Below are 71,251 nucleotides of genomic sequence, written 5' to 3' on the forward strand. Positions count from 1 at the left end.
ATCGGGCTCTGTCGGGCCCTGCTGGCAGTGTTGGTATGGCTGTTGCAGGGTTGTGCATGGTATTGTGAGAGATTGCGAGAACTGGGTCCATCAGCGAGCATCGAAGCCAGTATCCGAGCCTGCCAGGAAAGGCTGCATAATCTGATGAAGAGCACCAAGAACAGAGCTCTGGTCCACATTGCGAGACTGGAAGATCAAGGTGTTAAAATCGGATGTTTCCATATTCATGCTTCCTGTTATTGGTCTATATTTTCTTAGTCTGTAATGGATTTTGTATTTGTTTGTTGTGCTCAAACTTCATTTGCAGAGATTTTTTTACTTTTGATTAATAACTTACTATTTGGTGGAAAGCCATTGGCATAAAATTACATTGTTAAAGGAAATCTAAAATTTTTGGAATCAGCAGATGTAACGGTAGCATGCCATCTACCCCGACACAAACAATATTTATGTCAAATCTCCATCCTACATGGTTGTACTGAGCTTGAGATCTTAATGTGGCTGTTCCTCTTTCACAGGTTCCTGGAGCAATGTAGAGCAAGCATTGCTCAAAGTCACAGATGCCCTTGGTAATGTGTCTAACCAGACACTGAGAGCAAAATTAGAGGACTCTTTGTCTCTTGTAAAAAGGTAAAGATTCCTTTGTAACACTGAGTTGTTGATCTCTGACATGACAGTGGGAGAGAAAATGAGAGCCAATCACAATCCATTGTCTCAGGACTAACTCTAACTTTTTCCCCCAGTATTCCCATGATGCTTTCTGTGCAATGTGAACCTCCAGTTCATGCCTCCTTCCCATCCGTCCATGCTTTCATCATGCTGGAGGGGACCATGAACTTAACCGGAGAAACACAACCTCTGGTGGAGCAGCTGATGATGATCAAGAGAATGCAGGTAAACATTACGTTGTTGAAAATAAAAAATATTACATCCGTTACAGACAATTTCTCAAACAAAGATTGAAGAAATTTGTTCATTTCATGATGGGAAACATGGAGTTAGATAAGCCAGTAAATGTTGTGGTACACATTAGCATAAGTTTTGCTACCAGGGCCAAGAACCACTGTCAAAAGGTGTGCTTGGAATGGAAAGGAACTACAAATGAATGAATGAATGAAATATTTAACAAATGGAGGCATTTGTGTTTTTAAGTGCAACAGCACAACTTGGCACACACACATTATTCACTGAACTGCAAACTCATCCAGTGGATAACAGATTCTTTACTGGATAACTAGTAAGTGGCCATGTTTGTATCTGAGTTTTAATTCCAAAGAAAAGTTAAATCCACTTTAAAAAAAAAAAAAAAAAAAAGAGCTAAAAATAGCCTTGGAAATACTTAATTCCCAATGACAATTCCGGATTAAACTGGACTCTGAAGTAAGTGGCTGGTTTATTCCCATTTTAAATCCAAACTGATTAATTCTTCTATCATGTAAACATTCATTTTGCTCAAAGTTAAAGTAATTCTGGTCGTTCTATACATGTTCGTTAATTCGTCCTGTCCTGATGATGCACACATTCTGCACGTTCTTCTGCCTCCTTTCTCTGGTACTTTATCTTCCTTCTCCTGCTCAGCTGCTGAAAAAAGTGAAGTAGTATGCTCGAGGCAAGCTGACATGCTTCAAAATTATAATCAACATAAAAGCAAAAACTGTAATTATTAGATGGTCTTCTGAACAGGAAAAAAAGGAGGATTTGGAGTTTGTTTCCTGTATACATAAGTAAGTCAGGATCATCCCATCCAATCAGAATCTTTCCCAACCTTTAGATCTAAAGCAGAGTCAAGTACAGGCAAATAAAACATGTTTTACATGTACGTCTCACTTCGGAATGACTATTTCCTTGTAAACTTAAGGGAGAATGCTTTAATTGGGAAAAATTAATTACAAATTTAAAACATCTTTAACTGTAGCTATGAGGTAAGCAAGCTAGACTTTAGTGACATCAAACCTAAATTACAATGAAACAGCTAATTTAAATATGTCTTCTAACAAGCTGTCGTTCTCTGGACACAGTCTTTATTTTTTTTAGCCTGTAAAAAAGACTGTATAACACTGATATTGTCAACAAAAATAAAGATATTAAAAATTTTTATATGTACAATCATCATTGATCACTTGTTCATATTGTTCACAAGTTCATGTCCTATATATTGAGGTTTATGTTTACGAATTTTATTGTCATTAAATTGTTATTCAGTTTTTATCTACAGTAAGTAGTTTAATTAAGTTTAGCCATCTTTGACCTCATTTTATCCTACTATATTAGTGACATAATAATAGCTTAAGTACACATGTTCACCTTATGAATAAATAGTCACGCATTGAAGCCTTTAGAAACTTTGTGTTGTTCAGTTTAGACAATAAATCTTGTCAGTGACAGTGGAGGAGTGAGTGACCAAAATATTAGACCTTTTGAGTTAAACCACCACAGAATGGGACGCGATGAGATTAAGTTAAGAAAAGCCAGAAAACTATCAACCAAGTGATTGCAAATATTTCTGTTTGTAAATCCAACACTTCACATGATGTTTGATGGAGGAAAAAAACACAATATAGGAATAATTTAACAAATATGACAGACCGGTGAGAGTTGTCATTTATATGCATTCAGAGTTTTTTGTTTAATTTTTTTTTTCCTTAAGCAAAATTTAACCTTCTTTTTCTTTTTCTTTTTTTTAAGCGAATCCCTGCTCCTCTTTTCATCCTGGAGATATGGAAGGCTTGTTTCACCGGCCTCATCGAGTCACCAGAGGGCACAGAGGAGCTAAAATGGACGGCTTTCACTTTCCTCAAGGTATTTTATTTTCATATGCTTTTATCTTTCTTTAACATGAATTCTGATTATATTGTAGACTAATGTTCTGAGTCATTTCTAGATAACTGTGTAATTGTGTATGTGTAATTCATTAAAATAATATATCCAGTGATGCACCGTTGGTCGTATAATAAATCTAACATCTTAAGTTGTCTAGTTTTAAGTTCTGATTTCTGATTCTGTTTTCACTTGCTGCTTGGTTGTAGAACCATGATGATGTTACTCTATGTATTAAAATAAAGTATATTAATTAGTAAGTATTGCTTCTGTTAGCAGTAGAGATCAATGGCCACTTCAGGAGAATATTATTTTCATATTAATTTACAAACTAATCAGCGACCTGAAAACCCTTATCACAGATCCCACAAGTTCTACTTCGTCTAAAGAAATATCCCCAGGCTGACAAAGGACAGGTAAAACAGTTGATCCACTTATTTTTACTCAGCAAATAGCCAAGATATGTAGTATTTATTTATTTTAATGTATGTTTTTATGATTTCAAACGCAGTTTGAGGAACCTTGATTGTCACTTGAAAAGATGGCAATTGTGTTTTCATCTAGGATTTCATGGAGGATGTGAATGTGGCTTTTCAGTATTTGCTTAAACTGACACCACTGTTGGACAAAGCGGATCAAAGATGCAAGTGGGTGCTCAAAACTACAACCATCTTTGTTTCTAATAAGCTCATAGTAGGACATTGTAGAATGACATTTGCTCTTGTCACTCCTTACATAGCTGTGACTGTCTCGGCATGCTTTTACAAGAGTGTAACAAGCTTGGACTCCTGTCGGATCCAAACACCGATAGCCTCACATCAAAACGGTACGAGTTTCTTTGGTATTTGGCAAAGCTGATAAGGGGGCTCCAGAAATTACAACTGCAGTAACAGCTTGATGCAACAAATGCCTCCTGTTTCATTTCCCTCAGTCTCTTCATTTTCTAAAGTGTTGTTGGAAATGGGACTGGAGTTCTGGACATGACATTAACACCGTACACCCCACCACCCTCCCACCCTACCCCACCCCCAATCCCATCTTCTCTCTACCCCCTTCCTTCCTGTCCTTCTCCCCCTGCACATTTGATTCAGGACCGAGGACAGGGAGTTCGCCCCAAGGCTAAAGACAGCAGAAAATGCTAACATCCAGCCAAACCCAGGCCTGATCCTTAGAGCCGAGCCCACTGTCACCAATATCTTAAAGGTAGCACACCATTAAAGGATGTGAAGCATGGAGGAGACTTGATGATCATAACAGATCATAATTAATCCTTTAAAGACTCTGGGTGGGATGACCAGTGTTATGTAAAAGGCTTTTTAAAAAATAAATTGTGCTGTTGTGTTTATATAAAAATATCTAAAGAATCTCTGTCCAGTGAAATGTTGAGAAAAGATTTCTTATATTTCTTAAAACCATCACTGGGTAAAGGTTGTCCCTAGAGAATCCCTGCAGCAGGAGTGTCCAAAGTCTGTCCTCAAGAACCACTGTCCTGCAAATTTTTCTATGTATTCCTGTTCAAATACACCTGTCTTCAATTAAATTAATCCTACAGCCAATGACGTTGAACATAGTGACTGAGTCATCTGAGTCAGGTGTGTTGGAGCTGGGATGCATGGAAAACCTGCAGGATTGTGACCCTCGAGGACCAGAGCTGCACACTCCTGTCCTACAGTGAATATATCTTTATCAAGAAGAAATTAACTAATGCTTTCTTCCATGTTTATTAGACAGTAGATGCAGACCACTCTAAGTCCCCTGAGGGCCTTCTTGGGGTCCTTGGACACATGCTGTCAGGGAAGAGCCTGGATCTTCTTCTGGCTGCAGCAGCAGCTACTGGAAAACTCAAATCTTTTGCCAGAAAATTCATAAAGTAAGTAACTGGCTGAGAGCAGGTGGTAGAATTGCATAAGCTGGAGTTTTTGCATTGCTTGATATTTTGACGTAATCTTACAAATTTGTTTTCTCCACTTTTCATTTAGGCTTAACGAGTTTCCTAAGCACATCAGTGGTGAAGGATGTAAGTGCAAATGCAGGAGTGACAAGTTCCAATTTGGGAATTTCTGTCCTCACTTGCATGCTCTAAAGTTGACATTGAGGATGTTTCCCTATTTTCCCATAGCAAAGTCTGCGTCTGTTCGGGCCCTGCTGTTCGACATTTCCTTCCTGATGCTCTGCCATGTAGTACAGACATATGGCTCTGAGGTATGTTGATGATATGCAGCACGGTATTATGTGTGGTTTCAACTCAAGGATACAAAATGTGCATAAGTGACCTAACATTACCTGCAGCATCTCTCAGATTGCTGAACAAAAGAATACAGTTTCATCAGTAAAAGTTGGCATTTGTCCCCTTCCATCTCCCACTTAAGGTGATCCTGTCTGACCCCAGTCCATCCGGGGAAACACCCTTTTTTGAAACTTGGCTGCAAACATGTATGCCTGAAGAGGGAAAAACTCTGAACCCAGATCACCCCTGCTTCAGGCCAGAGCCTGGAAAGGTGGAGAGTCTGGTGACCCTGTTGAACAACTCCTCAGAGATGAAACTTGTGTAAGTTTGCAAATTAAAGTGCAGGTTCAGTCGGCATACGTTTGGCTTGCAGTAGTGCTGAACTTTTTGAAAACAGGTCTTTGATGTGTACTAGAATAAACACAGAGATGAAAGTTTTAGTCAGATCATTCCATTTTTATCGGGACAATTTCTTACATATAGCAAGGAGTTCTATAAATGCAAATGTCTGTTTATCTGTCGTTACAGCCAGGTGAAATGGCATGAAATTTGCCTCAGCATACCAGCGGCCATATTGGAAGTTCTCAATGCGTGGGAAAACGGTGTGCTTTCTGTGGAGGCAGTGCAGGTCTGTCGTCATTTAAGTTTCTTTTTTGTCTCTGTCACTGGAAATGTTGTGGAATTTCTCAAGGCTTTGTGGTTCATATGAGGCTCAGACGTTGCAACACCACTCTTACACTAAAGGAAAAAAAAAAAAAAAAAAGCTCTTCTATTTTTACTTTGACTCAGCATTCCATGTTCGGTGGAAAATGATGAAAGTCGCAACAGCAGGATGTTGTGCAGATTCACCGGACGTCTTGTTTAGTTTCTGTTCCATTCAAGTTCTTTGGATGTCACGATGTGGAAAGGCGTCATTTTAGTCAGATCCTCTCATTTTTTCCATATCGTGCATCTTTCTGACATCTTTCCTTCCTCTTTTCTTGGTGTGGTCATCCTTTCTTAAGTGTAGAAGATAACTGATAACATTAAGGGGAAAGTGTGCAGCATGGCTATCTGTGCAGTGGCGTGGCTGGTGGCCCACGTCAGGATGCTGGGGAGAGACGAGAGGGAGAAGCCCCAGACTATGATCCGACAGCTTGTAACGCCACTGTATGCAGAAAACACCCTGCAGTTTTACAACGAACGGTACAAATAAATGAAACTAGCTCAACATTCATCCGATCAGTTGTCGATGCATCCCCAGCTACAATATCTCCGTCCTAAAAATTTTCCCCAGGGTGATCATCATGAGTTCCATCATGGAGCACATGTGTGCTGACGTCTTTCAGCAGACGGGTGCAACTCTCCGTCCTCCAGTAGAAGGCCAGGAGCCAATCCCCTACCGCAACCTGCTGCCCGCCAAAGAGCCCATCCACCAGGCCCTCAGCAGCCAGTTCCAGGCAGTGCTGCGCAAAGGCTGGGTAGACAGTCGAGCTCTCCATCTGTTTGAGAGTCTTCTCAACATGGGAGGGGTTTTCTGGTTCACAAACAATTTGGTCAAGGTGAGAGGGCCAATGGAGGAAGACATCGCTGACGGCACTGTGTTGTTTATTTAAAGGCTGCAGGAGTAACGTTAATCTGATCGAATTTATTTTATGCTGCTGTGTCATCCTGCAGGAGCTACTGAAGGAAACGCGACAGGAGTGGGCGAATCGGGCGGTTGAGTTGCTCTACAGCATCTTCTGTTTGGACATGCAGCAGATCACTCTGACGCTGCTGGGTACCATATTGCCTAACCTGCTCACAGACACTGCACACTGGTGTAGCCTGTCAGATCCTCCTGGAAAGGCTTTGGCTAAGTAAGAGATGCCGTATATCTTTATGTGAATATTGGCAGTACTTAAGCTACTTGTCATAACTTCACTCTCTCAATGCCACCTCAGGTTGTCAGTGTGGTGTGCACTTAGCTCATACTCCTCCCACCACAAAGGCCTGTTCTCCGCTCGCCAGAGAAAAAGGCAGAGGGAAGATATTGAGGTAAAAGTGCAAATAAGATGCTTACATTGTGTTGTTTTTAGAAAATTTTTCAATGAATGACAAGACTAAGATCAAGATATGGACACAACAAACACTGTTTTTCCAAATTTGTCTCCTTTTGCTGTGTTTATCATTGACAGGACTACAACAGCCTCTTTCCATTGGATGACACTCAACCATCCAAACTCATGAGACTGCTCAGTTCCAACGAGGATGAGCCTGTAGCTCTTTCTAGTCCAGGTTGGTTTATTTATGTCTAGATTTTAATGCAGGATGCAAATATTGAAGTTCCGACCCTTGGAAAAAAAATAGTTTCAGTCTGAGCCGAGGATTATGCAAATGCCAGGCAATTTCCAGAACTAGACAGGCTTTCAAAGAACCTGTTTCCAGCAGGTTACTTCATGCAGGAGCTTTATCTGAATCTAAAAGGGATAGGTTCAGCTTCATATCATTTTAATTATTTGGCGAGTGTCTTGCCTGTCAGCAGGTTCTAACTTGAGCACTGCAGCCAAATAAGTTTTTCTTTGAACAGATCAGTACCAAGCAGCAATGCTGAGATTAATATGGAGAGCGGTGGCAGCTTTGTATTGTTTTCACTCAGTATTTGTGTCACCGTATGCACATGACTGATGTAATGAGCTTTCAGAATACCAGCTTTGGAAGTTTTCTTGTTTTTCTGTCTTAGCTACAGATTTAGACAGAAATCCCCAGACGCGATGTCAGAGATCACTGTGTTGCGTTACTCGGGAACGTGCATGAGCTGCCTTGCTTCAAGTTGTTAACATCAAAAGCTTTGTTTGTTTTGGGTTTTTTTTCATTATTTTATTTATGTTAATATATGACACAGCTGGTTTTAATTTTATGGCTTATTGATGGTCTTGTAGTCACTAAAATTAATTTTAAGACTGACTAAAATATCTCAGTTTGTTCTTGAATAATATAGCTCTCTATGCCATGACTTTTTATTTTATGAGGAAAAAATATTCCACCTAGTTTGGGAGCTTGGGGGAGTCCTTATAATATATCAGTCAGATTTTGGTTTGTTGCCAATATATATGTACACATATATATATATATATATATATATATATATATATATATATATATATGTGTACATATATATATATATATATATATATATATATATATATATGTACACACATATATATATATATATATATATATATATATATATATGTACACATATATATATATATATATATATATATATATATATATATATATATATATGTACACATATATATGTACACATATATATATATATATATATATATATATATATATATATATGTACACATATATATATATATATATATATATATGTACACACATATATATATATATATATATATATATATATATGTACACATATATATATATATATATATATATATATATATATATATATATGTATGTGTGTGTGTGTACATTGAATTTTCCTTTGGGGATTAATAAAGTATTTTTCATTTCATAGACCTCTCTTCACCCACTGATGCACACACGCATGCTCGCACATACATACATACACATGTTCATTCTATAAAGTATGTTAGTCTACTGACTGAATCCTGATTTCCTAACTCTCCCTCAAACCTGATTCTGGAGTCCACTCTTCTTCATCATGGTCTTTATATCCATAAAATATTCGTGCTTCCATTTCCTGTGAGTAATAGTAGACAGTAAAGCAAACAATTGATTATGTTAACTATGCATCCCACTATAACTATAGTTCACACAAAAGTGATCTAACTGCACAATGTTGCCCTGAGGCAACGAATGAAAATCTGCCATTTTAGTTAATAAATTTGGACAAAAGGTATCTTTAATGAATCAAATATGCTTCTTCACTTATTTATGCACATTACAGAAATTATTTATACAAAGTTGTTTAAATTTGAACATGTTAAAAAGTTAGATTTATCTTACCTTCTTCTGGCAGTGTGTTCAAGTCGACTGTGTTCCCAGAAAGGACTGTTTCACCCCAAGACAAAAGGTCAAAGCCACACCCAGCTCAAATTTCATTGGTCTCAAACTTATCACGAGACTTTTTATGTAATGTTTTGATTTTAAAAAATTAGAGGGGCGGTGTGTGGGCCAAAATAGTGGTTTGTTGCCTGAGGGCAACACCATGCCATAGAGGGTTAGAGCCACAGTTTTTGTCGTAGGTTTATGGTTATTAACATGGATGTCATGACACTATTGGGCTCAAGGGTTTGTTTCTTTTTTTTTTTTTTTTTTTAATAACATGAAGCCATGTACACATATTTTAATAAGGAATACATTGCTGTTTTTAGAGTCCTTTAAAAATCATTTTTAAAAAAGCACGTGTTGTTTGTGGTCATTTTCCTGTAAGAACATCAGCTCTGTCTTGCTCGTATGAAGAGGAAGATTTCTGATGTAGATCTCCATTGTTAGCTTCATTTTCTCTGTTTCTTTTCCTTTGTGGTCAGCTGCGCACCTCAGTCCAGTTGAAAGTTTAATTTTGGTCTTGGTATTTCTTTGTTGGACAGCAACTTGTCCGTCCCAAGAAATGTAGAAGAGGCTTGACTGTAGACAATTACACCGACGTCCCACAGCTTCCAGTTCATCGCGCTACTCGAACCTGTTGTGTCCTTGTTGTCCTTGAGCATCCCAAACTATTTTGCTCTCAGATGAGTGTATCCTCCTGAGGATGACAAAGCAGCTGCACTGTTCAAAGACATTTACACTTGTTTGAACTGATGAACTTGATTAGAAGTAGCTCCAAGAGACATTACTAACTTGTTTTCCTCTTTGTCCCATCTGCATTAAGCTCCTTGGACTTTCCCGTTGAACTTTTTTGTTGCTGTCACACTTGACCAAATCTTATCAAACATGCCCACTGCCAACAAGATGCCCTAGAACTGTAGGGATTTCCTGGCATCTTCTGCAGAAATGAATGATTTAATTAAATTCTTGACATGATAATGAAGTTGAGCACCAGATGCTCATTGTTGTAGATGCACTTTGTATTTTTGTCCTTCTGCTACAAAGAAACAAAGAAATGTCATATCATGGTGAAATGTCAACAACAATGTTTGAAGAGAAATTGAAGTCTGTCTTATAAGGTTGTTTTGGGAAGTAAATATTATGCAAGACAGTGGTGGAAGGAAGAACTGAAGTCCTGCAACTTTGTTTAAAAAAAAATGCAAATATGTTTGAACAGCAAAGTATGAGAACACTTATCTGACTTATTTTCTTTATGAATGTCTATAGTGGCTGTAAACTTATCATTTCATCAACTGTCATGCCCCATTTCACTGCGTAGGAGACCGATCCATGAGCAGTTCCCTGTCGGCCTCCCAGCTTCACACTGTCAACATGAGGGACCCTCTCAACAGAGTTCTGGGTGAGATTTTTACTTTTTGGCATCTGGATGCATCTCATTCTCTTTAAACCAACTTACGTCTCCTCTGCCTTCGTGGATGAGTTAGACTTGTAGTTACTTATTTTAAAAGAAATGAACAAGAGTAAATTACAAACACAGAAGCTCCCATGCAGGAACACTAAGAGGTCATTCAGTCATGCATTTATTCCAGTTATTGGCTAACATCAGATCCCACAGATCTCACATTTTTCATTTAAACAGCAACATAATTGTGGCTTCACCTCCATGTGACATGGCTTGATTTAAACACATTTGGAGGAGAAATGTCTTGTGGACACCCAGTTTTACTTCCTCCAAGCAGGTTTTGTTCAGACATGTAGTCTGTGCCAAAGAGCACTTGTTGTGTTAGAGGAGCTGCGTTAGGCTACCACCATGTAGACACATGTTTTTTTTTATCCTACTGAAGGGAAAATGCAACCCGCCAAAGAGACACCAAAAGGAAAACCAAGCAGCACACAATTGTTAATAAAAATGTGAAAATGCAGTTTGAATTTATTTTCAAAGGTGTAATGATGAATCCAGATGAGCAGGAATTTAGATGAGGTTTAGATTTCTGAAAGATTTTTGTTAAAAACTTGTCATCTTCAGCTCTTTACTTTGCCGTGAAAGATATGGACAGCGTGTCTACATGTCATGTTTTCTTCTCCCCAGCCAATCTTTTCCTGCTTATTTCCTCCATCTTGGGCTCCAAGATGGCCGGACCTCACACCCAGTTTGTGCAGAGTTTTATGGAGGAGTGTGTTGAATGCCTGGAGCAGGGAAGCCGTGGGAGCATCCTGCAGTTCATGCCATTCACTATGGTGAGTTATGCATTGGGAGGAGAAGAAATGATGGAGGGAAGATGGAGTGGAGGCTTGACAGGTGGGATGATGAGATGAGTGAGCTTTGTGTAATACTTTACTGGAAAGGGTTTGGATTTGATCCTTAAACAGTGACTGTACATACATTTTTGCAGAATAATTACTTGGTATGTACTGATAAATGTGTGGCTGGTGTTTTTGCAACTCTTAATGGAAACCTCAAAGATTAATCATAAAATTAAATCACTCCTTTTTTTTTTTTTTTAGCATTAAAATAAAATGCAGTTCCAAAACACCATTTAGCTCAAGTAACACGATACCTATCGGATTGTTTCATCGGACTCATGAAAATAATGTTTTATTCTTTATTTGTGGTCAGGTTTCAGAGTTGGTGAAGCTGCCTGCTCTGGCCAAACCTAAAGTTGTCCTGGCTATCACTGACTTGACTCTGCCACTGGGGAGAAGAGTTGCTGCAAAAGCCATCTCTGCTCTGTAAAGCCTGGATTCCACATTACTTCAGAGCAAACTGGCATGTTTCATGAATTTATCCTGTTAGTGGTGAACAATGGAGTAAAAACTTTGAAGCTGGAACCTCCTGTTTATGTACTAATTTTGATAGAAATATTTGTTTATATGTTTCTTCAATATTTTTTTTTTCCTTTTTTTGTATCTTTTCACACTTTAAGAATTGTGTAAATAAATTTTGAAATGAAAAAGGATCTGAGTGTGAGGATCCTCGGTATGTTGGCAAGTGTTAACTGTTTTTTTTTCCCCAGTTGCGGTTATTCACCAGATCACATTGTTTATACGTATTTTGGAAAGTGGAATGATCCAACATCTGACTGCTGTGATCTCAGGCCCTGTGACATGGGGGGTGGAAATGATCACATACTGGTAAAACTGTCACATGGCATGAGTGGCAAAGGAATCATCGTCAGAGAGACGTAGCTGGTCATTCACCACTTACGACACTCGCCTCTAGGAAATCGTCTGGTGGAGTGTCAGAGTACAACAACTTTAGAGGAACTTTGCCGACAAAATCTGTTTCACTATTAGTTGCATTTCTCCTTTATAAAGATGATATAAAATGAGTCACTAGAATTTATAGGCAGATGCATTGATGGGGCAGTGTGGTATAACCACGTGCCACCAGCTGTCGTCACTGCATAGCTACTGTCGAGAAGAAAAGATTTCTTTCTTTTTCTTGTCTTTTATTTAAGATTAGAAATTACAGGAGTTTAAGGAGTCATACAAAAATGAATTCATGTGAACTGGTATTCAGGTGTGTGTTAAACAGTTGTCAAAAATAAATAGTCTACATCCCAAATAAATATATAAATACAAATAGATGCAAATAAATAATTTGAACATTTAAATAAATAAATACCATGATAAAACATGGCAATAAAAGCTATGTTTTGGGCACATGCCAAAAGTCACTTATGACACTTATTGATCAACTTTCTGCCTCGTCGTTGGTTTGAACTAGACTCCGAAGGCAGTGGTTTACATCATTCCCGAAGGCCTGGAGCTGCACCAGAGTCAGGTGTGCTGCCACCTGAACCTCATAATCCCCTGGTAGACGCAGTTCCACTGGAGATGGGGTCTGTTGCACTACTACATCCTTTCGGATCATTTTCAGCATCTGCAAAGCAAGAAAAAGGGAAAAAAACTGAAAATGCTAATGTGCAATTTATTTTTCTCTGAATAGATGATAACTTGGGAGTCTCCTACCTTCCTGATCTGAATTCCCAGATCCCTAATGTCCGCTTTTAGATCATTCACTTTATCTTTTACTTCCAGCTTAGTAGATATTGTTTCCAGTAAGGCCTGGTGCAGCTGCAACCCTTCGTATATTCGTTTCAGACCTGTTTCCTAGTGAGAAAAAGCAGATAAAAATGATGATTTCTGTTATTTCTCACCTTTTTAAACCTTGGGCGTATTACAATTTCTGTTCCCCTCTTGAAGGAAAATTCTTACCAGAGGGAAGTTTTCTGAAAGAGGTTTGAGAACAGGAGCAGAAGGGATGCCAATAGTGGAGGCCATCGCTTGAAGCTTGGAATTTTCAGAAGAGTTGAGCTGCAGAGTCTAGTAAAGTGAAAACACGTAGATATAAAAGACTGCAGCTCAACATGCAAAACATTAACGTGCTCTTGGAAGGTTTATTTGTTAGCAAAAATGTTACATCCTACATATGGGATATACAGGACATATTGCACACATAGTACTTGGATTCTAAGTTCAAGTTAATGCCACAATGTAGATTTACTACAGTACAAATGCAGGCCATGGACTAGATGAGAAAGAAACTCAAGCACCAAAATCAGTCATTTATTTTTGATTACTTCTTACTATTTTACTTACCTAGTTAAGATTTTACTTACTTCTTTTTTAAATTACTCTTTACTTTACTATTATTTTTATTACTGGATCATTTTCTCTCTGTTTGGAGAATCATTATGTAACAATTCTCCTGCATAACAAACTTAATGTTTCTTAACCCTCTTGGCCCCGTTCCTGTTTTGTAAACCCTGCTAGATAATTACATACCAAATTTATAATATATATAACCCCCCCCCCCCCCCCCCTCTCTCTCTCTCTCTCTCTCTCTCTCTCTCTCTCTCTCTCTCTCTCTCTCTCTCTCTCTCTATATATATATATATATATATATATATATATATATATATATATATATATATATATATATATATATATATAAACCCTATATAGCCTGTATCTGCAGCCACAAGGTCTATTTAAATATTTTGGAATCATGATAGAGGGGATGCTTCTATAATTTGTAAATGTGTGCAAATAGCGTGCAAATTAAGATGGCACATAGCACAGCTGGAAAAAGTGTGTGTTTCAGGCTGCCTGAAAAAACAAAATCACTGTTTTAATATAAACTTCCCTTTGGAATGATGCGGCTGTACTGCTATGGAATCATGATCCTTTTAGCCTGTCACTAATCCTGATTCCTAATGGAAGTTGTGCTTAATGTCAGATGTGGAGTATACTGTTTCCAGGATAGCCACGCTGCAGACGAATAACCATTTAATAATAACTGGGAATACGTTCTGAGCTATAAATAAAAACCAGCGCAGCCAGTTCCAAATCCCAGCCCCAGTAACTGTGCGGGTCTTCATCCTGACGCCACTCTGCAGTTTCTGACGCAGCAGGATTATTTCTGCTCTGAACACATGTGGGGGGAAAGCGGAAAGTGTCTCCAGTGCGCGTCTCTTACCTTTATGTGAATGCAGGATCTGTGCGTGTCCGGCACGGAGCTCAGCGTCTTTTCTGTCAAGCTGCGGCTTCTCCACAGATCCTCCTGAAATTGGGGGTCGACAACAAGTGTGCTGTCCCCCGGTAAGGGCGCGCTGCGGACCGCGGTGGCCATGTAGCTGACTAATAAGACTGCGGAAGTCAGAAAAGTCAGTAAAAAGAAAATGTCAGCACCGAGGAATTACAATCAATCTTTTTTATCTACCCAGCACAACGTGTGCGTGAGTGTGTGTATGTGTGTGTGGATAACAACAGAACAAAGCTCTTCTCTCAGCAATCCCCAGTGCGCAGCAGAACTGGCACGCCCCCCTCCTCAGGGTCTCCACTGAAGATGCATTTGTGTGGCATCTGTAATCTGAAGCCCAAGCCTCAAGTAACTGCAGCAGTTTAACTTAGAACATGTGAGCAGATTAAAATATAAAACACCCCATCTACTATCCACCCAGTAGTACCAGTTTGTTAGTCCAGATGCAGATCCTCAGCCACACTTCTGGGCTGACTGGCAACTTCCCATGAAGTGCGTTTGAGTTTGATCAGCAAAGAGGAAAGAGCAGCATTTTACAAGCATTACCTCACTACTCACCAATCAGGGCATGCATGTTCAGTTTGGAAATGTTTCACAAGTATTGACCTCAAGCAAGCACCACTCATGCTTTATATTGCACTTATCAACATGTGTATATATAGTCATATTCCTCCGTAAAGGAATTTCCCATTATTTAAATGACATGACATGACAAACTGTTCCCTGGAAATTTGAGCAATTTCAGTTGGACTGAAGACATCTTCAGGGTTATCTAGAGATATAACCCTGCATTGGATTAAGCAGGTATAGAAAAAATATTAAACATATTAATTGAATTCAATCTGGAAACATGATATGGCAGCGATTGTTAATTTAGCCTGAGCATAATACTGAATTAGATTTTAAACCAATAAAGAGAATCGACATTATGTGGGAGTTTAACTTAATGATAAATGCAAAGATTGTTTGTTTGAATAAATAAAATAAAACTGTGGATTGATGTAGGTTTTTAAATATTTCATTACATAAAAAAGGAATCTATAAAAAAGGACAATTTCAGAATTTCCTTGCGTTACATTATATTCCTACATTACTACTTTTCTGAAATGATGCAACACGATTAGAAATATATGAATGGGTCGAGGCAGTTGCACAGTGACGCAGTCATGTATAAGGGAGGTAGGTGAAAATTTTTTTTTGTTTGTTTGTTTTTTTACAAGGGCACAGGAAATCGAAAATGAAAGCACTTAAAACCAAAGAAGTCACAATTGTCTGAAATGTAGGAATTTTTTTGAGGAACTTTCTCTTTGAGTTTCTCATAATTACAAATGTTAATTTTTAGTGGTCAGTGTGAATCCAGCATGTGAAGAATTCCTAGTGTGTGTGTGTGTTTTCTTTTCTTTTTTTCTTTTTTTCTTTTTTTTTTTTGCTAGGTTTTTTTTAAAGATGTGTGTAGGCATATGTGGGAGGGAAAAACTATGTAAAGTGTTAAAATGTGGTCATATGTTTATGAGGTATGCACATACTGCTCCTGACCTGCAGATTTATCGTGTTTTCCAAATCATGATTCATGTTTCACTTTTTTAGATCTCAGTTTGTCTTCCTGGATTCATGCAGACGCTTCATAAAATCTTGTGTAGGAGTGCAAAGAACAAAGGGTATAAGAGTGACCTCTGGTGGAAACCTTTGAATGACTAACATGTCTGCAAAAAGTTTCAAACTAGAGTAATTTTTCAGTTAATCCCTGATATGAAAGACTCTTGACATTACAGTACATTTGTTCATTTGCCTTCTTCATTAAAATAAATGGATAAAAACAAAAAAAAAAAATAACGTTGCTCTTCATTATTATTGAGAAAGCATCAACTCAGTATCAAATCAGTACTGAGAACAGTGAGAAGCATGGAGACCAGCTTTATCTTAATAACCTTAAATTGTACCCCTAAATTCACTAATTAATATGTCATGGTGCTGCTAATTCCAAAGAAAACAGATTAAAAAAAAAAAAAAAAAAAAAAAGTTAAACCAGAAGGTTTTTTGACAGTTTCTTTAACTGGGCTTTCAGAAGAGGGTCAATCAAGATAATCTGCAAAAAATCAGAGGTGATTTTTTTACTGGCATGTCGGCAAAAATGGGTCAGTTTCACAATCATTTCTTATCTTTTGAATATTAGGATTTTCTTTTTCCTCATAATAATAAAAGGCAAAGAGAGGTTTGAGAACAAATTTCAATGTAGAAAAAAACTTGTTTTCAGGTTTTTAAAAATATACACACATTGTCAGTCAGTCATCGTTACTATTATGCTCAAGCATACGGAAACGTGCTGGAAGGAGCTTTGATTTATTGAGCTGCACTGGTGTTAAGCAGAAAACGTCTAAATTTACCTGGTGCTGTGACAATATATACTGCTCAAAAAAATAAATGAAACACTTGAACAAAACAATGTTTTGGTCACTTTTCAATGCTGGCGGTGCTTTCACTCTAGTGGTAGCATGAGACGGAGTCTACAACCCACACAAGTGGCTCAGGTAGTGCAGCTCATCCAGGATGGCACATCAATGCGAGCTGTGGCAAGAAGGTTTGCTGGGTCTGTCAGTGTCTAGAGCATGAGGGTGCTACCAGGAGACAGGCCAGTACATCAGGAAACGTGGAGGAGGCTGTGGGAGGGCAACAACCCAGCAGCAGGACCGCTACCTCCTTCTTTGTACAAGGAGGAACAGGAGGAGCACTGTCAGAGCCCTGCAAAATGAGCTCCAGTGGGCCACAAATGAGCATGCATCTGCTCAAACGGTCAGAAACAGACTCCATGAGGGTGGTATGAGGGCCTGACGTCCACAGGTGGGAGTTGTGCTTACAGCCCAACACTGTGCAGGACGTTTGGCATTTGCCAGAGAATACCAAGATTAACAAATTCACCACTGGCACCCTGTGCTGTTCACAGATGAAAGCAGGTTCACACTGAGCACATGTGACAGACGTGACAGAGTCTGGAGACGCCGTGGAGAACATTCTGCTGCCTGCAACATCCTCCAGCATGACTGGTTTGGCAGTGGGTCAGTAATGGTGTGGGGTGGCATTTTTTTGGAGGGCCGCACAGCCCTCCATGTGCTCGCCAGAGGTTGCCTGGCTGCCATGAGGTACTGAGATGAGATCCTCAGACCCCTTGCGGGACCATATGCTGGTGCGGTTGGCCCTGGGTTCCTCCTAATGTAAGACAATGCTAGACCTCATGTGGCTGGAGTGTGTCAGCAGTTCCTGCAACACGAAGGCATTGATGTTATGGACTGGCCTGCCCGTTCCCCAGACCTGAATCCAGTTGAGCACATCTGGGACATCATGTCTCGCTCCATCCACCAACGCCAAGTTGCACCACAGACTGTCCAGGAGTTGGCGGATGCTTCAGTCCAGGTCTGGGAGGAGATCCCTCAGGAGAACATCCACCGCCTCATCAGGAGTATGCCCAGGCGTTGTGGGGAGGTCATACAGGCATGCGGAGGCCACACACACTACTGAGCTTCAAAGTTGGATCAGCCTGTAGTGTTTTTGCACTTTCATTTTGAGCGTAACTCCAAATCCAGACCTCCATGGGTTGATACATTGGATTTTCATTGATAATTTTTGTGTGATTTAGTGTCAACACATTCAACTATGGAAAGAACGAAGTATTTACTAAAAAATATTTCATTCGTTCAGATCTACAACATGTTACTTTAGCGTTCCCTTTATTTTTTGGAGCAGTGTACATGTTCCCTCATAATTATCTTTCTCCATGTGTATATCAGAAGCTGCTTTGAAAGATAGTTTTATATATTCATTTTTGAATTTACCATAATTCAAGATCAAAGCTACAGATTTAAAAACAAAATTCTTTCACATTGACTGACTGATACAATTAATCCCACTCTCGCTTTGGATAAAAGCATCTGCTAAATGACTGTAGAATAATCCATCAGGAAGTCTCTTCAGTCATGGTATAGTCATGTTATTTTTCGTGAATGAAGTAATACTGATCAGCTAGAAAAACTTTTAGTGTGACAGAACTGACTGAATACTTGTACCAATGTTAGAATGAAACTTGAAAATGTTAATCAATATGACCTACATAATGTTTTTCCGTTGAATACATTTCAGTGAGCATATGCCATTTTTCATTTTTCAATTTGGCTGTTCCTTTGCTTTCAATCAACGTACTATTAAATGGAAACAGCACGCCAAGACTGGATGTCTGTCTTAAGAAAACAAGTGATGCCAAGAGAGTTTAGGTGGTCTTCATGGTAATTATTTTACAGCAGTGGGCCAACATGGACAATGCAAGGATAATTATTTTGTATTTCACCACATAATCTGGATTTGAGTCAATTTTAAAGCTTGGATTTGGCTTATAATGTTCTTCAGTTTGAGTTTTTCTCCACAAATAACATCCAGCAAAAGTTGGTTCTGATTCAGCATATAAGTATTAACTGGAAAAAAAGTCATGGGAACAAGTGACTGTGAGTCTTGATTGATACTGTAAGATTTTGGGTATTTGCTTTACCACTTAAGTGAGACAAAAACAGCTGTTTTGAGTTATAAATGTAGGTTGTATTTCTGTATCTGAGTTTGCTAAGAATGTTTTAAAAATGTCGAGTTGGAGGAGTCACCATGAGCCATGATAGATATTCCCAAGTTTTGGGAATTTGCTTTATCACTTATGATAACTCATAAGTGACGAAGCAACTCATATAACTTATGAGTTGAGACAAGAGATAATGAAGCAATTATTGGAATGTTATAATACTGTGGAAGCAAATCTTTCCTCAAATTTGCATGTTTTCACCACTGGGGGAGCTGGATAACTTATACATTCTGTTTACTTGGGCAGCTTTAATATGTTGTTTCCAAATCAGTCCCTGGGGTACCACCTGACAAACAGCTCTGTACTTTAACAGTTTGGGGTTTTTTGTCACCACATTGTTATTTCTTATTTTTTAATAAATGGTAAGCAACCTGCTGTTTCCATATCAACCGCCCAAACAAACAGGGATGTCTGGTTTTGTTAACAACTGGCTCAAAATGTTTGTCCAACAAAGAATCCATGTTACTTACCATTTGCCCAAATTGAGGAAATTGACAGGCACCTCTTCAGGCCCTTGCTGGGAGACTCCATATGATCTAAAAGCCTGGAAACATTTTCACCTGCAACCCAATCCCAAACAGGACTACTCTGTGGGATTGGATGTGTTACCTTATCCCCCACTTTGTGTCCCCTTACCTTGCAGTTGTAATGCTCACACCAGTGTAACGTGTCCTAGGTCGCAGGCGGGGCAAGCTGAGCTGGGCTGAAATTTAAATTAACCTCAGCAACATCTATGTATGCTGAAGAACAGAGGTGTTGGATTACCAGTACCCTCACTCCCTTCATGCCCACACACCTGTTGGACATACTGGTGAACAAAAGAATGGACACACTTGCATCGGCTGAGAGAATTTCTGACACTGCTGCTAGTTTTAGGTCTATCTCTTGTAGTGATGTGAGTTCCTTAACAGTGGCTGGTTTCAAAGCCACCGTGAGAGTTTGTTATCACAGAAAGACAGGAGGAGGGAGCTGTGTGTTAGTGTGTATGTGTGGCAGGAAATGTCAGAGAAAGGCTTACCATGTATTTTTTAGTACTGTTGAACCTCCTGCTCTTCACAGGAGGCTGTCCTTGGGCTTCCTTCAGATCAATATCATTGTTTTCTGTAAAACAAAGAAATGCTGGAGTGCTAAAGCAAGCTGAGCCTCTGTAGCTAACTAAGAAATTGACACCATAAGTAACTAAAGCATATAATTGGATAATTTATCAATTTTTCATCTTCTAATCATTGTTTTAACAAAATTGTTTGAAATAAATTAAAAGAACCCTAATGTTCATATGGTTGTGGTGGTGACAAATTATTTTAATTTCGCAAAAGCAAAATAAAACAGCTAAAGCCATAAAGCTATTAGCATGGCTTAGCAAAGTAGCAGGGCAAAGTACTAAAAAGCTACCAGTTAGCACTTTTGAATTTGCACATTTATTTCTTGACATATAATAATAAAGTTAGGCTTTAATATGGAGCACAAGTCACATTGTTGTTTTTGTTCACATTCACATTAGAAATGTCAGCAATGGCACATAGGTTTGCACTTTCTTTGCTTCGCTAATCTGACTGAGAGCTCCAGCTATATTAACTTGAGTAATATTTATTATCTTCTTGTGACAGTCTCAACAAGAAAGAATATTCCTTATTTTTTCCTTATATTTTTTTCACTCCCTTTTCAACAAAGTGCTTCTGTCAGGAAAACAAAAAATCTATGCAAAGAGTTTTAAACAAATGTCAAGTCATTTGTCTTCCATTAATTTTCTATACCCCTTTTTGGCTTTTCGATGCCACGGAATGACTGGAATGAAAGGGGTTTCTCACACTTTGCTTGTGTACTTTAGTTTGTTTTTTTTTTAAAAATATTGGTGTAATTATTCTGTTTGCTGGGATAATTTGAAAAAAAAAAATCCAAACATGGTTAGGAACAAACAGGTGACTGAGACCACTTAAAACATGGACCTTGGCTTGTTTTGAAGGAACCTTGGAGCAGTTCCACTAAAATATGAACGCAGCATATAGCAAACAAAGACATTTAAACAAAGAGTTATTGTTTCATGATTTACAGATACAAGTGTCATCTTTTGGCATATGGCCTGTTCATTTGTGTTTACCACACAAGTGCTGTTTGACACTTTTTTTTTTAAGTTTAAAGACATCTGCACTGGTATAGATAAATACATACCCACCAAAGCTGAAAATGCTCTCCACAACCAAACAAGGTTTTAGTATTTGCATATGAATTGATACTTTACATCTAAATAAAATAAATCATCCAGTAGGTGAACATTATAACAGTATATGACTGGAATAAGTCACTGGTTCCCCTTGTTTGAATGTGGACAGGACATCAGATATGTCATGGGACAATTTTCCGTTTGTTTTTATGGTAGAAGATGGGGGGGGGGGGGGGGGGGGGGGGGGAGTGTCTGTATTCCTTGGGGTGGAATTGTTACCTTAGCCATTCAGAAAAAAAAATTGTAATTCATGTATTAATGATCTATTTATATCTATCCCTTTCTAAACCTAACCAAGTAGTTGTGTAAATTTAACAACGTTGCTCCCCAAGACTAAAAGGTAAATATATTAAAACCATAATGCAATTCACACATAAAGAATTGAAGAAATAAGGTTGACAACAACAAGAAACTAAATAGCAACAGAAAAATAAATAAATGAAATAAAATAACTGCAATAGAGAACATAAAACTGTAGTAATAAACCTGTATTATCCTGTAGTAATAAATAGAAACCTATGGCATTAAAGCAAAACAAAACCTAAGTCAAACCATGGTGTTGTTTTTTTTGTGTCTATTTTCTATTTCTAAATTAAACTGAGTTGTTTCAAGTTGTGATACCATTTTGATTAGCTGTGCTATTAACCACGACCACTTTAACACCATATTATGACACACAAAAGTTTAAATTATACACACGATCAGTAAAATATGATTGAATTTCAATTTCATGGTGATGGAAAGAGGCAGTTCTTATGCACACGGTGGCACAGACTACCATTACACTGCGGGTCCTCTGAGTCCTCCACATGCAGCCCAGGGGCATTTGGAAAGTGCTTTACCCTTGCAAGTGTAATTCAGGCAGCAGAGAGGGGGACAGATGATCCCCTGTGGCATTCTCCCTTAATTTCTCCTTAAGAACTAGGTCACACGAAGATGATGGGTGCAGTCTGGACTTTCAGCACAAGTGTTCTTTTATGGATATGATGAATAACTTATTGGTCCCTCTCTCTCTGCTCTAGAGGCATTAGTTTGTCGAACACAGGGAAGCCCTTGTTGACAAACCCTTTCCCACATTTCAAACATCGAATTTCATTATTCAGTATTGCATCAGGCTTTTCAGTGAGAGAGACAGGAGTACATCTTGGAACAAAGTCTGATATAGATCCAATTACATCTCCACTCAGACATTTCCCCTTTCTAGGTCTTGGTATTGATATATTGATGATTTCATCAGTGGAGACACAAAAGCAGTTTTAGCTTGACTATACACTCCAGTGAAATAGAAGATTCACTTCCCTTTAAATAGACTAGCAGGTCACGAACTTTTAAATTTTATTAGGAAAACCCATAGGCGTGACGGTAATAGAGGCACTCTGAATGACTCTTAAAGGCTTGAAAGGACATGGAAACAGCATAGAGACAGACGCACAGTCAACATAACCAGCTTTACAATAATGAAGAGGTCCACCGTGATTCTTTAAATACTCTGAGACAAAAATGATGAATGATTGTTGATGTTCTTTTTCTGACTTGAATATGAAAAACATGTTCTTGTTTACACATTCGTTTCTCCCTCCCTTTCTACTTCATCATTTGGCATGTATTAATCATGAATTCTTTGAATCTCCAAGTAGCTTTTTGCCAACATGTGGATAATATTACATTGTGCAACTCTCTTTCAACTTGTTGGACATGCTACTTGCCCACTATGTTTCTTGTACTGGGTGCTGATGTGGACAGAAATGTACAGATTATATTTCCACAGACAAAGGATGATTCTCTTAATGTGCAATTACAACAGATGACATTCCCAGATGCTCTATGTAATGTAGAACATATTAGGATGCTCTTCTCATTAGTGTAGATTCATTTAGCTACAACTTTACAGTGAACCTGTCTATTTTTGTGTGTATTTTCTTTTTACAGGAGACATTTAGCAGAATTCTGTAAGAAAATAAAACCAAACATCAATTTAAATGGAAAACATTTTACTTGTATTATGCTTGTGTATACCATAAGGATTTGAATGAAAACAGTTTACATTGCGTTTTCTGCTGAAGGATTGCCTTGTCCTGCTGTGCATATTGCTGTGTGACGTTTCCTCCTAAACCGCCTCTAAGTGAAAGAACCACATTAAGGTGCATGCACCACTGAATAAATCCCATTTGTATCGCATATTTGTAGATCCCAAAACATGCCTCTGCTTTTACTCCCTTAGCACACGGAGTAGGCCATCAACTCGGCCAACAAAAAGTCCTAATGGTCCACGGAAAGATGAATTATTCAGCTGAGCTGAGTTGAATCCGCCTTGGTTTCTTGTGCAGGCACATGTTTTATTTCCCAACTTGGCTTTGTGACAACACCTGGGCAAAACTGACAGTGATTGTAGTTACACGTTATACTCCAATCCTATTCTCCTGTAGCTCCATTAGCTCTATACCACAGTGCTAATGGTGGAAGACTCCTCAGATTTGCCCTGCCTGCTGGGCAACGACTTCAGATACTCCAAGTGTCTGCGCGCGTCCTCCTGATTAGCCCTGACATAGTACACAAGGTAGGAGATGACCATGGTGAACCAGCAAAACATAACAACCAACATGGCCACATCTGTAGTCCTCTTCATCACCACGCATAGGTCTACCTCTGGTTTCAACAAGAAAGCAAGTCCTTGAACATCTATTTCCTCTGGATCAGACGTCTGGCACACAATACCCTTCAGTGATGCAGGCTCCAAGTCCACACGAGGCAAAGCCATCTGTAAATTGCAGTCACAATGCCATGGATTGTTTGTAAGGTTAGCACGAGATCGCAGACCCTCAAAGGCATCAGGGTTAAAGTTAACTAACTTGTTAGAAGACAGATCCAGGAACTGTAGCGAGGAGCCCAGGCCTCTGAAAGCACCAGGTTCGAGCTGACTTAATTCATTGTGTGATAGGTCCAGTTCAACCAGGTGGGTCAACCCTGCAAACGCATTTGCTGGAACTGTGGTGAAGAGGTTGAAGTCCAGGTAGACATGTTGTGTGTCATTGGGGATGTCCTGCGGGATTTCCGTGAGCTGCAGATTGCTGCAGCGCACCGTCTTACCGCCACTCTCGCTCTCAGAGCAGTAGCACCTCTTGGAGCAGGTGGTGGCAGCATGATGGAAGCAGAAGGTCATTAAGACCAAACTGTGCAGCAGCAAACACATGACCACCGAGTGGCGCAGAAGCCAGTCTGCAAGCAGTGGCATTGTGAGATACGGGCATGCTCTGGGGAGTACCTCCTGGACTCAGGGCTGAAGTCCACATCAACTTCTCCAATTGTTGGTAAACCTATGGTATGAAAGAAATGGAAAGTTACAAAGGCAAAAAAAACTTAATAGACCAAATACAGCAAAATGCGAGCGATTAGCAGCCTTTTATAGAGGCAGTAGTGTTATTTATGGAGTGTGCGATAGTTTGTGTAATTGCAGTGTGGAGGCAGCAGGAAAGCTGGATCCTCATCTCTGCATGATGGTGGTCATGAAAAAAAAAAACTATACTTTGTTGTGTCTCCAGAAATGTTCCAAGGATCAAACCTTCCCTTTAACCCGGCACAATAAACAAGCAAAGAAAATACTTTGGTGTCACTGTGACTCTTTTATAATTGACATCCCTGCAGTGCAGGGCTATTTCAGTACACAGACATTTGCATTAACATAGTGATGTGACACCATGTGGAACAAAATGTTCCAGGCAAAACTCTGAATAAATCTGACTGGATTTTGTGTGTTTCTAGCTCATTTACCATTCAAAATTCCAAGCCCGGCATCTGTCAATCAAATAAGTAGTTCATGAGGTCATTTTGTCAGAAGTGCAAGTAACACAGAGCTTGTCTGTCTGTCCTCTAAATTACACTTTTTATTTTGTAGCTAGGCTATTGAAAATAGCAGGCGTACCCACCCTAACACACTTCATTAATAGCTGATGGGGGCTAACTCCTATCCTGTTACTAATCCTCTTAAGAAAAAAACTCCCTCAGTCAGTGTAACATCAGCTTTGGCCACCCAATCCTTTTGTTGAGGTAAATGCTAACAGTATAAACACGACAAGGCCAACAAAACCCACAATGTGATGGACTGTCTCGTTTCAGACTGAAAGAGAAGGAATTCAACCAGACTTCTTCATTTCTTCCAAATGGGCTAGAGATGGGTAAGATCCGCTTACCAAGACTACAAAATGAAATGGACCTCAAAGTACCTCCAAGTATCGCATGACACTTGGGGGTGGAGGACAGTGTGTCATGGCACTGGTTCTGCATATGTGTGTAGGAGGTCAAGGAGGGGCAGACTGTTTGTTGAAAAACAGCTTTTAACCAATGTACTGGTTTAGGGGTGCTATATTGGACGGCCTTAATAACAAACCACTGGAGGAGATGAGGATGGTGCAAAGCCCATGTGAAGCTTGTGCTGTTAAGCTTTAGTTGACAGTGTTTGCTTCTCTCAGACAAGAGCTAGTTATTCTTATATCTTCATCAAGACCACGCAGTGTAGCTTTCAGATAAATTCCCTGTGAACAGTGTCAGACAGAGTGCAACAGCGTGGCAGAAGCAGCTTTATACCCAAGCATAAGGGTCTTGCCTGCTCCTGTGAAGGCTGTGCTTTTCTCATCACATTGCATGCCAGCCTGGTATTTTGCTGAGAGATAATGGGGTAGAAGAAGAAGCGGACTGGTAATGATGGAGGAGAAAGCATGTGGGCAAGAAGGGAAATTGCACACATGTGCACATGGTTGAGAGATGAACAATACCAAGGGGATTTAAGGAGACAACACAGGGAACATTGCATGAAACTATTGAGGTATTGAAGAAAAGAGGAAAATGTTAGGAAGGAAGTTGAGGAGGAGAGTAGGCAAAGGGAAAGAAAGGGGGAGATGAAACAAGCTAGTTGCCTGTGGATGAGATAAACACACAAAAGAGGGTCTAAACCAGATGAGTTGCAGGGTGGGGCAACAATATAAGGACATCACACACACACACACAAGTAATTTTTATAAATTGTCTGTACCCTTAGCTCTTAGTGCAATAAAGAGGGAATGCATTAAGTTAGATGCTGGCTCTGTCAATAGTCCTAAATTCATGGACTTTTCCCATCATAAATAACAGCCCTGCTTTTAATTTGTACCATAAACACAGCACTCTGAAATAAATACAGCACTCCTGCAGCCACAGGTCAGGCTTTCACTTCATAAATTCACTGCTGTCTGGGCAGCCCTGACAAGCTTTTGGCACCAGTTGTATGAGGAGCAATAATATGAATTCAAAACCAAACATCAGAGGCACTGAAATGCAGCATAAATTTATCATGTTAATATATTCTGTTTTTTTATGCATGGATCTGACCTCTTTATGGCGACCCTTTGCAGCCATAAAGATCACTTGATTGTGAAATAAGTTGCTGATTTCCAGCAGACTAATCAATAAGGAATAGTATAGGGGGGGAAAAGGAAGAAAAGCAAAAGGAAAACAATGACAACATTGAACTGACTATAATATCTCAGTGCTATAAGGTCCAAACAGTTGTTACTGCTTAATGCATAAAATCTGCATGGAACACTGCATTAATTATAATCTCTATTTTGCAAACTTTACCTTAATCCAGTCAATGCAGAGCAGTCAGGCTCAGAGATAAGAAAAAGTGTTCTCTGTCTGTATTTAGGGGTACTTTTAATGTCTTTAGTGTGAAGTTTACGCCTGGTTTAAACACTTTAAAACTTTACATTAATAACAACATTGTCCAATGTTGGCTTTAAATGTGCTTTTAGTTTTCATTTAGCATCTGTTTGAAAAATAAATCAAGATAAATACGATGCCCTTTAGAAAGGGTCTCCCTTTTAAAACTGCCTTTTATCCTCATTTGGCACCGCATCCACCTCTTAAATCTTACATTTAGCATCTTTAAAGTCCATGTGGTGAACCTGAGCAGCCATCTCTCTGTCCTGGATTAAAATGTCTTAAAAACCCAGGTAAATCTCAAATATAGAGGATGCCTATTGATCAAATATCACAAACACTCACGTCTTTGCCGCTTTTCCTCTCCCTCCCATGATGTGCTCACTGAACAAGCGCTCCAACAACAATGCCGTCCAGCGGATCAATGCGCTCGCTCCTCTGTCCACGGCTCGGTTTAGTGTTGTTGGTCCGCTTCCATCAAGTCCATCCGCCGCTCGTTCAAGTCGGGCTGAGAGCCGCTCCGGTGGCAATAGCGACGCGTCACTGTAAATTCTGCTGCTGCTGATCTGCACTTTTGGGTTCCCTCACAGAGTGCCGAGTTCTTAGTTTCCACGCAACCAGAAAACTAAGGCAACATTACGCGATCTTGCGATGGCTCCACGGCGTGAGGGCTTCTGACAGATCCATATAAGAAAGAGGGAAAGAAAAGAGTCGAAATGAATCGTATTAATGCACTGAGTAGTTTCAGAGGCACGGGACGCAGAGGATTTACGCGCGGAGGAAGGCCGTGGAGAAGCATTTTCTGGCGCTGCTGAAAGAGCTGACTGCGCACAGTTTGGTTTTATCCATGTTAATGTGCATTGGTCTGACTGAATGCATTCACAAGCTTCTGCTGATTGCCGTGAGTTAAGTGGATGTAATGGCCATCATGCATCAGGTGCCTGTAAATAAGCACCCCTCCCACTTCACAAACGGATCTCATGCACAGTGCAACGCTCACTCATGGACCAGCCTCCACTAATCACGTTTGATCTGATGCTTTTTGTTTCAAACATGAAGCCTGGCTGCCAGGACTGTGGGTCTTTGGTCGTCTGTTTTCCTCCCTGCTGCCAGCCGATAAGGAAGCCCCAATCAAATTCACTAAGAAATCAGATGTAGAGCAGTCTGGGGGAGTCAACCAAGCAGTTGGTTGTAGGGTATTAAAGGAATTAAAATCAATAAAGTGGAATACTTCGCCCAAAAAATCTAGTATGCCATGACACAAAGTTTATGATGAACTACTTATCCTCTTTTAGCTTTATTTCTTTCTTGTGCACATTTGTCATGCCATGCAGGAAATTCTGAGTTCCAAACCCAACGTGAATAGAAATGAATCTTATCGTGTGTGTTGCAGGCTGCAGGTAACTGCAGTAAAAACACACCTTTAATGCATTTAACTTATAATATTGAATGGATTTGTGATCATATTTCAATGTTCACTGATAGTATCAAAGACCAAATACAGGTTACGGTAACTGGTCTTTTCAAGATATTCTTTGATTATTTTAATTTCAAGATTGTTCTTTTTCCAAATAATTTGAAAGGTAAACAGGCAAATGATTTCTTTTAGTGTTTGAGCTGAATGTATAAGATTTTAATATTTTCATGTTAGTTTTGTTCTGGTGTTTGACATGTTGCTGTTTATGCTCCTTTTACAGCCCTGCAGGTTTGAAGCGGCGCTTGTCAGTTACAAGAAGATCAGATAGGTGGAAAAGCATATGACAAGGAAACAGCAGAAAATAGGATTAGTTTCCTCATCGACAGAGAAGAGTGCACTGGCAGTCAGTCTTTCCCAGTTTTATCAGATTACCACAAATGCACCACTGTGGTTGGCGGCTCTCGGCTCTGTAAAAAACAAGCATTAGCTGATAGATTTCTCCTTCAAGTGGATCAGAGTTATTTTTTCTCTGACTTGTTAACTTTTTCTCCCCACCTGGCAAGTGTGTCAGTGAAGGTTTGGGTATTTCATGATACCTGTACAGATCATATGTCTGCATTCTAACCTGAAGCCATGAAGTCAAAGTGCTGAGTGAGAATTTGGCAGAGAAAATGCTTGTACAAAGTTTCAACAATGTCACCTGTGTGTGTCCTGGGTTACAGGAGCAAAAAGTACTCAAATTAATGAGACCTCTCCCTTTAATTAATGTTTTTCCTATTTCTCAAATTTTGTTCACTCAAACTCACATATATGCACACCAGCACACACTACAAATAGGCTCACTTAAACACACACACATTCTGCTACTGGCTCCCATCTTACACCTCATCCCTGAGCAAGATCAAAGTGGCGCCTTGTCTTTGTGAATACGACATTAACCTGCTTTATATATTTATTTCCTTGCCTGTCTTGAACCTTTTAATCAAAAGCTGCAAGAACAGTGTGTTAAAAGGATTTCCCTGCTGCAAGTTTTCAGGTAGGTCACCTCACCTCAGCCTGCCTGTGAAGAGTCTCCCCTTTGAAGTCAGATATCACTAACATTAAGGAAACAATAGAGTTCTAATATGAAAGTGTTGGTGATATTCATTTGAGTCTCGCTGTATTCCCCAGTGACTGACTGAGCTATAGATGGCTGAATCTAGTCAAAAGCATTAGACTGCAAGCTTTGGAGTCTTGGATCTCCAGAAAACATATCATTTTATGTGCAACTAGCACGTTCCAAGTGGTTAATTTTGTTGGTAATTTCCTGGTTTTTATAATGTGTTTATATTAAAGATGGCAAAGGATACAAAGTTTTATACAGCCCATGTAAAGTCCATTAACAGTTCATCATATTTTATGAATCTAAAATTGATTGTAATCCATCCATCCACTTTCTGAACCGCTTAGTCCAGTTCAGGGAAACTGGAGCCATCCAAGCAATCATCAGGCAAAAGGCAGGGTACATCCTGAAAAGGTTGCCAGTCCATCTCAAGGGGATGTGCAGTAATTTTGCCATAAAAATATCTTTTTCCCATCTTTGTATAACATGTAACATTCCCATTACTATCCACCTTGTAGCCTTAAAATAGTTTACACAGGCACACACACACATATATATATATATATATATATATATATATATATATATATATATATATATATATATATATATATATATATATATATATATATATATATATATATATATACACACACATATACTGTATATATGAGGATGTTATCAATGTTATTCTCCTAAGAAAAGTTGCAGACAGTCCCTTAGTCTAGTTAATTCCTAATCACTGTATTCATATAAGCCAATTCATTTTTAAAAAATTGAGTACTTAAGAAACCCAACAGATTGCATTGAATATTTTCTTCAGTTCAAGACCCTGTTCTGAGCATGTACAGGGAAACAGGCCTAGGTGGTTAGGAGAAAAAAACTCTGTTAATAGGAAGGAAAACCTCCAAGAGAAACAGACTCAGGAAGGGCGGCCATCTGCTCGACCGGTTGAAGTTGTTTTTTGTTTTTTTTGTGTGTGTGTGTGTTTTTACAAGTTAGACGTAATTTTAAGAAGCCAAGGCAAACCAAGTAAGTTATTTATAACACAACAACTCCAATGTCATGCAAAGTAAAATTAACATTGCTTTTTGTTTGCTTGTTTCACTATTTTATCCTACAGTATCGGTTTGTAAAATGACACACAGTATATTCATTCTTGCATCCTTTGAAAAGCAGAAAGCAACGAAGCCAGCAGAGGAGGAACATAAGTGGGAAAGTCAGAGGAGCTGCAGCTGAGATCTATTGCCCTAATGTGCCTCACTATGGTTAGTCATCAGCTGCTGGACATTAAAAGTGGTGGTTTTCACTTCCAGACCTGTGGGCCACGAACCTTCAAGAGGCCTTTAAGAGAATCTAAAAGCTTTTCAGATACAGAAGCTGAAACACTAATGACTGCATCATTCTGGTAAAACATATCTGAAAAACTAAGATCTTTTCACACAGATGAAAACCCAGATTCTGATGGATTTGGAGTTCTATCAAGCTTTTAGTGACACTTTGACTTATATTAGAAGGTTAAAATATTCTTTTTCAAATAATAAACTTCCAAACTCCCTGTATGAAGCTTATATGTGTTTAATACTGAAAAAGGACAAAACCATTGGAGCCTATTGACTCCAGGCCAACTCACTGCCCAATCTAGACCATAAAACTCTAGGTTCTTGTTTCACGATTAAATGAGCACATAACAGAAATCATTCATCCGTATCATCCCAGGCAGGCTTTCTTTTGGTAATGTATGTAGACTTATGAATATATTTTATTCAGACTGAACAGAAAAAAATAAGGTTTGGATTCACACAGAGCCTTGAATTTACTAAAGTAGCTTCACTGAGGGTGTAGAGAAACTTAAGAGGTGCATTGACTTTTATAAGATCCTGCCACTCTCTATGCTGGGTAGAATGAATGCTGTTAAAACAATTACCTTGTCAAAGTTTAACTTTTTTTTTTTTTTTTTAATCTTAAGATTTATCCTAAGAGTTTATTAAAACAAATCTGTCAAATCCACAAGTTGAAGTTCATGCTGTTTGAGAAACACTCAACTTACCATACAAGCAAAAACTTTATTTCTAAATTTGCTAAATGCTTCCTTTTACATTTCCATCAGCAGACAGTGTTAAATCAGCACAAGAAAAGGAAATGAGACCACCGATGCTGGAACAACAATGGAAAAGTCCCTTTGTCAAAATCACAATTGTGAATTAATAGCAGACACAAGTTATTTTTGTGATGCATCATTTCTAATATTTCAAGATTTCATTCCACAAATTTTATACCAATGTATCCCCAGTTTAATAAATGCATATCAGTTGAAGAATCACATTTTCCTTTTTGGAAATGTTCTATTACACAAATTTGATCATCAGCCATTTTGTTTGTCTTGATGCAGGGGTCTTTCAGAGACACCTGGTCCTGGACAGATGTGATCCTGTTTGGGTGCTTAACAGAAACACAGAACACTCTGCAGGCTCATAACTGCTTTGCTTCTTGGAACAGTTTAGACCAAAAGACTCATAGTCAAGCAATGGAAACAATCTTCTGTTCCAGGTTTCAGAAACTGGCTTAATAAACTGGTGATTGTAATAACTTTGGAAAAACTCCTGTTTATAAACTCTAAAAATTTGCACACGTAAGAAGAAACTTGGAACCATTTAACATATTGATTAGGGATGTGAGTCAATTAAAATAATGAATCCAATTAATTGCAGAATCAGATAATACAGTTAGCCTTTTCAAGCTGTTTTGGAGCCAGCCCTAGTGGATAAGGGGGGAACTGCAATTATGGCACTCAGGCATCGGTTTCACTTTTGTCCAGTAGAGATGAGGACCAGGATGCTTGTGTGTTCTTTTGGGCGTGGGAATGGAGGGCCCCATGCAGCAACCGCTGCTGCTGATGGAGAAAACTGTAAAGTTTACATGTTTTTATGTTAGTTACTCAAAGTTTTCAATAACGCCAGAAAAGGTCGCTAGGCTTATTGATAGCTGCTTTTTCTTTAGAGTTACCAGAGGGGTCTGAAAAATAGCTAAATATAGCGCCAAAGCTGGAAAGTTATGAGCAGAGGTCTACCGTGTCCATCAGTATAATTGGTGTTCCAGGAAATTGTGCACTGACAAATGACAATAATTTTTCTGCCATTATTCATTCATTCATTATACCGTACTAACCGCTTAATCCAATGAAGGGTCGCGGAGAAGCTGGAGTCTATTGGGCGAAAGGCAGGGTACACCCTGGACAGCTCGCCAGTCCATCGCAGTTTTCTGCAATTAATTAATCATAATAAAGGTGTTAAGGTATTAGGATTTGTATATATATAAAACACATGCTACCTTTTTTTCCCCTTTTATTTTATTGTTCTGTATGGGGTACCAACAATATTAACAACATTGTTCTTGAAATGCCATCAGTGATGATAGTTGTGGTGATATAAGTTCATTAATATTTTATTCATTTACATATTTTCTTTTGTTCTTTGTTGATATGTGCTTGTGAAGTCATTTGAATATGCTCTATGGTGGTAGGTAATTAAGGGAGTAGACTGTGTACTGTTCCCCGAAGACTCTCAAGTAGATATGCGTGCAGGTGTATGTGTATGAATGTAGCTGTGAAAGAGTAAATTTTATGTTGTATGGTTTTTATAGTGTAAAATCAAATAACAATATTAAATCTCAGCATATTTGAAAAACATTTAAGTGTTCACAAAAGTCAAACAAACAAAATTTAATGGACAAAATCTTGTTTTATGTCTCATGGGCAACATGTTATTTCTTCTTTGACAAGACTACAAGTCATCACTATGCTTTGAGCTAAATACTAAAATCAGCTATCAATAGTGAACACAACAATGCTAACATGCTAATGGTGTACAATAATGTTTGTTCAGTTTATTTCATTGGTTTGGTGCATGATAAAAAATTTTTTTATCAGAACACAGATGAAAGAAAAACACCTAAGAACAGCTTTGAGAAATACTTTGTGGTGATATTTCCTTCTGTTGAAGTGCAAGTGTTGTCAAAGACTTTAAGCTAATCCACCGAGTCTTAACTGCTAAATGGTTATATTCACCTCGAGCTGCCTGCTAAGTATAGAGGTGGCTGAAGCTGTTTCCGCTGCCCTTTTGAAGTAATTAATAATTCTCAGTCTGTTATTGTGTGTCTCAGACATATTCACAATGACAACGAGGGAGGGGTATTCACCTTAAAGGTCATGTTGTGGACTTCCAAGGACACAGCTGGAAACCTGACCATGAAAACATGTGCCAGAAATAAGCTGAGAGGGGAACCTGTATTTCAGTGTTGTAAATGTTAGCTCCGCCAGCTCCTACTGATTTACTACCCCAAACATGGTTTGGATTTCTTTGAAGGTTACAGGATATTCAAAGATTAAATATTCATATGTGACATTTTAAAGGTATGTGATGTGTTTCCTACTCCTAACAACAACAAAAAAAGACAACTGCCATCTAAACTTAGAGAAACAAAAGGTTGGAAGACATTGTGCAATCATTTTAGTTAAATTTCACCCTCATTTCCTAACAACTGGGCGTTAAGTATGCACATTTTTTCTCTTCATGCCCTACTTCCTGTTGGTCATCTAACACCAGGGAAACATGGGTGTAGACTTTGCCAGGAAGTAATCACTCAGAAAAACTGTTGAAGTCAGGCAAAATGGTTTAAGCCAACTCTGTAGAACAACACAAATTTCACAATGTAATACTATCTCTGCTTAAATTGCATTTCTTGAGACATCTGGCTGATGAATCAGGCGTGCAGGCAATGGAGAACTAAATCATTCTGCCGGTTAAACTGTCTGCATTTTAATCTACTTTACTGAATTTTATAACATTTCAGATTAAGTCAACAGCTTTCATGTGATTTATTTTTTATGTGATCCATGTTTTCCGACACACTTGTTGACACACTTGTTTCCCCATCAAACTAATGTCCATAAAGCTGCATGCCTCATGTATGCCAGGGGCCATCAAGCCGAAGTAAACACCCCCTTCAGACATCTATCAACAGATGTATGTCACTTCATGTTTCTCTCTGCTCCACTTTGCTGGCCTTCAAGCTTCATCAAGTAAAAGAAAACACAGAACCATCAATAAATAATCAGGAAAGCAGGTTGTACTGCAAACACATCTATCTACTTTGCTGGGGGACTATTTTTGGATGCTAAGTACTTAGTATTCCCAGTTTCAAACTGCCCACTTGTACTTGATAAGAGGAGGTCTGCAAGTGTGTTACAGGGTCAGAATAGTAATAGCTTAGTTGCAAGTCATAAAACATGTAGCTGGATTAAAGGTTGCCTGACAATTATGTGCTCTGAAAACAGATGCACTTAAAAATGTTTTATTTTAATGATAACCTGTGTTTGTACTCAGTGCCAAACACTTTTTTTTTTTTTTACTTTAATGCTTATGTTGAAAGGGGTGTTTCTTTTTTCTATATAACAACAGAAACTTTCCAACATTAAGCGCCATCAAGTTATATGCTATTACACATTCAGCCTTCATTCCAATGGTTGCTTCCTTTTCCCCCTGCAAGTCAATAATTGCTTATTAATGTCAAACGAAGTGAGCTAAATTTATTGAAAAGGGGTGTTTCCAAATATAACATCAGGGTACATGGTAAGGATAGCAGGAATCAACGAGTAAAACTTTTAATTGAGAGATCTCCCAAGGTATTTCTCTGAGCTGGAGTTATGAAGTCAATGATAAAGTCCTTCAAAATACAAAGAGAATCTAAACAGGTTGGAGCAGCCAAATTGAATACTTTTCAATATGATCAAAATAATTTCCCTAAATATAGCTTCCATTGAAAGAAGTTCTTTGACATTGCCTCATAGTACCTTAATTAGCTTGCTATTTATTTATAATTAAATAACGTTAGGCCTCAATAAGTCTCTCTGTTCAATCTCAGTTTTTATTTCATTAGTCAGTCAAGGTTTTTATTTAATCATTCTAGTGTCCAGTACAGTTGCTTGTGATCCTGACTTGACATAATAATGACTTAATTTTTTCATCCTCCTGCATTTGGGTCTTACATCTCCTAAAACTTTTGATTGCAATGGCTACATCCACTTATTATTAATGGCTGATGATCCACTGACCAAGTTGCAAGTCTCTGTTTTTATTTCTGTTTTACCATTGATCATTTTTCTTAATGAATCTTCATTTAATCAAGGAAAATAATTATTGTTATTAAAAATCCCCTTTGGAAGGAAGCCCTCGCCAAGAGAACAGTCGCTATCACAAGCTAGCCAACATGATTTTATGACAAACTGTAGCATCTTATGTTCCTTCATCAGAAAAGTATTTATATTTTCACAGCAAAAGACTGAATATTGTCCCATTGTTCAGGCCACTGTATTGTACTGTGCAGTGGCTCTAAATGTCTTTTTGAAAACATGTGTTTTCCATTAGAATAACATTGTTCTGATTTCTGTGGTCACATGTAGTTTGACAGCATGTAGTTTTGAACAATTACATAGTGTAAACACATGAATAGGTGCCTATTTGAGAAATAACCTTGTTATATGTATTTTTGAGAGATCAGGTTGTTAGCTTCAAAATGTTAGGACATTGACAACTTCCACTATTGAATTGGACAGAAAATGCTTTGTGATAGTATAGGTTGGAGGGGCTGACCATCAAATGAGAGATTGCTTTTTCAGTTTTGTCTTTCAGAAGCCTTTTCTTACGCCAATATTTACTTTTCTGTATCACTCGCAACTGCCAATGGTTATGGCTACAAGTTCATTGTCATAATAAGAATACATGTGTGTGGTTAAGTTTAGGGACTAAAAAAATACACTGTTAGGATTAGAAAAACATACATTTTCATGAAATGTATTAGGAACATGAAAGAATTTCTTGTATTGGGCTGAGTCAACAAAATAAGTTAAACACAGAAAGGTAATAATTGTTTGTCAAATTTATATCTCTCAATATTTACTTTGAAGTTCTGTAAATTTCTTTCATACATAAAGTGAGGTTAGCGTCTTGTTATTTAGACAGTTTAAAGCCAATACCTTGAAAAGGAAGCAGCCCATTTAAATGCCTTTTTTCCAGTTCAGTACAGGCATAGTAGCAGGTATAGAATCTGGGTGAAAGGGTCATGGCTTCCCAAACTTCTTTTGAAAATACAACAAGGCCTGCGACCCTTAATTGATCTAAGCACTCAAGAAAATTGATGGATGGATAGATAAGAAGGAAGCAGGACAAAAATAAGGTTGTTATTAAGAAAATGTCTAAGTGTAAACAAGGGGTCACCAACTCCGATCCATGGGGGCTACCATCCTGCCGGCTTTTGTATTTCCCTGGTACAACACATTTGATTCTAATGAAAAGGTTCTTCAGCAATTTGTTGTCATTTTCTGCACCTGACTATTAATGAGCCATTGATTTTGGTCTGGTGTGTTGCAGCAGGGAAACACTAAAACCTTCAGGATAATAGCCCTCGAGGACCGGAGTTGGTGACCCCTGGTGTAGACTGACCATTTCACATGAGATAATTATCCAATTAGTCAGATGAATAACAAACAGGCAAGCAATGACTATCAGTCAGATCCACCACTTTGACCCCTGGTGTAACTTGTGACGTTCTGTCAAACATAATGGTGATGGCCAAAATACTCAACTCTAAGCTTCAAAGCAGCAGTCAACAAAGCAAAGGCTGGCAACAAATTGTCTGTTTTCATTTTTATGTGCAGCCTGTAGAAGTTAATATAATAGACATTTAAAATTAAAATGGAAAAAAGGACTGTGTAGTTAGGCTATTGTTTGGGTTGTTAGTGTCAGGACTTTTATTTGTCGTCGTTGTCAGGTGCTGTAAAACCTAATGTAGAACCACAAATCAATCTTTCTACTTTGTTTCATATCATATGTTATTTTTACAGATTTCATGAATTCATTATTGTGTTTAATCGTAGCTGGATTTCAGATTCTTTGATCCAAGTTGACGCCTATGTCTTTTGTTGAGGCTATTTGTCGTGAACTGAAGTCTCTTCTCACCACAGAGAAGCCTCATATTTAATGAACAGAGATGAGAGTGGTACTGATCTTCTCAGAGAAACAAATTGGGTATGATATGGAAAACTAAAACCAGTAGGCCTACTAAGATGGTCCTAGTTGAGATTACGCTTATTAGCGTTGTTGAAGAAAATAATACTTCCTCTGTACCTCGTTACATGTATCCTCTGGTGCAGGAAAAAAGTAAAAGTTTGAGTCTTTTTTTTCTTTTGTCAAATGTAGCAAAATAAAGAAAATTGTCTATTTTGAAATAGCAAATTCATTCTGCTGTCCATAGAACGTATGGGGGCAGCTAGAACAGTCTTGTTTTCTGACTGTGGCTGAAAAGAGTGGTTGAATATCAAACTGTGATGCAACTTTATTCATATGTACAGCTGTGGGTGTATAGCTGGTGTATAGCCATTCAAGTCAAACTGCTCCATCCTATTATCCTTCCAAGGTCAGATGAGTGGGCAACATAGCAAAATGAAACAAGAAAGAGAGGTAGATCAGTTCCTTTGACCCAAAGTCATTGGGACAGGAACACAAAGAAATATGTTTGTTTATTGAAATAAAATCCAACCATTTTTAAAAAAAAAAATCTGCACTGATTCCTTTAAAATACTTCTGAACATTTGAAGCCCAGCAGAATCCAGCAGTATGAAATGCAATGCCTTGTGTGGTATGCAGCTGAAAAATAAATCAGCTAAAGGCTATCATGAAAACACAACAATCTGCCTCTGGGGAAATAAACCCATTTACCACTGAATTTCAGGCTGTTATCATGTTTGTAAACACAGTTTGTATGTGCATGTAACAGAGCAGCTGGATTAAATAAGGATATTTGGGAAGGGAGGAAAATGGTATATCAAGCTAAATTTAAGGGGAACATGACATTACAAAAAAGAGAACTCTATCTGGTAATTCAGATTTTGCACCTTTCTAGATAATTAAAAGTATGGGAGTCTACTCATCATTCCTTTCAACAAATCATCACATTTCACGTTCCTAGTTTTTGACCAGCTATTTTGAAAATGTGTTTTATTACTTTCTAACCCTGTATGAGCGTTAAGTTTACAAATTTAAGATAAGATGTTTTTAAAGTGTATCTTAGCTCAGTCTGTAAATCGATTATGTGTAGACAACTGGGTTTTCTGAGTTTCTCTGATGTAAGCCTTTAAATAATATGGTAAGCTTTACAGAAAAAACATAAAATCGGTCTTTGGTGAGCTTAGACCATAGACTGTATATAAGGCTTAGACCAAAAAAAAACCCCCAAAAAAACTGAATAAACAGACCCGGGGAGAAATAGTAAGCGGCATGGTCTCGGGTTTAATGTAATGTATATGACTGTATAGTAATGAAAGTTCCTTTTTTAAACTCACGATATTTGTTATTCTTGGGGGGGGGATAAACTCTTACATTGTATAGAGTTGTAAAAGATTTGATGTCTTCAGTAATCAGGGTTTCTGATGTTTTATTTCGAAAGGGGAAGAGAGTAAGTATGTGCTGTTGGGGCGGTTGTGGTAAAGTAAAACCATTGACGGGTAGAGGTAAAACAAAGGGTAGAGAGCAAGAGAAAAAGTCGGCTGACATGCCAGTTCCGCAGAACCTATTCCTATATTTTGTATATGATAAAATTATAGACGCAGAAACAACCCCCCATCTAAATTGGTGGCAGCAGTATGATGTATGTAAAGGATATATGTTCACCATAAGCAGCGCTTCTGATATTTTATTTTGAAAGGGCAAGACCGGAGGTCTGCTTTCTGACGTTATAGTCTGTGGTTTAAAAAAGTAGAAATGAAGAATAAAGACGACTGTCGTGCATGTTCTTAGTTCGTTTATAATAAAAGTATAGGAGCACTCTCGGCTAAGTAGTTGAATCCACGTTATTCCTTGTATTTAGTTTTTTAGGCAGTCTTCCCCATGTTGACAAACTGATTGGCCGTGAAGCTCAAAGTAGGCGTGTCTTAAGGCAGTTCTTGGTTCCTCATTGGACAAATGTATCACGAGTTCTACAATCTGATTGGTCGAAAAGTTGGCGGGAGTCAGTTCGAAACAAATTTCGAATGTTCAAACTGTGTTCTTGATTTCCTCAGCGACAAAAAGGTCTGGGGTCGACAGTTATAGTGAGGCTTTACGAGGACTTGTTTGTGTAATTTTGCACGTAGTTTGTATTATATTTCAAGTAATAAGTATAAAGAAGAATGGCTGAACCGCTGAAGGTAACTTGCCAGTCACTTGGATATTTGCTTCTGTTCGCCTGGTATACATTGTAAAACGTTTTTTTTTTTATCAACGGTTAACGTTGCTAGCGACATGCTTCAGTTACATTGAAAATGATCATGGAAAATCTCGTGCTATGATATTTATAAGACTTACAAATTGGTTATTCAAAATGTAATTACCAAAAACACATGTTTGTTTATTTTACCCCTCTCGGTACTGCAATGCATCACTTTGGAGACGCAAGCACTTTTGCGAAAACGTGATTATCGTTTTAGTCTTTCCAGAGTTTAGATCAATGCCCACATGTTCTAAAACACAAACATGCATTAACATAGCGCTGTATTTCTACCTATGTCAATATAAATAATGTAACATGTATTTTGGATTTTTGTCTGACTAAACTTGGTCTGAATTAAGTAGCAACTTTAGGTGGAAAGGTTTTATGGACACATTGTGAACTTCCTTTTATATAAAATAAAAATAAACATCTTGGTTCAGCAGCACGGGAGCCTGAGACTTTAGCTCTCAAAGCCAATCTTGGTGACATTTTACCAGGAAAATTTTTTACCGAATAAATAAAAATATATACTAGCCTAAGCTTGCAGTGCTTCTGAAATTGAATGGAAACTAAATGACAAATCATTCATTAAACCCAGAGGGAAATTACAATATTCTCATTGGACACTCTGTCCTGCTTGTTGATTGAAGTATAAAATTAACTTGTTTTCTACCAGGCCTTTTTAGAAAATAAGCCACTGGGAAAGGTGAAGAAAGATCCCAAGCGGCTGTCGGTGGAGAGGATCTATCAGAAGAAGACGCAATTGGAGCATATTTTGCTCAGACCTGATTCCTACATAGGTTCTGTAGAGCCTGTCACTCAAGTAAGAAACCACTAGCTTTTTATGAACAGTAAATTAGAATCTGTAAGTATGTTTGCAATCATTTGCTGATTATTTGTTTTTGGGTTTTTTTCTTTCAGCAAATGTGGGTGTATGATGAGGATGTTGGACTGAACTGCCGTGATGTGACATTTGTGCCTGGGCTTTACAAGATTTTTGATGAGATCCTCGGTGAGTAAATGGCTTTCATAACTTTTTGTAATGTATAATCTTGGCTGTTTAACAATACACGTTCTTAACTGAAACATTGTTTATTAAATTGCCCCAATAGTAAATGCAGCTGACAATAAGCAGAGGGACAAGAGTATGTCCTGCATCAAAGTCAACATCGATGTGTGAGTAAATGTCAAACATCTCAGAATAAGATCTTGAATTTCTGTCACATTGTTGTTTTGCTTGTACAACCCCACGTACTGGATATCTATTGCAAAGTAGCTGTTGGTGAAATGTGTGTATTTTCTTAGTGAAAACAACATCATCAGCGTATGGAATAATGGGAAGGGGATTCCTGTGGTTGTGCACAAGGTGGAGAAGGTCTTTGTGCCTGCTCTCATCTTCGGACAGCTCCTTACCTCCAGCAACTATGACGATGATGAGAAGAAAGTTACTGGTGAGACCAGCTGTGTCTAGGGTTTTAGTTTGCTGTAGATATATTTTTCTACTTTCAGGTATTTTGACCATTAGTATGATTGTATTTGTCTCATTGATTAAATGTTTAAAACCTAAACGTTACAAAGTCACATCCATTTTAAAAAAAAAAAAAAGGCTTAACATGGAGAAAGTATTCACAATTAAACAATTGTTTGTTTTTCTGTTTTGATCATTTCTGATAATTACATTAATAATTACATAGACTCCATGCTTGGGTGAAAATAAGTCCTTGTAAAATGTAATGCCATGCATCGCATTGTCTAAACTAAAAGCAAACTGACTTCCATATTTTTTTCTTTAGGTGGGCGTAATGGGTATGGTGCTAAGCTTTGCAACATCTTCAGCACAAAGTTCACCGTAGAGACTGCCTGTAAAGAGTCAAGGAAGGTTTTCAAGCAGGTAGAAAGCAGGATGATTCACTCTGACTCTTCTTATTATTAACAGAAAAATCCATGTTTACAGTGCTTCCATGTTTTCCACAGACTTGGTATGATAACATGGGCAGAGCAGGAGATGCCAACATCAAACCTTTTGATGGAGAAGAGTACACTTGCATCACCTTCAGACCTGATCTTCCCAAATTTAAGATGAGCATCCTGGACAAAGACACAGTAGCTCTGATGACCAGGAGGGCCTATGACATTGCAGGATCCACCAAGGGTGTGAAGGTGTTCTTCAATGGCAAAAGACTACCAGTAAGTTTTCATGCTTTTTGAATTTTTTGTCTTGCACATTTTCAGCCAACTGTCTGAAAACCCCTTAAACTTGTAAATGTTACTGTTATACTTTTAACACACTATTTTTTTTAAATGTTAAAGCTTAACAACAAAAGAATTTCTTCTCTTAATTAAATTGTTTAAAGTTGAAATGTCAGATTGAACTTTCTGAGGTGAGTTCATCTGTGGTTCTTTAATTTAGCTAACTTATGTTCCTCTTCTAATGTGTTTAAAGACTTGAGATGAGGCTTTTGTTTTTGATTATACTTAAATACTAATGATTTCAAGAGAAAATTTATTATATATTACCTTTGTATTGTGTTTTTCACATGACTATATTGCCATGTTTTGTTCTTAGTGGAGTGTTTTCTCATCTTTTTTTTGTCTAAAGACCCTTGATTTCCATGAAGCAAACTGTGTGAATAGTTTAATTATTAAACATTGTTCCTATTATTGGCTGTTTTTCTCATTTGAATTACCCCCCTAATAAGGGCAACAATATCGCTTCCCCCTTGCTGTACATCTTTGTTTTGTAAACAATCCTAAATTTAAACTTATAAATACTTATAAAGGCAAAATCACCCCAGGTTGCAGGTTTTCGTAGCTACGTGGACATGTACGTGAAGGACAAGGTGGATGAGCTGGGGGGTCCCCTCACTGTGGTGCATGAACTGGTCAATGAGCGCTGGGAGGTGTGCCTCACCATGAGCGAGAAAGGTTTCCAGCAAGTCAGCTTCGTAAACAGCATTGCCACTACAAAGGTAATGTCTCAGTGTATTAAACTCATTGTGGAGGATGTATAGTGTATCAGAATAATTAATAAAGTTGTAATTGGTTTTACCTCTATGTCCAATGATCTGTTTAGGATTTGAAGAAGTTTGTTAAAATACTGTGCCAGTCTTAACTTTATTGATTTGTCAGCCATTTTTTAAAATTTAAATATAAAAACATCTATAAAGCATTTTGGGGCTTTTTGTTAAGTACAAGTGTGGCTGCTCTCCAAGCCACTTTGTGTCACTGGGATTAAGATTTATAACATTTATTCTGCAAATGGGATCTTGTGTGCGTTATGAATCTTAGGGAGGCAGGCATGTCGATTATGTGGCTGACCAGGTGGTTAGCAAGCTCATTGAAGTGGTGAAGAAGAGGAACAAAGCCGGTGTAGCTGTCAAGCCTTTCCAGGTAGAGTAACTATTGCCTCTTCTAGAGCCAAACAGATAGTCAGTTCAACTCATCCCTGTGTTTACTCATTTCTGTCAACAATGTTCTGTCCCATCTCCATGTAGGTGAAGAACCACATGTGGCTGTTTGTTAACTGCCTGATTGAAAACCCCACCTTCGACTCTCAGACTAAAGAGAACATGACATTGCAGCAGAAGAACTTTGGGTCCACTTGTTCCCTCGGTGATAAGTTCATTAAGCAGGTACTGATGAAGTAATGGCACTTTATTAACTGGGTGTGCACTCATTTAGGCTTTCTCTAACTGCCACTCATCTTCTGGTTCTCATAGGCCACAAGCTGTGGAATTGTGGAAAGCATTATGAACTGGGTGAAGTTCAAAGCTCAGTCTCAGCTCAACAAGAAATGCTCTGCTGTTAAGCACACAAAAATCAAAGGTGTGCCAAAGCTGGATGATGCTAATGATGCAGGTAATTGTACATTGCTAATATTCTTTAGTGGAAGAAAGATTCTAATAAGCAGCCATTTTTCACTACTAACGGGGTTTTCTCGCAGGTGGGAAGAACTCCATCGGCTGCACACTTATCCTTACTGAAGGAGACTCAGCCAAGACACTTGCTGTGTCTGGGTTGGGAGTGGTTGGAAGGGATCGATATGGTGTGTTCCCCCTCCGAGGAAAGATGCTCAATGTTCGAGAAGCCTCCCACAAACAGGTCAGGCTTCACAGCATTTTTTTTTGTTTGTTTGTTTTCCTTGACATCAGACGACGGCTTAGTAGTAAAATATCTATGCATAGGGTGTGCATATACAGCTATATGTATAAATAATCATGCCATTAATAAACTAAAACACATTAAATCACAGTTTGGTTAGAGAAAATGATGTTTAATTTCATGTCTGTCAAAAGCATTTAGGATGAATGGTGTGCTCTTCTGCAGATTATGGAAAACGCTGAAATTAACAACATCATCAAGATCCTCGGTCTACAGTACAAGAAGAACTACAGTGACCCGGAATCCCTCAGAAGTCTGCGTTATGGAAAGATCATGATCATGACAGATCAGGTGATTTATTTAATCCACAGCCATAACTTTTAAAACAACCTGGATAAATGTGACACTAACCTTACTACAGAGAGGCGAAAGGCACATGTGGAGCAAGAGTAAATGAGGGGCTCGTTTGAATAAGTATTTATCATTTCCTACTTGAACGAAGCCTCTAAATTTTAACCAGCATGGCGCTCAGCACAGTCCTTCATTAGACGGAAAGGTTTCAGGACTAGCACAAAACACGGTGGTTATAGGAATAAAAATCTGGCTTATTCTCAATTAAATGTCACATTAGTTTTAAGATACAGAAATCTTAAACTTGTTACATAATTTTATATTTATTTGATGCTCCATAAAATGAATCCATCTGAAACTATAATTTAGTGTTTGTGTGTGTGTGTGTGCGTGTGTGTGTGTGTGTGTGTGTGTTTTATTCTTTCTTCTGCCCCCCCCCCCCCCCCCCCCCCCCCCCCATTCTGACAGGATCAAGATGGCTCCCACATTAAGGGTCTGCTGATCAACTTCATCCACCACAACTGGCCATCATTGCTCCGCCATAACTTCCTGGAAGAGTTCATCACCCCCATCATCAAGGTACTTGGGTTCAGTAAAAGTCTTGCTTCTGCTGTAGATATCTTATCTTGGCTGTTTGCCAGTTTGGGCTCCGTGCCAGCTAACCACAAAATTACATTATCTGATAGCTGGCTAGTAAAACAACACAATTAATAATGTGAAACAAATGTAATTTTCTGTTCCAGAAGAGATACATATTGGGTTTTCTAAGCAGACGGCCCAAATTTTGTGACAATACCGCCATCTACTGCCAAAACCTGATAATGCTCAACCGAATTAAATGAAAGCTGCATTCCTTTTTCTGTATGTAAATATTTTTTCTTTGCTTTTACATTATTTTGACTTGACATCACAATGTTGCATTTTGTCCTCCTTTCTTTAGGCATCGCACAAGAAAACGCAGCTGTCTTTCTACAGCATCCCTGAATTCAACGCATGGAAGGAGAGCCAGTCCAACCACAAATCTTGGAAAGTCAAATACTACAAAGGTTTGTTCCGAACCCTGTGTGGTAGTAAAATCAGACAAGTAAGCAACTCATACCTGCTTAGTGGCTACGATGTATTTGGTAATGTATTTTTATTAAAATGGCAACTTTTCTGTCTTCGTCAATCCAGGTTTGGGAACCAGCACATCTCAGGAAGCCAAGGAGTACTTCTCTGATATGCAGAGACACCGTATTCCTTTCAAGTACTCAGGACCTGAAGACGATGAAGCTATCACCCTCGTAAGATGTTTTCCACCTGTTAAGTAGGAATCTCTGGTTTTGTGACCAGGATGTAACCAGTCATTATAGTGTTTTATTCAAATCTGGTCCTTTTGGTCAGGCCTTTAGCAAGAAGAAAGTGGAAGAGCGAAAAGAGTGGCTCACCAACTTCATGATCAACAGACGGCAACGCAGGGAGCACAACCTTCCTGAGGTAATGCCTCTAGCAGTTAAGTGGTTTAATGGATTAATTTGTTGATTCTATTAAGTTTTGATGCTTATTTTGCTGTTTGTTTAAAGGACTACCTTTACGGTCAATCAACCAAGTCGCTTTCCTACAATGACTTTGTCAACAAGGAGCTTGTACTTTTCTCCAACTCTGACAATGAGAGGTCCATTCCCTGCTTGGTTGATGGTGTGTGAAAGGATTGATATCACTCAGAAATTTTATTTATTTATTTTTTTTAAACTCTTAAATACACACTTGGATAAAATAGTTTCATAAAGGTGCTTTTTCTGTATGACTTAGGTTTGAAACCGGGACAGAGGAAGGTGCTGTTCTGTTGCTTCAAAAGAAATGACAAGCGGGAGGTGAAGGTGGCCCAGCTGGCCGGTTCAGTGGCAGAGATGTCGGCCTACCACCATGGAGAGGTGAGAGAGCCTAAACGAACTCATGTCAACAAGGTTTGAATGCTGATAACAAGCAGTTGTTGGTTGATAAATTTATTTTTATTCGCATTGTATTTATTTGAACTTGTTTGCTATCAACTTAACTTTAAACAAACAATAGCTATTATTTAGATCAGACAATAAAAAAATTAGGCAAAATATTTAAATGACAATTAACTCATCAACCTTTTTGTTGGTTTTATGACAGCTTTTAAACATAGAAAGCTATTTATTTAAACAAGTGTTGGCACTGTGGAGAATAATTACGATGGTTTAATCTCATTGTTTTTCAGGTGTCTCTGATGATGACCATCATTGGTTTAGCCCAGAACTTTGTGGGAAGCAACAACATGAATCTCCTGCAGCCTCTGGGACAGTTTGGAACCAGGCTACATGGTGGCAAAGATTCTGCTAGTCCTCGATACATCTTCACCATGCTCAGGTAGAAAACAAGCACTTGACACAACAAACGCCTCCTGTGCAGTTTTTATTGGTCAGGGCTTAGAGTGGAGGTGTATTTTTATGGTTTTTAATTTCACTTACTGACTTTGAATGTTCCCATCTTTCAGCCCCCTAGCTCGTCTTGTTTTCCCACCAGTGGACGACAACCTACTGAAGTACAACTTCGATGACAACCAGCGGGTGGAGCCAGAATGGTACATTCCCATCATCCCCACTGTGCTGGTGAACGGTTCGGAAGGTATCGGCACAGGCTGGGCCAGCAAGATCCCCAACTTTGACATACGTGAGATAATCAGCAACATCCACCGGATGCTGAATGGCGAGGAGCCGCTGCCGATGGTGAGGACATGGATTTCTGAAATGTCATCTTGTGCTTTCTTGCATATGAACGGGTTGACAAGACTTTTTTTTTTTTTCCTCTCTCTCATAGCTTCCAAACTACAAAGGCTTCAGAGGCACCATTGATCAGGTGATGGACAACCAGTACATGAATAGTGGAGAAGTGGCCATCATTGATTCCACCACCATCGAGATCTCTGAATTGCCCGTCAAATCCTGGACTCAGGTAAGTTATTGGAACTTGTTCTTCTTCCTTTCAGAGACATGGATGGAACTTCTAACAGCAAACTCAACCCTGACTTCAATTAAATGTTTTTTTTTTTGTTTTTTTATTTTATTTCAAGTACTCCAATAATAACGAACTCTATATGTTTTCTTGCATGATTTTCTGTGATTTAGACCTACAAGGAGAACGTTCTGGAGCCGATGCTGAATGGCACAGAGAAAGCTCCTCCACTAATCACTGACTACAAGGACTATCACACTGACACAACCGTGCGCTTTGTGGTCAAGATGACAGAAGAGAAGCTGAGGGAGGCGGAGGCTGCAGGCCTGCATAAAGTTTTTAAGCTCCAGAGCCCTCTCACCTGTAATTCTATGGTGAGTACTGCCACATGAGTCCAAAACAAGGACTACATCTTCTTACCAGGATCATATTAGATGATTGCTGAGTTTCTCTCTACAACATCATCAACAATTGTATCTGTTATTTTGTTTTCAGGTTCTGTTTGACCATGTGGGCAGCTTGAAAAAGTACGAGTCCATACAGGATATCTTAAGAGACTTCTTTGAGCTGAGGATGAAGTACTATGTCCTGAGAAAGGACTGGTTGACTGGCATGCTGGGGGCAGAGGGTGCTAAACTGTCAAACCAGGCCCGCTTCATCCTGGAGAAAATTCAGGGAACCTTGGTCATTGGTTGGTAGCTAGTTTTTATAACACTTGACATTTGGGATGGTTGTAGGGACTTGGTCATAACTCTTTCTTTGAATTAATACTGTTTATCTGCTGGTAGAAAACAAGCCCAAAAAGGAACTCATTCGCATGCTGCAGCAGATGGGCTACGACTCTGACCCAGTCAAAGCTTGGAAACAGGCTCAAGAGAAGGTGGGATCTTTTCTTTTATCAAATGACACCTTGTAATATGATACTATGAATCAATTTTACATTTTAGCCTTGTGCTCAATATATTAGAATGAAGAGGGAATGGAAGATGAAGAGGAGGAAGAGGAGCAAACAGACAAAGATGATAATGGGCCTGACTACAACTACTTGCTTAGTATGCCTATGTGGTTCTTGACCAAAGAGAAGAAAGAGGAGCTGTGCAAACAGAGGGATGCTAAGGTGACTTTCATCTGCTATATGCTGCAATCTTACTTATAGGAAAGGTTTGGTGGGTTTTTTTTTTTTGGTTTTTTTTTTTGTTAAACTTCTCATCCAATTGCTGTAGTTGACAGAGCTGAACACGCTGAAGAAAAAGTCTCCAGCAGACCTGTGGAGAGAAGACCTTGCTGCTTTCTCAGAAGAATTGGAGGTATCTCCTCTTGTTGTGTGTTTTTTCTGAATGCAGTCAGATGTAGACTTTGTTGCAGTACTTATTTTCTAGTTCTTTTCTTCTGAATCTTTTCTTGTTTCTTGTCCCATCTAGCGCCTTGAGGCAAAAGAAAAGGAGAACGCCATTCTTCCTGTGAAGGGAGCTGGGAAAGGGAAAGCCATGAAGGTGAAGAAGGAGACTTTGCCCACCCCACAGGGCCGCCGTGTTGTTCCACGCGTCACCAGCACAATGAAAGCTGAGGCGAACAGAAAGGCTGATCTAAAGAAAGGCGAAGGCAAAAGGGGCAAGAAGGTCAAGGTACGATGCTCATTGGTGGTTAAACGCAAACCCGACAAATCAAGGGCACAGTGTTTCTTGTAGTATGTTAACTTTGATTATCACAACTGTCGCATGATGATGAATCCAGCATCTTGTTCTTCAATGCAGAGTGAAGATGTTGTGATGAAGATGGAGTTCAGAGAAGATGCAGAGAATATTGAGCCAATTGAAGAAACTGGTTTGGCTGCAAGACTCGGCAAGAAAACGAAAACTCAGGCCAAAGAGAAAGGTGAGGAAAAATGTCTTGGTTTCTGAAATGTCAGATTAATACATGTGATGTACTTTTGACATTTGTGCAGTAGGGTTGCACGGTATACCTGTACCAGTAAAGTACTGCAATACTAGAGCTTCGAAAGCAGTGCTATACCAGTTTTTAAAAACAAACAGTGCTTTTTTTTCTTTTTTTTTCTTTGTAAATGTTTAACACAAAAGAATTGGTAAATTGGAGCCTTATCTGTTAAGTGCTGCAAGGCCAGTGAGTGTGACTCCCACTGGAGGAAAAACAGAGTCACGTTGCAAACAAACCGTACGGTTTGGAAATATTTTGAGTTCAAACCAAAAAAATCAAGGTGAGATGCTATACTCTGAGGCGCCACAGTGCAGCGATGCCACAGAGTGTCTTGCAAATGAAAGCAACGCTTCCAACTCAATGAAACATTTAAAGGACAACACGCAAACTTTTTCAGTGACTTCAGTCAGGACCGACAGGTGATCATGTAGTTCACCTGTTCAATGCAGTTATGTGGAAGAAAATGGCGCAGAGCCTCTCCCAGCCCAGTATAAACCTACAGTAACCTACATACACAGCTAAAACATGTCCATGGTTAATAAATGCATTTAAAAATAAAAAGATATATTACGTTCTTAAAATATTTTAATAAGTTAATTGGCCCACAGAAATGAACTTACAGATGTTACAGTGAAGTCAGATGCACAAACATGATTTTATACAAGGACATCACCCCATTGGCCATTTAATCTTCCAATTAATCAATATTATAAACTATTAAGGCAAAGCTTAAGGTAGAATAAATAAAAACATTGTCTTGGCCTACAATATTTTAATTGATTTAAATAGATGAGATATCCGATTTATGTTTCTAGTTATGTCCATGTTGAACAATGAGTAAAATAAAGCAACAGCGTTCCAATGAAAATGACATTGTTAATTAAAATACTGAATCCCTTCTAGACTGACAGAGGAAAATGTAGACACTTTTAATTTGTTGGCTAAGAAGCTGAAAAACGATGATAAAAAAAAAAACCAGCCAGCCTAGGAGTTTTTGATGCTAAACTGTTTTATTTTAAATGCCAGTCCTTTGTTCACCTGGTTCTCTTTGTTCTAAAGGACAGAAAATTTAAATTCCCACGCCAATTATTTTTCTTTATTATATCTTTTGTTGTTCCCAAATTGTCTTTTTAAAATGAAGAAAATATTGACACTAGAGTGTGTTTTACCATTTTACAAAAAGTATCGAAATACCCAATTTCTGTTTCAATACCATTTTGTATCGTGACAACCCTGTGCAGTGTACTTGTAGTTTTACTCTTCGAAATAAGAAGACTTGACCATGCTGTACTCTTACCATATTAAACTGTAGTTTGTTCCTGCTTCGCTGTTATATTCAACTGTTGTGTGGATTATTCTGCATTTAAAACTGTGTAGCTCCTTGATACGTTTAGCAGACTCCAGTTGCTGAATTAAACATCTTTTTAACACATTCAGTATGATTTACAGCGTTGGTGTCATGCGCCTCAACTTCAGCATGTAAAGAATGTAGGGCTTATATGCCAACAAAGATGATACACACAATTCCTGTGGGTGTCAGATTAGTTATCAGCAGCATTCTCCAAAAACTAAGAACCAGATTTTCTTCCTCCTTTCAAATGAAGTTCACAACCTATCTAGTGTTGATCAGCATTACATCTTCCTCATAACATGAAGCAGGGTGGGGATGGCTGGCAAGCAATCAGGATAGAAATAAAACCAATGAGTGTGTTCATGCCGAAAGCTTTCAGTGGAAAAATGCTCTGACATTCAAATGGGTTGGGTTGAGTATTAATGTGCTACACCTAAAATAGATACAAGTATGCACCCAGAGCTTGCTGCGAAATATTAAAAATGTTTATTTGTAGATTTAACTTAGAAATAATTCACCGAGATCCACTGTAAGAAAGTGTTTTTTATTTTTCTTTCAAAAAATTCTGCAGACGCTTCAAAGACTGGCAAGCAGACCACTCTGCAGTTCAAGCCTGTCGCCAAGAAGCCAAAGAAGAACCCGTGGTCAGATGAAGAGTCTCCCAGTGAGTCTGATGATGAAATGGAGGCAGAGGAAGTTGTTGCCCCCAGGGAGAAAAAAGAACGCAAAACTAAAGGTGACTTGTATCAACTACTCACACTCCTCTAGTAAAAATTGTGCACTCACACAGGTGAAAAACACTTTCCAGATCACATTCTAGCTCTTCTGTTTATCAGATTGGGACATGATGAACACACCCCGACATGTTGCCTGACTCTGATTAGCTCTGTTCTCACGACAGTAGCTGTTTGGTTTCTCATTTAGCATGATGAGTCGGAACTTCCTCTTTGAACAAAATACTCATTTAAAATGACATTATTGCTAAATCTGCCTTTTTTATTTTCTATTCTTTAAAGCTCCAGTAAAGTACAGCTTGTCTGACAGTGAAGATGAATTTGATGACTGGGGGAAGAAAAGCGCTCCTAAACGGAACGCCATCCTCAGCGATGACGATACAAGCTTTGCCCCAGAGCCCAGTACTCTATCTGATAGCGACCTGAATTCTCCTGCACCTCTCCTCAAAGCTCCAGAGCCAAAAAAAGTAACAAAGAGCAAAACAACTCTCAAAAAACAAACCGAAACCAAGTCCAGTTGTAAGTATTGTCATGAGTTAGTCGTTTTATAAGCTGAGGAACAGTTAGGACAAAGGTCTGTGAGGTTAATCATCTGTTCATTGTGGAATTTTACAGCACCGTCTGATGATCAGGTCCTTGCATCCAAGGCTCAAAGTAAAACCAAAGAAGCTGCATCTAAGAAAGCTGCTCCTGCAAAGAAACCAGCTGTGGCCAAGAAGAAGACAACAGGTACTCACTGGACACCGCTCATTGTGGCTTATAGAACTGAGTTTAAAATAAAAAAATAGAAATATTTTGATACAATTAAAATGTAATTAATCCAGAACTGAGTCGTTAAATTTTATTTTTATTACAAGTTTCCTTTTCCAGTCGCAAAGATAAAAACAAATCAATTTCAAATCAAAATGGATTTAATAAAAATGCAATCGCATCATGCTGTTGAGAATCTGATCAAATTTAAATTGGGAAATTAGTGGTGATACCCAGCACGAGTCATTTATATAAAACATTCGCTTAGTTGCAGAAGTCAGGGTACAGCGTTTCAAAGTTATAAACTAAGCTGTTTTTTTTTTTAAACAATTATTGCTCATTTTTACTCATTTGTCTTAGTAGCGCGTGTAAATTACACGCTTTACAGAATGATGGAAAAGAAAGTCTTTGCATATTTATGTGGGGTTTTTTTGTTTTTGTCTTCCAGATGCAAAGCAGCCCTCCATTTTGGATGCACTCTCTAAACCCAAGCCTTCATCCAACACTGCTGCCAAAAAAGTTCCCTCATTTGACTCCAGTGACTCAGAGGCTGAAATAAAGGCTCCAGCTGCGAAGGCAAAACCTCTTTTGAAACGGAAACAGACTGTGATTGATGACTCTGACAGCAGCTCAGACAACCTCATGTCACGCCTCAAGGCCAAAACCAGTGCTGTCACCAAGGTCAGTCTTATACACTGAACTTCAGAAAAGACTTGGGTTCATGTAGATTTTATGTCACCATGAATGCATTTTAAACACAATTTTTTTTCTTTTCAGAAAACAAAGAAATGGGATGAGGATGACAGCTTCCAGGTTTCAGACCAAGAGGCATCGGCTCCCGTTGCCGTGGTACCACGAGAGAAACCCTCACGTGCTCGGAAACCTGTTGCATACAAGTTGGATTCAGATTCTGATGAAGATTTTTAGTTGCCTTTGTCTCTGACTCATTGCTCGTGTTTTTGCTTTTAGGGTTTTGTTTAAAGGACATTTTTAGTACAGCTGTATTTGCATTCAAGTGGACCTTTTTTTTTTTTTTTTTTTAAAGGAGAGAGAAAAAACTTATGTTGCAAAATAACACTTTCTTTAATTGGTGTTTGTTATCCATTTGCTTGTGTTTTTGTCTTGTAAATATTTCTACGGTTCATTTGAATGTTTTTACCAATAAAGTTTGTGTTGATCTTGCACTGTGTTGACAATTATGTAAACATCTTGCCTCTGGGTTAAAATCAGGTTTTGGGTAGGAGTTTTACTCAGAAAATAACTGCAGACATGTGACAAACTGGTTGTCAGAAACTTTAGATTTGTATGTTTATAGATATCTGAAAGCTGTGTTTGTCACACTTTTTTTACTTCAGTTCTCAAATTTTAAGCTCCGGTTGGATCAATTTTAATATGTAAAGAAAACCTAATGTGTATGTCAAAGCGAAAGGACATTTCATTTCTAAATATAAAGCTGTTCCAGAGATATGAACTGCCAAATACAACATGGGCAACTATCCCCATTGTGGGGTTGGTTGTCACAATGCTATTTCAATGAAATTTTTTTTTTTTTTTTTTTTAAGTAATTAAAAAATTGTATACTTTAGTTCAATCTTTATATTAAAAATATTTAATATTTTAGTTGAAACAACTCTTAATTGAGGCTTCAGCCTCTCATATCATGAACATACAATTCCTCTGAAAGAAAAACGGTTCAAACGAAGGTCTTTAGAGTCTTTCTTTCTTACACATGTATTATGAAAGGGCAAAATTTTTTATTTTTTTTATTTATTTTTTTTTACACGTTAATTTCAGTATTAGAAAAGCAAGAGAGAACGAGATTTGTCTTCCTCTGCTGATTAGCTGCTTTTTTTCCCCCCCAAATTCTTTTTGTCTCAAGGGTATTTGATGTGTCACATGAGACAACCATCCCCAACATGCATGTTAAGCTACAGGTTAAGCAGGTCAAGCATAAACAGCCTAGCAAAGAAAAAAAACATCCTGCTGTAGCTCTTCCTTTATTCTATAAAATTTAAAAAAAAAAAAAAAAAAGTGTTTTTAAAATACTTCATAAGTGACTTAAAAAAGAATGCAGAAAATCTGAAAAGTTACATTTTAGTGTCAAAAACATAAAATGTCCTTTAATCTTAGTGTCAAAGGTCAGAATGCTAATTTAACCATGTAGCTAATCCATGACCTCTGAAGGAAATTTCAGCACTGCTTTTTTTTTAAAACATGGTTGTGATGTGACCGCTGTGACAACCAACCCTGCTCTCCCTACCTAATGCCTTCACCTCAATGAGTAAAGATAAGTTTGTATTATTTAGTCGTGTGCTTTTACAGTACATTAGCCCAAAGCTAAACTTTAAACCTCACACCGTAGACTTGTGATTCATTGAAACGTCAACTGCAGCTATTAATAAAATTTCTGCCTCATCATGTTCTCAAGTTCATGTGATGTAACCAGGAAAACTGGTGGTACAGCTTAAACCAGATTGTTCCTGCCACTAAACCCTTTGAAATGTGACAAATTCACATGCAGTCTGGAACAACCTTTTTTCCTTAGGTATCTTGACATTTTTATCTCAGGACAAAGAGGATTTTACAGATTAATCAAAGTATATTTTTTGTGTCTGCAGAGGGTAGTTAAGATCCATCAGGCTGAACCTGTTTTGTCAGTGACTTGCTCCAGAAGCAAAACTCCAGATATGTTGAAGTAGTGGATTGTAGGCGGTGTTACAGAATTGTTGTGGTTTAATAGCTGTTCTTTCAGTGTTCATCATTTTCATTTTTACTTCCAAGTCATCAACATCAGGGGGAATAAACCCTGAATTAGACTTTGATCTTTGGATGACTTTTGTCTCATTATGATCATGAACTGGATATAAGGACCACATTTCAGTTTCTTTTTTACCCAGTAAGAGTTTTTTTCTCCTTGAGCGACAGTTGGACCAGTCTTCAGATTTCTGTCTGTCCGTCCCCTGACACTTTTGAAGCCATGGCTGAATGGAGCATGCTTGATAAATTTTTTGACAACCTCCAGGGACAATTGCCGATGCTTGGTCGCTTCTGGCTTTTACTCATGCTTGTGTTTCGGATAGTGATCCTGGGAACCATAGCGACTGACCTGTTTGAGGACGAGCAATCAGAGTTTACATGCAACACCCTCCAGCCCGGCTGTAAACAGGTGTGTTATGATGAGGCGTTCCCCATCTCACAGTACAGATTCTGGGTGTTCCACATTGTCGTGATTGCTACACCTTCCCTGCTTTATGTCATGTATGCCACACATCATGATAATAAGAAGACACGCTCTGGGTCCTCTCTTCGCCACAGCAAGGACCAGATTGAAGACCCCCATTTGCGAAAGCTCTACATTACAAATGTGATTTTCCGCATAGTGGGAGAAATAGGTTTCATAGTGGGGCAGTGCTATTTGTATGGCTTTGAGGTGAAACCTGAGTATACCTGCACACGTAAACCCTGTCCTCAAATAGTAGACTGCTTCCCCTCCCGACCGACAGAGAAAACCGTCTTCCTCTGCTTTTACTTTGCTGTTGGAGTGATATCAGCTATTTCCAGTTGTACAGAGCTTGTCTACAACTCAAGAAAGTGGTTCTGCTCGAGCCGAAATGATAACAAGGAAGAAGAGGTGAAGATGGTTGCTGTGAGAGTGGCCAGTTCATCAAGTAGCAACCTCAGTAGGAAAAGCTCCAGAAACAAAAGGATTAACACATCAATTGCGGTGTGACAGCCTGTTTATATTCTGCTCAAGCTTTTCACCATCTTTCCTGATTTCTGTGTGGTCTTGCTCTTCAAATTATTTCACTGTTAATGTTTGACAGTTTTACCGACACACAAAAAATAAAAGGCCTGAAGAGGAAATTACAAGAAAAGGAAATGAGCCTAGAAAAAACTTATGGCGAAGCCTTGGTGACTTGTTGGTCTGATTTATCATATGAACAGAGAGGAAGATGAAGAAGAAACACAGGAATAATCTGGATACACTTGTTTACCTCATCTTTGATTACCTGTGCAACACACTTGTTAATGAAAAAATCCAGTGAAACGTAACATTTCAGCAACATGTGGTGTTTTGGACGATTAAGGACAAAAAAAAAAAAAAAAACCTAACAAAAAACAGCTAAAAAAAAATTCCTGGTATGAAGGCAAAATAGTAAACTAAGCAAATCTGCTTGCTTTCCTATTTTGGGACGTTTTCTACTGCAAGTTAGCTTCCTATTTTACACAGAGGGGAGATTTGTCATTTACTTTTTCACAGTAACTTTATTTTTAAATTTTTCGTGTTTGTCCTTAAAAAAATGTAGTTTGAATATTTTACTTAAGACTAAAAGGAAAAATGTTAATATTTAATTATGGTTTAAATCATATGTTTGTCGTACGGAAGTGGAAAGTGGCCACGTTTTACTGTTTGATCATTATCTTTAGATAGTAAGTTCAATACAACTACAAGTTTATTTATTTGTTATCTTGAGATAACAATTTAATTTGTTTTAATCAAAGACTTTTCAGAAAAAGCCATTGCCAGGAAGGGAGCAGAAGAGTACGTGGGAAATTTGACCAAATTTGATAAGTGAACAATTAAATGAAGGCAGAGAATGCTCTTGCCTCTTAAGCCTTGCTTCCCCACAGACCATCAGCAAATGTTCACATAATTGTTTGTGTTTATACTTCCACCAGGGACTGTGTTGGAGAAATCAGACCAAATAGATTCGCCTAATTTGTTGTTTGTTGGTTTTCAACCAAGTGTGCCATGTCTTTTCCTCAAAACTTTGTCACAAACTTTGTCAACTTTGTCTCTAATTGCCTCAATCAGTTACTCACACACTGTAGCGTGCAAAAGCAAAGCAATAATGGCTTATGATGTGCACAAACTTTGTGTAGGAAAAAAAAAAAAAAGAAGCAAAGTAGGTATGTTCCACCTGTATTTAAAAGCAAGAAAAAAGAAAAAGCCACAAATGTTTAATTTCACCATGACCGTCATCTTGTGAGAGCTACTTTGGGTATTTTAAAAAAAAAATGTGTCCAATTTTTTTGAGCTAATGTGACAAATGGATTCGTCATTGTTTGAAATGAGCTTTGTGATCTTAAAACAATTACATAAAAATAATAACTGCAAAAGGACCAGTCATGGCTGCCAGGATGCTGGCTCAATGACAATAAGTGTGATTCTGATTCTGATATGATCAGACAATAACGGCTACATTTTAGGTGTCATAATGTTGCATTGTCATGGTCATGATCAGAATTATTCACCACAAAGGTCCTTTTTGGCACTGACAACATGTACCATATCAGACTGATTTTGCATTACACTGTCCGTGCTTGTTGTAAACATAATACACTATTCTAATGAGGATTAATTTATTTCACTGTGACTCAGTTTTATTCTTTGACATTAACATTTCGCTACAATAGCCGTTACATTGTTAATTGTAATAACTGCTTTTAAACTCAGCTTTATGTCTTAAAAGAACAACTTATGAGATGAGCAGCCTCAAGTTTTTTCTTAACCGAATGCTATACATGGAAAAAAAAAAAGAGTGATGACCTAATTGTTTACTATTGGCACCTCTGTAGTTGTGAGTTGCTTTTGAAAAAAGGCCTTATGAAACTGTGAAAAGGAGAACATACAGTTTAATCTTCAAGACAGCTTTCGTTTCTCACCCCGTTTGCATTAATGGGAGAGACTGTTGCAACAAGCTGTCACCTTTTAAACTGTACATGAGGAACAAGTTCAGCAGCATTTGTCACATATGTGCTGAGAGAGACTTCAGTGTGAAGCTTAACATGACACAGTGCTGCTTTGTTCATCCTTTGTGTGAAATGTTCTGTTGTCTTTTGCAATTTGCAATATGTTCAGTGTTGAAATTATTAAAATTTCTCATGATTTTCCAAATAGTAATTCGGCCTCATTATTATTTACATGAGTGGTTTTTATTTCTCCAGTTCGCATTCCCATAATTCACTGTTAGGCAAAACCAACACAAGAACTTAATAAACCAGCAGCAGCAGCAGATGGCTGTTATCATTTGAGTGTTTTTGTGTCTGCATGAGTTATTCTCTCATACCACTTATTTCTAAACACTTCTTTTCACAAACACCAATAAATCGCAACCAAGCAATCAACAACAACACTCCCTTCCTTGGATATTTTGGTTTCTGGCTCTTAACTTGGATGTTTGAACTAAATTGTACAAATGGAAATACGGTACACTCAGTGTTTGATGCCATGCAGGACTTGTTATTACATTTAGTTTCAAAGTAATATAGGTTTGTCCATGTTCACTTTAAATCTTAGCTAAACATGTGTTTGTACCAGCATGATTGCTTTCATAACTTTTGTGCAATATGCAGCTTGCCCATGACTGATGTGGAAATTTAGAGAAGTAGGAAACATTTCATGTCACGCAACAACAGTACGCAATCATTTGGAATACAGATTTACATCCTGACATTTTTCTTCACACTCAAGTCCATAAAGAGAGAGTAAAGTAATTTTGTGCCACTGATCTAAACCTTCAGAGGTAAAGTCTATCTAAACTACTGACTTGTGAACTTGGTGTTTTCCTTCCTATCAAAGCATCATTGCTAAAATAAAAAGTGCAATTTCAGATAAATTATTTTAAAATGATCAGACGTTCCACTGTAGGGTATATTATGTGGTGGTGCAGCTATCTATGACAGCTTATATGAGACTGCCCCCCCCCCCCCCCCCCCAGGAAAGTTAACCTAAGAACAGACTGTTTAATGCAAATATACAGTTTAAGTTTAAATGTTATTATTTAGGTTTTGCCACTCAAGCCAGCTTTCAATCCAGTGTAAGGAAGTTCAGCTTTTCATCAGGACAAGGAGCTTCACCCTCAAGATTCTCTTGTGAATATTCTCTATTTTCAACAAGACCTATGAAAGAATTCTGATCTGAAGAGGTATAATAGAATATGAAGCAGACCCTTCTGAAAACGTACATAAAGGTGTTTTGTTTTTGTTTTTTCTTTGTACTTCCTTTTTACTTGTTGAATGGATTGGAATCTTTTTTTAATCTTGGTTTATGATCGAGCCTGAGTAGAGCTATTTTCCACCACTAGGTGGCAGTAGTATGACGGAAAAGGAAACTCACTTCAGCTTTGAAGCTCTCATCTTCAGTGAGATGACTTAATTTGCTGCCACATTATTCCAATGACAGTTTCCACACTTTGCAATCATAGCATATGAATTTGTTTTAGACCAATGCATGACACCGCAGTTATCATGCAGAACACACCCCAACAGAAAGATTTCATACTGGAACAGCACTCATTTAGCTCTTCCACTTAGGATCTGTAACGGCGTGCAAATTGAAAGAGCGGGTTCTTTTGTTTTCAGTCATTTCTGTACTATTTGCAGCCAGATGAAAAAATAAAGAAAATAGACAGATTGTCTTCTGAGGACATAAGCAGTCACAGATCCAAGTGGCTCATCTGAATACACAGAAATCTAAATACTCTCCAAAGAAGCTTATTTTTACTCCAGCATTCCTCACAGAGAGGACAAACACACACACACACACACATACACACAGCTCTTCTGTGGTTCCCTGGACGCATCATATATGCAGATTGCAAAGCGGTGCAGGCTCTTTGATGTGCATAGAACAGAATTCTAGATGTGTTTTATATAAGCACTCCAGAGGAAAGGAAGGAAGAGTCGAGGAGGATTACCGTCAAAACTTTCCCTGTTTTCCTTTTGTCTGCCTGCTTGCGTTTCTCCCTTTTTATGTCTATCTTGTCAAATTGGAAGCCTGCCTGTTTCTCTCTTTTTATACCTACTCTATACACCCTTCCTCCGTCTCTCCATACTTTCCATACCCTTGCTGTTCTAAATCCAGGGAGGCCTAGCTGCTGGAGCTTGTGGGTATGGAAATGTAGGTCATCTGTTTTCTGCAGCTCCCTTCACACCAACATGGAGGAGGAGGAGATGGGAGTGATAACATCTTTCTCTTCGTCTCTTCCTCTCCACCTCCCCTTCTTCTTTTTTCTCCTTCCACTTTGAATGAGACACTTCAGGGGCTCCCTGTGCTCTACCTGTGTCCCCCGTGCTCTCTGCAGAGTCTCTGTCTGTACACACCTAACTGAGTGACAGCTCCACAGTGTCTTGGAGCATCACAGGTTCTGTTCACTCATGTAGCTGCTAAATTCGTTGCGATGCCTTCATTTTCAAGGGGGTTATACAGGGAAACATCTTTCTTACAGCTCGCTGTCTGTGCTGCGAACATCGCATGAAAAAACTGCAGTATTCTGTGACTTGGTTTATTTGTGGCACTGAGTCCAGTTCGAACCAAATTCAGCAGCTTGTTTGTGAGTTTTGATAACTTGTCATCCAACAATGGTGATTCGCCATCTTTGAATTTTAAGATAAAGAGAACATGCAGCAAGACAAACATTGAAAATTTTTGAAAACTAAATTAGCGTAGAAAAGTCTAATGACTGTAAGAAATAGGCTAATTTAATGGGGTTTTTTGTTTGTTTTTTTTAAACTTCTGTTAAGCTAAGCTAACCATGTGCTGGATAAGTGTGACACTAACTCAGGATGCTAAATACACTAAACTTGCTCCAAAAGAATTACTCGCTTTGATTTGGTATACAGTGGAGAAAAACTCGTATAAGACATTACTTTTCATGTTGGGAATATAAAGATATTTGACTCCTTTAAGATACTGATCCACAGAAATGCAACTGAATATCAAAAAAATGTTGTGGAAAAAAATGTTCCTGTTTGAGATTGCTGGTTAAAGGTACAGTGTGTAACATATTTGGCTTTTAACAAGCTAAAATGCAACATCACTTTCAAAAATGTGTATTTTAATGAAGTCTAATCTCAACTGCATCCAAATTGAAAGCATTCCCTTAGTTTGAAAGTGAGTTATTTATAATTACATAGATGGCAGTGCAACCAACTGAGGGCTGCTATGTTTCATTGCCACCTTTCAATACAGTAGCCAAAAAAGGACAAACTTGTTAGCTTTATGCATTTAGCTGTGCATCCCTGTGTGTTTTTTGGGTGAGGAGAAACAATCAAGAGCCCTGTGGATCATTTAACCTTTACTCTTTGCCTCGCAATAGGGCAAAAAAAAAGCCAAAAAAAAAAAAAAGAAATAATAAGTTTACATCAGTGTAGTGTTTACTCTTCACAGAGATTTTAACCACCAGGCGACCGTGTGCTTCTTTCAGCCATATTTTTGGAGAATTTTTCATCATGTTTCATAATTTATTTCAGCTGATTTGTCAAGATGGGTGGGGGTTGATGTCCTTCATCTAGTCAGACAGAATAGACAAAAGTTTTACCAGTTTCTCATTGTGATTTAATCACTAGACATTAGCTATTAATGGTAGTTTGGTACCAAAATGGAGGGCACGTGTGTAACTTATTGGCATCAATAACAGAACAGAATTATTTATCATTCTGTACCTAATCACCTGACTGGATACTCCAACTTGTGCCAGATGCTGACATTTTCTGTGGTGGTAATAAAAAGCGATACAAAAGAGAACGACTTGGTTGTCTGCATTCAACTAATTTACCACTAGATGGCAGTAATTCTCACACACTGGAGCTCTAAGTAATGAATAAACCATGCCTATTGTCAAATGAATTATTCTTTACAATAACAATGTGCTAAATATTTAGACACTATTTATATATATAAAAAAAAAAGAGTAATCCTTGGTGTTTACTTTCTCAGAGCTAAGTGCAGACTCCTACCTTTTGTGTAATTAGGACTCAAAATAAACTTTTAGATCACTAGCCTTTGTGATTGTGCGATTCCTGAGGTTCTCAGCCAATCAGAATTTCAGTTTTTTTCAGCAACTATAAGTCAGGTTAAAGGTCAGGCCAGGTGTTTCTTTTATTTGTTTTACTTGACTTCTTTTAATTCCCCATCCATGCTTATCCTCAGCAGAGCTGAGCAGGAATGGCTAAGGATTTGGCTCTCACTACAAAGACACACTCCGACTTCATCACCTGCCAAAATGACCAATAAGTTTCATTCACAAGTTGAATTTCATCTTATATTAGGCCAGTGTTTCTCAATTCCGATCCTGTTTTAGACATGATCCTCCTCCAAAGCACCTGAGTCAGATTATTGAACTTCCTCATCAAGTTCTTTGCAGCCTGTTAAAGATGCCCTTTATTTCATTCAGGTGTGTTAAAGTCGGATTGCCTATAAAACATGCAGGGCAGGGAGGCTGAGTACCGGAATTGAGAAACATAACATTAGTCAGATGTTAATCAGTCCTGATGGTGAGTACAAAATATAGTTTGTTGCTGAAGATTCTCGTTCATGGAGGTCATGGTGGTCCTTGAATAAAAGCAACTGGACTTTTTTTTCTTAGTTTGTGAAGAAGTCTCATCTCTCATTTGAAATGCCTTTTCTTTTTCTAACTCGTAAAAAGTTGGTTTATTTTTATAAGGGTTAAAGGAACACTCACACCAGAGGGATTGTTCAAGTCACTTGATGTCAGAGACTCACCTGACCATTTTGTTGGTTTTTCAAGCTATTTTCAGCTCCGCAGTTGTTGCTAATCTAAGCAACCGAGACTTATTTTGGTCATGCAGGTCCAAAGTGTGAATAGTTGAGAATTTACACAAGGTACTGATAGTTAATTTTCAACCTGATGAGTATAACTTCAAAATTGAATTCATGAAGTCCAAAACCTGGGGACACCAGAGAGGACCTCTTATCTCAGAATCTTTCTGTTTTCCCAACATTTAGGCTGCTCTCTCAGTATATTTTGGCAAATTACTCATCTGAAGGAAAATGCTTCCGTCAGCCTTCATGTACGTGACTGAGTCTTAGCAAACAGAATAACTTAATTCCCCACAGAATTCATCTGGCTGTATCTGTCACAGTATCACAGTTCCATCCCAATTATCAATTATGTTTTGACTCCAAGCCTTCTTATTCGTCGCTTTCCACAGGATGATAGAGACAATACTGCTCTGCTCTTTACTGGCTGAAGACACATTTACTGTCTGTTATAATGTTCCTGTTTATAACACCTGTAAAATATTTGTACCTTTAAGTGAACTTACTATATTTGCTCCTGAGATTGTTGTTCACCTGAAAAGATGTTGTGAAGATGCAGTAGGTACCTTAACCATGAAAGGTAAAAGTCCTGCCATTATCCAATACTCCAATAATCCAATCCAATACTAAGATTTCCAGAAGCTTCTATGTTGCAGAGGTGAACAGTCCATTCTTTTTCCTTATCGAAGAGCTATAACTCTTAACCCCTTACATGATTCAGATTTAAACAGCATGTCAAAGCTCATTATCCAGATTTCCAGACTAAATTTAAGATTTTAATTTGTATGGATGCTACCAGTGTGTGAGGTTTTCAAGCTCAGTTATGTAACTGTAACCACACAACCTTTATGATCCTCTGCAGTGCCGATGGCGCCTCGTGCAGTTGAGTGTGTGCTTGCTGACCTCTGGCCTGTCACACGGCCGGCCACAGAGCTGATAGCTCGCATCTCCTTCCTCCCTCCCTCCAAGCAGCTGAAGCATGCATCCACATTTCAGGCGTCACCAAAGGTTCGGGTCAGTGCACATCACACCTCAACGCTCCATCTCCTCCTCTTCCTTAGCCACCCCTCTGCACCTTCCTCTCTTCTTCGTTTAAACATGATGCACCATGTAAATGCAATGTTCACATCAAAATATCTAAGTTTCTTTCTCTTATTTCACAATTTATCTGCTGTCCTCACATCCCTGATTTCTTAGGCTGATGATGTGTGGATGCTCTGTCAACGCCCCCCCCCCCCCCCCCCCCCCCCCCAATTTTCACTGAGACTATTGTGAAAGTCTTTGGGCAAATTACCACAAAGTCATGCTGCAGATAGTGACCGGGGAGAGTGGTGGATGAGCTGAATGCTCTGCCCCCGCTGACACAATAGCTTTGGCTGATGAAAACGATGCTTTTTGGCTGTTCTCCTCACCCGGTGCAGCAATGCATTTGACAGCAGTAAATTGTTATGGTTCATTTTTAGCTTCAAACAGTCTACACATCTGGGTCTGAAGTACTTCTTTTCAAACAAGATATTGCCGGTGCTGCTGATGCGTTGAGACATGAACATCAGCTTGCAATATTTACTGAACATGAACAGAGTTTCCGACCCGATGGCCTCAATTAGGTTCTGATTCATATATATATATATATGTATATATATATATATATATATGTATATATATATATATATATATATATATATATATATATATATATATATATATATATATATATATATACATATATATATATATATATATATGAATCATATATATATATATATATATATATATATATATATGTATATATATATATATATATGTATATATATACATATATATATATATATATATATATATATATATATATATATATATATATGTATATATATATGTATATATATATATATATGTATATATATATATATATGTATATATATATATATATATATATATATATATATATATATATGTATATATATATATATGTATATATATATATATGTATATATATATATATGTATATATATATATATATGTATATATATATATATATGTATATATATATATATATATATATATATGTATATATATATATATATATATATATATATATATATATATATATATATATATATATATATATATATATATATATATATATATATATATATATATATTTTAAGATCTGGTTCTATTCATGCAAGTGTTTTATTAATAAAATTTATTATTATTATTATTAGTAGTAGTAGTAAGGAATAGTCTGGAGTGATGATTGTGGAATTATGGAGGGATGGATAGATGGATGAATGGATGGATGGAGGGATGGAAATAAAGTTGGTAGGTTGAGCACTCTACCATAGTTTCTGTTCACTTGATTTCCATGTCCTTGTGATCCCCATGGGAGAGTAGTGTGTGTGTACGTGCACGTGTGTGTGTGTTTGCTCAAGCGGAGATACTCTGTCCTTGTGAATCCAAACCCGTGTGTGTGTGTGTCTAAGTACGCGTGCACAGAGCAGAGCTGTCCAGAGTGGTGTGCTCAGCAGTTGTGCTCGGTTGCACACTAACTCGATGTGACAGGGTAGAAATACCAGTACCGACCGCGCTCTCGCCCACCCACCGTCACACACACCATCTCTACCCGCAACAACCACCACCATAACCAACCCTCCCCCATCCCTCCATCTCCTTTCCCACTCCATCGCGCCCACACCCTATTGGCTGTCTACTTCCGTCACTCCATGTCTTCTGCTCGGAGACAGAACCATAAGCCCTCCATGCGCTCCCTTCTCCTTCATTTCACACACTCACCCACAACCCCCACCCTCACCATGGCACCCCTAAACACATTTTTCCCTGTTCGCCTGCCCATAAGCGGCATAATATGGAGCCCTACTGTAACAGAGTGATGTGGTATAAAAATGGGACGTGTTATGCAATGTCCCATTATGCAACGGCACATTTTCATATGTTCACCTGCCCATCCTTTGAGATGCACACTTTCCTCCACTTTACCATCTTCTGTTTTTTAAAATATCTTCCTCCTGCTTGGTTGGCTCCCTAAACGATGAGCCAAGGTGACAGCCACAGTAGGAGACATGTCATTTGACATTTGCAGTTGTCACAGTTTGAACCCTGACCTCTGTTCTTTTGCAGCTGGCGGGCTCAAGCTGATAGGACAAGGAGAAATTTAAATACCACACCATCTTCTCATCTTTACATTCTGGTGTCGGAGAGCAAGGAGACACCTTTCTTTTTAACCTCCAGCTACAGTATCTGGGGAGAGCTGATTTATCATGCAGCACCTTGCTTCATATTTAGACCATTACACATTTTCACGCCTGGATGCTGCAGCATAAAAGGCCAATCTTTGGCCACTGAGCAGCTCCAGTGGAGCATTTGTTTCCAGTGCCTTGCTCAAGGACATTTTTTCTTCACTTGTTGAGCGAGGAGCTTTCAACATCAAAAATACATCTTTAAGGAACTGAAAACAGCACCTGTGACTGTTATATTATAAGGTGTGATATGAGGGGATCTTTCAATTTTAGCCTTAATCCTTTCTCGTTACAAGCTTGTGTGTATTTTTTTCTGTAAACTTGCTTTATGTAAAATTGTTATCTGTACAGTTACTAGTACAGTAAATTACTGTAAATTTTTTATTTTATTTTATTTTTTTAAAAAGCAGCATTTATTTGGAACCCCCTATTTCAGATTTACCTCTTTCTTTCTTTCTTTCTTTTTTTTTTTTTTTAACTCTTGGACGCTCACGTTTTATAAATTATTATAAAGAAATACACCCAGTAACTATTTTTTTTTTTTTTTTTTTTTTTTGAATGATAACATTGAACAACTTTTTAATCTCTATTTAAAAGTATCTGAATCTAAAAGCTTGTGGAAAGGAGGACAGCAGCAGCAGCATTGATGGCTGTGACTTTATCATTTTAATGACTTTCTGTGTATGGAAATACATCATTTACACGGCATGCGACAAATTTTTTGCTTTGTGATATACAAATTAAGCAATAATAAATCAACAATTAATCACTAATTAATTAGGAATTAACAAAACATGTTTTTAAAAGCATTATATACTGTTTGATAATTTTCTCTGTTTAGAAAAGGAAGCGGAACATGGTTTACAGGACTCATGGACATAAAAATTCCTTGTGAAAAAAAGTAATTAAATTCAAACTAAATGTGAAGATTTCAGGGCAAAGTCAATTCAACACACCCAGGAAACACACGATACATTGCCATTGGTCGATGGTATTTGCCCTTAAAGCTGACTGCCGACAACAAACTCAGTCATTTTAATAAATTCATGTGAAATGTCCAGTGACGTTTTTACGAAGGCGATTGTCAGTCTGGTTTTGTTATGTGACTTGAATCTTATGAGGCCAAAATAACTTTTCCTAACCCCACCCATTTTTTTAAATTCCTAAACCTAACCATGTAGATGTAATACCAAAACCTAATACCGCAGAAATGGAAAATTAAACTCCACATATAACAGTTTAAATCCTATCACCAAACTGTTTTTCTTCTAACAAAAAGATTAAAATTTCTTGTCATTACATCTCTGAAAAGAGAGGATTTGTGGTGCATTTTAAAGAAGCTTTGTCTCATAGGAGAAAATATCAATTGCCATTTAGGATTTGAATGGTTAGATTTACAAAGAGACTCACAAAACCCCAGCAACATTGTAAAAAGGCATGCGCTTTATGAAATTAAAAAAAAAAAACACACTGTACTGCAGCAACTGGCCGTGAATCTGAAAGTGTAAACCAAAACAAAGATTTGATGAAGAGGTGGTACCACAGGAAACCTGCTCATTTACTCCACGGATATTCCTATTTCTATATGTCAAGGTGACAAATAAATTAAATAAAGAGCAGAGATGAAAGGAAATGATTAAAAACCCTGTAAACTGAAATGAAACGTAAAACTGAAAGAATGCGCACTGAATATTTCAAGCACCTAAAGACAAACACTCAAAATACAGCCAACACCAACTACCTCCTTGTCTGTTTAGATTCGTGATCTTGCCCTTCATGCCTGCACGGGTGAGGCATGCTGCAGAACAGATTGCTTCTGGACCTCCACATTTACAAGATGATAAAATACTTCTCACAAATATTTGATGGCAGGTTTCTGCAGATACAGCCAATCAGAAGGAGGTGAGGTTTCTAGAGTTTCAAAGCTGAATTGATGGCCTGCATAACAGGAAATGTTGGATGAATAATGCTTCTTTTGTTTTTTTGTTCGTTTTTTTTTTTTCTTTCTTATTTTGTTATGAGTCATGGAAATCTTCTCCATAATGAAGTCCCAGAGTAAAAATATCGAGCTGGAAATAAACATAATGTCGCTCCTAATGGCTACAGAAGGACCCTCTTGCCATCTTTGGCTTTTGCTACACAATAATCTATATTAAGACTGATCACCTGTCTATATTTTCTCTCTACATCACTTTGTTTCTCACCTCTCTTTCTCACTGTGAGCTCGTGTGCACTTTCCCTCTCCTCCCCCTCCTCTCCTACCTCTTACCATCTTGTGTATTTCTCTATCCTCAGGGAGACAGCTGCATGCAGAAGCATTGTGGATCACTGAGCTTTAAGTCAGCGTCTCTAAAAATTGCTCCATTTTTCTGCAGAGCCTTTTTTTTCCAGAGTTCGGGGTGGGACAGGCAGCTTGATATGATGCTGCTTTTCTCATCTCAGTATTGGTCTTATAAATTAGCGCTTCATGCATTATTGATGAAATATTATTTCTTTGTCCTTGTCACGGATGATTGAGTTGTATTTGGGTTTGAAATGAGCTCAGATGGGTAGTTCTGGGTCTTAATATCATGTGTTGTGAATGTTTTGACACATAAATCACTTGAAATGTGCAATAATCAAGCACTGATGGAAGCAGAGCTGCTCTCCCGCAGATTTAATCTACGTTAGTGTAAGTTTCACAGCAGCACAGCCCCTGAGGCATCCATCTTGGATATTCTCCAGTCCAGGGGAGGCGTAGTCAGGAGGATAGGGAGACTATATCTTGGCTTCCTTCCAGTCCAGTGGGCATGAAGCAGGCCTCTGAGGCTCTCAGGATTTCCCTTTACACCAACCAGCTCTGCTCTCCATTAACCAATTAGGAGAGAGACCGGCTTAACTGGACACATAAAAGATGGCGCACTGACTGTGGGAAACGGGCGTAAATCAGGAGCAGAGGGAGTCACAAAGGAGGGAAGAGACAGAGAAGAAGTATACGTGTAAACTGTGGAGCTCTTATAAAAAAAATATCACATCATAGACACCCCCCCCCCCCCCCCCCCCCCCCCCCCCCGGCTCCGTTGCATCTGATTCATCTGTCGCACATTCCACACTCAGATGTGCAGGCCTGTGATAGATGTTTATGAGCTAATGTCAATTTTCTTCAGCGAATTTATTGTCAGTAGATGATGAATGCACTCAATATCACTGGTTATTCATCTCATACATTCACTACAGCAGCCCCCGCTGCACAAGAAGCTCTTGCAGTCACCAATAGGTGTCCTCATTGCCCAGCTTCTTCCCAGGTCACCGTGGGGGGGGGATATGCCATAACTCTGCAAGTAAGTGCAGCAAAGTCAGGAGTTGGCTTGTATGGATTCCTGTGTTTTTTATGTGAAATATTTATGAACAAACAAATGCTACCTTTGGGGGCTGCTCCTTCACTACGGCAGATAAAATCCAGTGACAGGTGAAGGTCTGTGTGTGCACATAATGTCAACTCATCTTCGTAGGTCTCCTTTCTGTGTGTTTGCTTGTGTGTCTCTGCTTGTCCTTGTCTTGCTCATGTAAGTGACCTACATCAATTTGGAGGGCCTCTGCCCTTTTCTCAGTGCTGCCTGAGAAATGTGATGTGACATGAGGGATGAGTAAGATGGAGAGAGGGGAAGGAGGACAGGGAAGGATAGGTGAGGCTGCTGGAGGTAGAGTCCAGGGGGACATTTCAAAGCCCAAGTTTCAGAGATGCACGAAATCGAGTTGTCAAACGGGAGACGCGGAAAGACAGACTTGAGTTTAAACACACAGAAAACATGTTCTGTTTAAAGAGAAATTCAGCCAAAGGCAAGAACTGCTTGTACGATTTATGTCAGTTTATCATGAAATATGAAGTCTGAACACTTCTTTCTACGCTGTAATTTGCTGTGTAACGCTGGCTGGAACTGAAAATTGCTGGATGTTTTGTCAGGTGTGAAACAGAAACCTTGCCAAGTTTTTCAAGAGCTTGTTTTTTTAGTTTTGTTTTTCCAGACTCTGCAGTTCAAACTGTATTTTCAACCATGACAATGACAAGGATTCATTGATGACAACGACCCAACGGTTAAGTCCATACCTAAGCCTCCACCTGAAAACCTGTCTGAACTCTCATGTGCCACGCAAAAAAAGACGATGATCTTCTAACAAATACTTAGTGTAACCTAAACTTTACTTTAGTAAACCTCAGATGCCCAGTTGCAAGGAATGCCGCACAAAATGAACTTTATTTTTCTGCATTAACACTATTATGTTAATAGTTAGAATTGATACAGCATCATCTCAGCAGCTGTCTCATGTGGACAATAACATTTGTCCATTCAAGCATTTTAAAAGGAGGATGTAAAAGTTGTAAAACCACCAGATGACAGTTAAGGAAGGATGTGGCAGATAAAGGTAATTACACTTTATATAATTGTCATTATTCATCACTATATGGCCGCAATGTGCCGTCAGAGAAAGAAAAAAGAGCATGATCTTCTTACAGGATGACAGTATGAGCTCAATTTATGCAAAACTAAAAATAAAGCTTCACAAATTGGGATGTTGTACCTTTTTTTTTTTTATCTTAAATTATATTTTATGAGCCATGATTCTAATGGCAAACCCCAATAATGTTATTTATTCAATTATCCATTAAATCTAACTAATTAATAAAGAAGCAGTGTAGCTCATGTTGTGTTAAGTGGGTCTCTGTCTCCTGCCTCTTACCCACAGATTAACACAACCAGCCACCACTCGCATATTTTTGTACGTTAAAAGCAGAGTCCAGGCATTAAGCATTAGTTTTATTAGGTTTTTAGGGTTTGTATTAGTAGTAGGTTTAAACACTGAGTCTGTTTACACCACAAAATTTCCATGCAAAACTTAAAACCGTTTTTTGTTGCATATTTGAAAATATATGCTTTTACCCAACAACAGAATGACAAATATCTCTGTGCAGGGGAAATAAAAATAGGAACAGAAAAGATGTAGTGTACATACCAGGCTGCTGCTAGTAGTGATGCACCCAGGTTTGCGTCACATCCTTGTAAAAATAAAAAAAAGACGACACAATAGAAGCGTTGCGGGCCATCTGCTAGTTATCTGCCACATGTAACATACGCATCTTTGCTGGTGGCATAAATGTTCTACTAGAGACAGGTTTTACTCCGAAAGCTCAAATAAATCAAAGAGATGCAACATACAAACATAACACAATGGTTGTTGTGCTTTCACGGGTTAAGCAGGATCTGAGTGTCCCAGTGCAAGACGCCAGACGTCACAGTCGCCTAAAGATTCAGAATCCAGTCTACACTGA

The 71,251-nt window shown here is 38.3% G+C and overlaps 5 protein-coding genes across 5 annotated transcripts in view; 3 read left to right on the plus strand and 2 right to left on the minus strand.

The window, feature by feature from the left end:
* The window catches only part of med24 (mediator complex subunit 24), a 13,082-nt gene extending 1,205 nt beyond the window's left edge, over nt 1–11,877 (plus strand). Inside the window, exons 6-26 of the mRNA XM_079261410.1 lie at nt 1–199; nt 519–630; nt 744–894; nt 2,686–2,799; nt 3,180–3,233; nt 3,382–3,464; nt 3,557–3,643; nt 3,921–4,020; nt 4,545–4,687; nt 4,797–4,834; nt 4,937–5,019; nt 5,187–5,365; nt 5,573–5,672; nt 6,054–6,229; nt 6,321–6,585; nt 6,701–6,882; nt 6,967–7,060; nt 7,201–7,300; nt 10,368–10,448; nt 11,139–11,287; nt 11,667–11,877. The exon at nt 1–199 is cut by the window's left edge and continues 25 nt beyond it. Coding sequence (XP_079117536.1) covers nt 1–199; nt 519–630; nt 744–894; nt 2,686–2,799; nt 3,180–3,233; nt 3,382–3,464; nt 3,557–3,643; nt 3,921–4,020; nt 4,545–4,687; nt 4,797–4,834; nt 4,937–5,019; nt 5,187–5,365; nt 5,573–5,672; nt 6,054–6,229; nt 6,321–6,585; nt 6,701–6,882; nt 6,967–7,060; nt 7,201–7,300; nt 10,368–10,448; nt 11,139–11,287; nt 11,667–11,783 — 2,607 coding nt within the window. The 3' untranslated portion in view covers nt 11,784–11,877. The remainder of the gene's footprint in view (nt 200–518; nt 631–743; nt 895–2,685; nt 2,800–3,179; nt 3,234–3,381; nt 3,465–3,556; nt 3,644–3,920; nt 4,021–4,544; nt 4,688–4,796; nt 4,835–4,936; nt 5,020–5,186; nt 5,366–5,572; nt 5,673–6,053; nt 6,230–6,320; nt 6,586–6,700; nt 6,883–6,966; nt 7,061–7,200; nt 7,301–10,367; nt 10,449–11,138; nt 11,288–11,666) is intronic.
* Nucleotides 11,878–12,546: 669 nt separating this feature from the next.
* csf3a (colony stimulating factor 3 (granulocyte) a) lies at nt 12,547–14,844 on the minus strand. Its single transcript, XM_079261220.1, has 4 exons — nt 14,532–14,844; nt 13,268–13,375; nt 13,022–13,162; nt 12,547–12,932 (listed from the first exon to the last, which is right to left on the minus strand). Exons 1-4 carry the CDS (start codon nt 14,682–14,684, stop codon nt 12,744–12,746), a joined length of 591 nt encoding a protein of 196 aa, XP_079117346.1. The 5' UTR covers nt 14,685–14,844; the 3' UTR covers nt 12,547–12,743.
* Nucleotides 14,845–23,390: 8,546 nt separating this feature from the next.
* lrrc3ca (leucine rich repeat containing 3Ca) lies at nt 23,391–27,577 on the minus strand. Its single transcript, XM_079260979.1, has 2 exons — nt 27,467–27,577; nt 23,391–24,744 (listed from the first exon to the last, which is right to left on the minus strand). The coding sequence occupies exon 2, from the start codon at nt 24,660–24,662 to the stop codon at nt 23,868–23,870; it is 795 nt and encodes a 264-aa protein (XP_079117105.1). The 5' UTR covers nt 24,663–24,744; nt 27,467–27,577; the 3' UTR covers nt 23,391–23,867.
* A 12,285-nt stretch (nt 27,578–39,862) lies between these two features.
* top2a (DNA topoisomerase II alpha) lies at nt 39,863–53,049 on the plus strand (the record flags this gene model as incomplete). Its single annotated transcript, XM_079261474.1, has 34 exons — nt 39,863–39,880; nt 40,619–40,765; nt 40,864–40,954; nt 41,055–41,118; nt 41,248–41,393; nt 41,736–41,833; nt 41,917–42,129; nt 42,738–42,911; nt 43,231–43,332; nt 43,437–43,574; nt 43,662–43,800; nt 43,886–44,043; nt 44,269–44,394; nt 44,863–44,973; nt 45,335–45,440; nt 45,568–45,677; nt 45,778–45,870; nt 45,957–46,071; nt 46,186–46,307; nt 46,619–46,767; nt 46,895–47,126; nt 47,218–47,352; nt 47,526–47,726; nt 47,848–48,043; nt 48,141–48,232; nt 48,320–48,469; nt 48,576–48,659; nt 48,774–48,977; nt 49,107–49,227; nt 51,210–51,374; nt 51,655–51,891; nt 51,988–52,101; nt 52,571–52,803; nt 52,900–53,049. 34 exons carry the CDS (start codon nt 39,863–39,865, stop codon nt 53,047–53,049), a joined length of 4,734 nt encoding a protein of 1,577 aa, XP_079117600.1.
* Nucleotides 53,050–55,099: 2,050 nt separating this feature from the next.
* LOC306771425 (gap junction delta-3 protein-like) lies at nt 55,100–55,852 on the plus strand (the record flags this gene model as incomplete). Its single annotated transcript, XM_079260590.1, has 1 exon — nt 55,100–55,852. One exon carries the CDS (start codon nt 55,100–55,102, stop codon nt 55,850–55,852), a length of 753 nt encoding a protein of 250 aa, XP_079116716.1.
* Between the last annotated feature and the right edge of the window lie 15,399 nt (nt 55,853–71,251).

This window comes from Telmatherina bonti (genome assembly GCF_933228915.1).
Source record: "Telmatherina bonti genome assembly, chromosome: 21".
NCBI lineage: Eukaryota > Metazoa > Chordata > Actinopteri > Atheriniformes > Telmatherinidae > Telmatherina > Telmatherina bonti.

Coding starts and splice junctions, on each gene's coding strand:
- csf3a (XM_079261220.1), bottom strand. CDS start 14,684: ATGGCCACCGCGGTCCGCAGCGCGCCCTTACCGGGGGACAGCACACTT. Junction 13,376..14,531: donor GATCCTGCATTCACATAAAG/GTAAGAGACGCG, acceptor TCACTTTACTAG/ACTCTGCAGCTCAACTCTTC. Junction 13,163..13,267: donor TTTCAGAAAACTTCCCTCTG/GTAAGAATTTTC, acceptor TTTTCTCACTAG/GAAACAGGTCTGAAACGAAT.
- lrrc3ca (XM_079260979.1), bottom strand. CDS start 24,662: ATGCCACTGCTTGCAGACTGGCTTCTGCGCCACTCGGTGGTCATGTGT.